General features: G+C 34.9%; 1 protein-coding gene across 1 annotated transcript; it reads left to right on the top strand.

Annotated features, from left to right (window-relative positions):
- The first annotated feature begins 33,687 nt into the window (after positions 1-33,687).
- LOC134530189 (DNA replication licensing factor Mcm3) lies at positions 33,688-71,584 on the top strand. The gene is made up of 16 exons (XM_063364844.1): positions 33,688-33,872; positions 36,255-36,367; positions 38,115-38,323; positions 39,260-39,390; positions 40,896-40,995; positions 42,431-42,569; positions 44,038-44,280; positions 44,653-44,817; positions 49,184-49,382; positions 50,053-50,201; positions 51,694-51,846; positions 56,758-56,908; positions 59,698-59,838; positions 60,876-60,983; positions 66,111-66,298; positions 68,183-71,584. The coding sequence occupies exons 1-16, from the start codon at positions 33,801-33,803 to the stop codon at positions 68,379-68,381; spliced, it is 2,460 nt and encodes an 819-aa protein (XP_063220914.1). The 5' UTR covers positions 33,688-33,800; the 3' UTR covers positions 68,382-71,584.
- Positions 71,585-72,089: the final 505 nt, after the last annotated feature.

Raw genomic sequence — 72,089 nt, 5'->3', positions numbered from 1 at the left:
GTAATTCTCTGTTTCACTCTATCGAGAGGCGGTGCCCTTTGTTGAAATCCGAGCGCTTAGATACCGGCGGGCGCAACTGAATTGGACGAGTACGGCCACCGAAAAAAAAAAAAAAAAAGTGCGGTTAAAAGATGCCAACATCAAAAATTAAGTTTTAATAATAAGAAAACTACAGAAAGTTCTTAAAGCGTATCAGATTGGAATGTACAGTATAGTGTACATTCCCACTGACATTCGTAGTTCAGAATTTATAAAATGTTGTGTTAACGGAGTGGCACATTGAGTAAAATGGCAAAACATAATTTGGAATAATTCTTGACAACGTTGAATGATTTTGGTAGCTATGAAACAACTATGGCTGCGATGACTGTTCAAACGCGTGCACGTGTTGTTATTAGTAACTAAAACTAATGGTATGATGTCATACTTTGTGGCTATGCAGTTTATAATTTTTTTAACATAAGATGAAGCATTTTTACATAATGTTTTGGTTGTTTCGTAATTCAAAATAAATAATCTTAAACGTTATATGGTGAATATTCCCAGTAGCGAATGACCACAAAAAAAAAATCAATTTTGCCAACATAGATCTGAAAAGTTAACGATTTACTATGTTAAGTTGCTTATAAATAACGCACATTTCCCGGATCTCCAAAGAAAATAAGAGTGTTTGTTATAGCATTGAGGTTAGATACACAAGTTAAGCCCGGGCTACATTCGCAATAGCAAGCAAACAGCACAGACGCACAGAAGTTCAACATACACTATTAGATATGAGCTGCCACATTGGCAAATAGCACGCGCACAGAAAAATAGCACAGGATCGGCGCACAGAATGTTCATTAACTTTTAACTTTTAGGTTATTTTCTGTGCGCGACCATGGTGGTAGCCAATCAGCAAACAGTTTAAGTACTACTCGAGTGGGCTTATAAAAGAACAATTGTCACGAAAGTATTGGTGCTCTTGACTTGAGTAGTTTGTTATTGTTTTCAAACACGCGATAACATAAAAATGGAAGGCACATTTGATAGCTTTTTGATAGTTGTAATAGAAAGTAAAAATATTTTGTATGACAGGGGATCCGCAGGATAAAAAAATGAAGAAGCTAAATTAAATGCTTGGAAGTCTGTGTCTGAATGTGTTAAAGAAGCCGGATTTGAAATAAACAGTGATATATATTTTTGAATGCTCATTGTGTTTTGTACGTTAACTTTGAAATATTTAAAATATTTCTGGGTTTAACGAAAACCGTACCACAATAACAACACACGAATCTAAACAAACGTCACGTATGCCAACTTCAGTGACCAAAATTGTGAACGGGAGTTTTACATTTAAAAAACTTTTTTGAATGCTTCCGGTATTATTTTGTGTTGTGTTGTGCGTGAATGTAGCATCAAGCTCTGTGCTATCTCTGTGCGTGTGTGCTATCTGTGTGCTGTTTGCGTGCTATTGCGAATGTATCCCGGCCTTTATGCTCGTAAAAACGATGCGCAAGTATTTTGAATACAAATATATTTTCTTTTAATAACCGAAAGGTAAATATTATTTCCATGAAATATAATACAATTCTTTAAACACAGACAACATATAAGAGCTATTTTTTGTTTATTATTCCATCTGGCGTGATAAATATTATATTTTAAAAACTGTTTGTGGATTTTTAATATAAAATAAATATTTATTTATGACATCAATTTAAGTTGTTCAAAAAATTCACTTTGGTATGAATTAAACCAAATTCATGTTATCCAGGGCACAAAATTAGAAACTACCAAAAAAGATTATTTACATTGCTGTTTTGTGTAAATCTGTGCACGGACTTAGTAAGTGACATATTTATAATTCCTCATTTTAGCAACCCATTTTAACACAAGAGAAAAATGATTTTATACTAAAAAATTATTATTTTAAACCATTAATTAGCAGGAAACATGTATGAATAATCTATTTAAATTTGCATTTGAACAGTGAATATTATTTTGCAATAATACATATTTTTATCATCGTATATTACTGATGAAAAGTTTGTATTTCCATCTAATCAGAAGTATTATGACACAGTTAATTAAATTGCTTTACAAGTTTTTATTCACATGAAAATCATTAAAAATTGGTTGGGAAGTTATATAAATATACAAAAACAAATCATTATACATACAATTTTATTATCTTAGTGGATTTAAATTAATGGTGTCCCAGTGACTACTGCGAAGAAAAAAGTCTTGCGAAAGGTTTCCTCGTAATTGAAATTCGTCAAAAAAAACTATCTCTCATTTTTGGTGACATTTCTGACAAGTGGTACGATGAAATTTGAGACTGGCAAATGAATGTTGTGAAGCAATAAACAAAATATCACATTCGTGAACTACAAATGCATAATTGTTTTTATTTTATAATAAAAGTGTATCTAATAACCCGTGGCTTTGCTCACGTAATTTCCGGGTATTGCTGATATTCTACCATTTTAAGAAAATATGTATTAAATTTCAAAGATTTTTGAAGAATTATACACAAAGAACTGTCAAGTATAGAACATATTTAATAAATAAAAATATTTTTACGACTTATTTTTAATTGGTTTAGCGTAAGTCTATTTTAACTTTTATTTAAAATTAAGTACCTACCTTATTTTCTATCTCCCGGTTTAGTGACTTTGAGAATATATTTTTCCTTGATGAAATCTTAACTCTTTTCCATCTGACGAAGAAGCCAATTAAAAAATAAACTAAGACTCGCGCACTTATTGTATGTTAAGACTGCCATCGTTTTAAATTACTGCAATTTTTTTAGTTATAGTCATGCTTAGTATAATAACATAATATGCCTTATTACGCAAACATTTCAGTATTCATGAAACCAATGCATTTTTATTTGAAATGTAGAGCAGTTACCAAATTTCATCTCGCATATTGATCTTTTGGTATGGCTAGTATTACTTCAACTAATTTGTTGAATTTTCACTGATGCACTGTTTTCCCTTTTCTATGTGATTTAGAAAATATAGCAATATACGTAAACCAATTAAACCAAAATCATCCTGAATTTTTTTACCGAAAAAAGTTAATTACAAAAAATTTTAATGTGCGTATTTTAATATTGAATTTATATATATATCTTGCCAATACTGATTTAGTGGGTTACATTTTTTTTTATTTTTAAAAATAATATCTACCCCTTTTACTACTTAATAGATAACATTGAATAAGAGAAGGTTGTTTAAGGTATGTTGATTTTCCTTGCCAATATCTAAAAGTAAATTTGTACAAACGCGAAATATAGTTTAAATAAGTATTTTACTTTTAAAATAAAACCATATTTTGAACGTAACACTGACTATTGGCCCAATACAAAGTTTTAATAGCTAATTTTCACTTCACTCGGGTACAGAATCCCATCATTCAGTGATTTCCGTGGCTAGCTTCTTTTGGGATTTCATCATTCTCAAACGACGGTAAGGGAAGCTCCTCTTCAAGGTCGCCTAACGATGCTGATAAGACCTGCCGGGTAATTTGAATCGTTGGTCTGGGATTTTCGAGGGGGGTGGGGGAAGTGAAGGATGATGTCACGACTGGCTGGTTAACCTAGTTCTGCCAAATACCGCCAGGGGCGTATACGGCCGATACCCAGCGATGAAAGCGATCGCAGCGGCGGAGCTTGGAACTACAACAATTCTTCTGAGAAACCGGGCAGAAAATTTAACCTGGGCTCGCGACTTCTATACATTATATATATTCAATGGCAGAACTAAGTTAACCAGCCCAGTCGTGACATCATCCTTCACCCCCCCCCCCTTTTCGAAAATCCCAGACCAACGATTCAAATTACCCGGCAGGTCTTATCAACATCGTTAGGCGACCTTGAAGAGGAGCTTCCCTTACCGTCGTTTGAGAATGATGAAATCCCAAAAGAAGCTAGCCACGGAAATCACTGAATGATGGGATTCTGTACCCGAGTGAAGTGAAAATTAGCTATTAAAACTTTGTATTGGGCCAATAGTCAGTGTTACGTTCAAAATATGGTTTTATTTTAAAAGTAAAATACTTATTTAAACTATATTTCGCGTTTGTACAAATTTACTTTTAGATATTGGCAAGGAAAATCAACATACCTTAAACAACCTTCTCTTATTCAACGTTATCTATTAAGTAGTAAAAGGGGTAGATATTATTTAAAAAAAAAAAAAAAATGTAACCCACTAAATCAGTATTGGCAAGATATATATAAATTCAATATTAAAATACGCACATTAAAATTTTTTGTAATTAACTTTTTTCGGTAATAAAAATTCAGGATGATTTTGGTTTAATTGGTTTACGTATATTGCTATATTTTCTAAATCACATAGAAAAGGGAAAACAGTGCATCAGTGAAAATTCAAAAATTTAGTTTAAGTAATACTAGCCATACCAAAAGATCAATATGCGAGATAAGAAATTTGGTAACTGCTCTACATTTCAAATAAAAATGCACTGGTTTCATGAATACTGAAATGTATGCGTAATAAGGCATATTATGTTATTATACTAAGCATGACTATAACTAAAAAAATTACAGTAATTTAAAACGATGGCAGTCTTAACATACAATAAGTGCGCGAGTCTTAGTTTATTTTTTAATTGGCTTCTTCGTCAGATGGAAAAGAGTTAAGATTTCATCAAGGAAAAATATATTCTCAAAGTCACTAAACCGGGAGATAGAAAATAAGGTAGGTACTTAATTTTAAATAAAAGTTAAAATAGACTTACGCTAAACCAATTAAAAATAAGTCGTAAAAATATTTTTATTTATTAAATATGTTCTATACTTGACAGTTCTTTATGTATAATTCTTCAAAAATCTTTGAAATTTAATACATATTTTCTTAAAATGGTAGAATATCAGCAATACCCGGAAATTACGTGAGCAAAGCCACGGGTTATTAGATACACTTTTATTATAAAATAAAAACAATTATGCATTTGTAGTTCACGAATGTGAATTTTGTTTATTGCTTCACAACATTCATTTGCCAGTCTCAAATTTCATTGTACCACTTGTCAGAAATGTCACCAAAAATGAGAGATAGTTTTTTTTTGACGAATTTCAATTACGAGGAAACCTTTCGCAAGACTTTTTTCTTCGCAGTAGTCACTGGGACACCATTAATTTAAATCCACTAAGATAATAAAATTGTGTGTATAATGATTTGTTTTTGTATATTTATATAACTTCCCAACCAATTTTTAATGATTTTCATGTGAATAAAAACTTGTAAAGCAATTTAATTAACTGTGTCATAATACTTCTGATTAGATGGAAATACTAACTTTTCATCAGTAATGTACGACGATAAAAATATTTATTATTGCAAAATAATATTCACTGTTCAAATGCAAATTTAAATAGATTATTCATACATGTTTCCTGCTAATTAATGGTTTAAAATAATAATTTTTTAATATAAAATCATTTTTCTCTTGTGTTAAAATGGGTTGCTAAAATGAGGAATTATAAATACCTATGTCACTTACTAAGTCCGTGCACAGATTTACACAAAACAGCAATGTAAATAATCTTTTTTGGTAGTTTCTAATTTTGTGCCCTGGATAACATGAATTTGGTTTAATTCATACCAAAGTGAATTTTTTGAACAACTTAAATTGATGTCATAAATAAATATTTATTTTATATTAAAAATCCACAAACAGTTTTTAAAATATAATATTTATCACGCCAGATGGAATAATAAACAAAAAATAGCTCTTATATGTTGTCTGTGTTTAAAGAATTGTATTATATTTCATGGAAATAATATTTACCTTTCGGTTATTAAAAGAAAATATATTTGTATTCAAAATACTTGCGCATCGTTTTTACGAGCATTCGCAATAGCACGCAAACAGCACACAGATAGCACACACGCACAGAGATAGCACAGAGCTTGATGCTACATTCACGCACAACACAACACAAAATAATACCGGAAGCATTCAAAAAAGTTTTTTAAATGTAAAACTCCCGTTCACAATTTTGGTCACTGAAGTTGGCATACGTGACGTTTGTTTAGATTCGTGTGTTGTTATTGTGGTACGGTTTTCGTTAAACCCAGAAATATTTTAAATATTTCAAAGTTAATGTACAAAACACAATGAGCATTCAAAAATATATATCACTGTTTATTTCAAATCCGGCTTCTTTAACACATTCAGACCCAGACTTCCAAGCATTTAATTTAGCTTCTTCATTTTTGTATCCTGCGGATCCCCTGTCATACAAAATATTTTTACTTTCTATTACAGCTATCAAAAAGCTATCAAATGTGCCTTCCATTTTTATGTTATCGCGTGTTTGAAAACAATAACAAACTACTCAAGTCAAGAGCACCAATACTTTCGTGACAATTTTTCTTTTATAAGCCCACTCGAGTAGTACTTAAACTGTTTGCTGATTGGCTACCACCATGGTCGCGCACAGAAAATAACCTAAAAGTTAAAAGTTAATGAACTTTCTGTGCGCCGATCCTGTGCTATTTTTCTGTGCGCGTGCTATTTGCCAATGTGGCAGCTCATATCTAATAGTGTATGTTGAACTTCTGTGCGTCTGTGCTGTTTGCTTGCTATTGCGAATGTAGCCCGGGCTTAACTTGTGTATCTAACCTCAAAGCAAGGAATATAAAGAGTGGGAACTCAATGCTATAACAAACACTCTTATTTTCTTTGGAGATCCGGGAAATGTGCGTTATTTATAAGCAACCTAACATAGTAAATCGTTAACTTTTCAGATCTATGTTGGCAAAATTGATTTTTTTTGTGGTCATTCGCTACTGGGAATATTCACCATATAACGTTTAAGATTATTTATTTTGAATAACGAAACAACCAAAACATTATGTAAAAATGCTTCATCTTATGTTAAAAAAATTATAAACTGCATAGCCACAAAGTATGACATCATACCATTAGTTTCTGTTACTAATAACAACACGTGCACGCGTTTGAACAGTCATCGCAGCCATAGTTGTTTCATAGCTACCAAAATCATTCAACGTTGTCAAGAATTATTCCAAATTATGTTTAGCCATTTTACTCAATGCGCCACTCCGTTAACACAACATTTTATAAATTCTGAACTACGAATGTCAGTGGGAATGTACACTATACTGTACATTCCAATCTGATACGCTTTAAGAAATTTCTGTAGTTTTCTTATTATTAAAACTTAATTTTTGATGTTGGCATCTTTTAACCGCACTTCTTTTTTTTTTTTTTTTTTTTTTTCGGTGGCCGTACTCCTCCAATTCAGTTGCGCCCGCCGGTATCTAAGCGCTCGGATTTCAACAAAAGGCACCGCCTCTCGATAGAGTGAAACAGAGAATTACGCGCACGACCTTGAAAAAAGCGACGCTACAGCGCTCTGGCGTGGAAGCTGGTAACTACGAGTACCCTCTTGTGGAAAGAAGAGCTGTCTAGCGGTGGAGCTAACAACTACCTCAGTTTTGGATCCGAAAATTGGAATAATAAATCCTATCCCCTCGCGACTTCTATAAGTTATATATATTCAATGACATCACTGAATAGTAGGTACTGAAAGACTAGCTAACTTTTTTTTTTGTAGTAGTGTCAAACCCGGTTCGTTTCCCAATGCTGCTCCTTAGACGCAAGCTACACAGTCTTGCAAAGTAGCGATACTGGCTGCATATACTACATGCAACCAATATCTAAATATATGTAACTCAAAGGTGACTGACTGACAGATGTTATGACGTAGGCATCCGCTAAGAAAGGATTTTGATTAATTCTACCCCCAAGGGGATAAAATACCACTCACTGACTCACTCATCACGAGATCTCTAAAACTATACACCCGATTGACTTGAAATTTAGCATAGTTACTCATTTTGTGATGTAGACGCTCACTAAGGGATCGTCCATTAATCACGTGAGGTACGAAAAGGGGGGGGGGGGGGGTGTCGGGAAAAATCACGAAATATCACAAGGGGGGAGGGGGGTGTAGAGAGATATCACGTGTATTTATTTTTTCGCGCGATTTCTACTAAACCGAAAAGGGACGCGTGACCTTGACTCGCCGTAGCCAGGCAACAATATCCCCTCCGTCGCAACATGAACCACCCGGCTCGGCTTGCCAGTCGCCAGTAAGACTGTGATTTTGGTGCCGAATACATGCGTATATCACTTTCCTTTATTATTTTTATGCCAGTGAGAATAAACCTGCAACCTTAATGTGTGTCTGGACATTTTTATCACTGTGCTTAATTTTCCAGAATTAAATTAGATTATACCTATATTTAAAGATAATATTCTGAAATTTTTAAAAATATTTTGTACCAAAAAAAATACACGTGATTTATTGGGGGGGGGGGGGGGTAGTCTGAAACCTCACCACAAATCACTTGGGAGGAGGGGGGTTAAAAATTTGCTAAAAAAAATATCACATGATTAATGGACGACCCCTAAGAACGGATTCTGCGGAAATCCGATCCCAAGGGGAGTTTCGGGGGCGTAATATATCAAAATTTCCAGTTTTTGGTAGGAAATCACCATGGCAACGGCTGTTGCTTTGTTGATGCTTCATTCGTCTCTATGGCAACGACTATTTCATTGTTAGTGCAGTCCTCATCACCGTTAAAATTTTGGCGGGTACTTTAAATATCAAAAATTGCCCCTTTTTTTTTAAGTATATATATTTTACAGACTTGAAACTTCACAGTAATGTACCTTATGTTACGCAGGATGACATTCCGAAAATTAGATCCCATGGGTGGTTAAAACCAGGCAACAGTGGGTACTTTGTCTGCATGAGAACAGGATTTTGCATTGTTCATGCCTTCTGCGTCTCCATGGCAACGGGCATCGCGCGGCAGTGGCGTACCCACAAGGAGGGGCATGTATAATAAGCGGCGCAAGAGTGATCTGCCTGTAGACTGCCGTAGCGAAGTACGGGTACATCAGTTGTACGTTGCGTGCACGAGTCGGGAAACCATCGGTGCTATTCATTTTCTCTCCGGTACATTATACAGCATTGTAATAAATTTTCACTGAATTCTTTTTAATTTACCGTTACTGTAAATGGGAGATGTGGTTTAATTTTTTTCCATTAGTATGGCCGTGCGAAGCCGGGTCGGGCAGCTAGTATATAATAATTATAGTGTAACAACAAAACAACATTTGGCAGCCGCCGATCCATCATATTGCCATCCGGGGCAGTTAGTGTGTGCGAGACCAGAAACCGAAGTTTCTATAACTCGCTTAGTGCATTGTAAATCAGGTGCACCCCACACTTTTGTAAAATCACCTGGATCAACGGGCGGGGCGCGTGTCTTGTTGGATAAGTTTGGCACACGGGCCTGTGTGTGCGCTGGTAGGTTGTGTAACAACATTTGGCGTGGATATGGGATGCGAGTTTGAAAAGTTGTATTGTAATGTGAAAAGTAGAGTGTAACGAAAATAATCATGTATTTAGAAACATGTTAAATATAAACCTGGCTTAGAATATTCTAGTTGCATATATATATAATATAATGACAATATATAATATTTTTTTATATTTATAATGTACTTTTTTAACCTTAACTGTCAGTTACTCTCCGACACCAGTTTAACTTTGGAGAGAGGTCACGCTGGCTAGTCTAAATACGTCAAGTTAAGGCCGTTGCCTCGTATTTATAGCTCTTTTGGTATCAGCACGTCTTTCACGACATGTGTTTTCGCAATTAATATAATTTTAGATAATAATTGTGACTAAAAGATTTATAAAATGTGTAATCAATCTTGAGAAATAGTATGTTTGGCTCATATACGTAATTTGGTTTTCTTGTGTGTAACCAGGTTATTTTTCGATTTCGGGTCACTCATCTCCTTTGAAAGCTGAAATTACACTATTGCACACCCGCATTACCTAATTTAATCAAATAAAATTAATTTTGGGCAGAAAATAGGGACCTGTGTTAACCAAACTATAACGTTTTGAAAGAGTTAACGAGGCGAAATACGAGGAATAATGAGAAAACACAGGGGCGCAGAAGACTGCCATACTGGTCTCTTCGAAAAGGCGAAAAAGTACCATAACGGAAAACTGCCATAATGAAACGGAATTCGGCCATATTTTCTTATACACTCCATGGAATGAATACAGCAGCATTGCTCTCGAAGTAGTGTATAGAATTCTCAGTAGGTAGCGCTGTCAACCCTCTAGCTGTTTCTCAGGTTAACTTTAAAGCCTACAGATAATGCTTCTGACTGTCATAGTTGCAATCATAAATCACCGCATAGATCGCGCACTAGTAGAAACAAATGTTTCCAAAAATGTGTTATAAGGAGCAGCACTGTATTCTTTTTATGACGATTCGTAAAAAAAAAAGTTTTTCATTATGGCACTTTTCCTCCTGTTCTGACGGGAAGACTGCCATAACTCCAAAGGACAGGGGAATTCTGCCAAAATTTCTTTTACATTCTATGGAATGAGGAACACGGCCTAACTCGTAAAATCGTAATGTAACTAGCTTCATAGAATTTACATTTTTCCACACTGGAATAATTAAAATAATTGTAGATCATTATTTTATTAGTAAAAATCAAACGCAAATATTCAAGGGTTTCCTTATGTAATGTTTTCATTGTTAGGGCGATATATATAAGGGTTTTTAATAACCATGATAAATTATTTAAATTCTACAAAATGTGTTTATAAGATGCTGAAATGCGAGGGAAAAATTGTGTGTAGTGTTGTTTCTTGGCACAGGGCAAGCAGCACAGGCGCTCTAGGGAAGACATAGGCTCGTACATGGAATGTTGGTGGGCTTTGTACAGGCTTGCAGTGTTTCAAAAATAAAATCTGCTAATATTTAAGTATTTTTTATATTAGGATATAAAAAATATTACAATGCATACCATATTATTATGCTTCATTAAAAATGTCAGATCAAATTTACATTCAGTTTATTGTGCCTTACAGCACCTATAAACGAATTATGACACAGAATAACAACAAAATACAAACTTTGCAACAGAACACTAAACAACACAAGATACATATATAAAATTGATAAAGTTAATTTTAACTAATTGGTTACTTTGGTTATCAAACAGAAACGGTGTATGCAAAATAAATATGTAGAAAACAAAATTTAAAGGGTTAAAGTTTCTTACCAATGAATGTTTCTAGATTATTCAAACAGAGTTACTATTTTATTACACATTTTATATTTACTAATGGCTTTAAAAGTGTAACTAATTCAGTAATTGCAAAAAGGAATTCTTAATCCAAACCGAGATATGTCTGAAATGGTCATAAAATGTATCACTGATTGAACGTCTAATAACGTTTATATAGCATATTCAAAATATATAAATGCCTAACAAATTCAAATATTAATATTAGAACTTTTTTCTGCAAACTTTCAATTTTACTCTAATTAAAATTAGTTGACGCAGAGAAAGTTATAAATTTAATAAGACCTAAAGATATTAATGTGTTGCTAATCGGATTATCTACATGTAAGTGAAAAAAAAAAGCTTGGCATCCAATAAAACTCAAAGGTATTAAAAGAGGACACCACGTTCAATGTCATTACTATGTGATAATTCTGAGTAGTTAAATTAGTTTTTTATTAAAGGTTATACAATAAATGCTATCGTAATTCAGAGACGTTTGTTAATGTGAAAATCAGATCAGGACAGTTGAAATATCTTGCTGAATTGTTTCACAAACATATATTTTTTCATCAGCCTTTTTTCTTAATCAATTCTGATTACAGATGGAAAATCATTTATTAAATATTAAAGAATAGTTGAGATAAACTACTACTTTGCGGAACACCTAATCCCATGAAATTGCATTTGCAAATTTGACTGAAAAGCGTCTATTTGTAAGATAATTAAAACATATATATACCACGCATTGCATTACAATGCATAAAATTGATAATTTTTTAATCATAAGATTGTGTTAAGTATCAAAGGCTCTGCTCATGTTGAAATAAATAGAATATTTTATTTATATCTGGATGTTATACTGATACACAAAAGCAACAAAAAAAATTTTTTTTAATGATTGTTTGAGCTTTATTTAAAACATGTTGAAATAAATATGCTAAAGTTACTAAAAACTAAAACGCTACAAAACTACAAAAAAAATATTTTTGCAAAACTCCGTTCCCCCGGAGAAACCCCCGGAATGGCCACCGCATGGGGAGCCCAAGAAAAGAAACGGGCTCCCCATTTGGAAGCCACCTGGAAGGTTTTTTTCTGTTCCACCCACCGTTTCTTTGGTAGCCTGACTTGTTACAAGGGATTGTATTCCTACCAGAGAAAATGCCACCATTTTGTCTGGGCAATCCGCCTTGGAGGAGCCGGGGCGCGAACCCGGGTCCTACAAGTCACTAGGCAGGCGCTCTACCCCAGAACCAGAGTGGTAGAGCGGATACTTGCAGTCTTCTTATCACTGACATGATGTTATTCCACGAGTTTACTGTAGTTTTGTGTGTCATTGACACGTGCAGTACGTACCTACAGTAAGTAACATCTAACCTCGGTAACGAACAAATTTATGTTATGTTGTTCGTTCAGCATGAATTATATAAATTCATTACAGAAAAATATATTTTTTTTACCTAGTCTGGCGATTTTTTAGTTGATTTCCTGCAAATAAATTGGCTACCCCGTTGTACAATAATTATATAGAAATATAGACTAAAAAAATAAATATAAGACCTTCCACTGTCGATGGTAAGGTAAGTTAGAAATAAATGTTAGATATTAAAAGAGTGTGTTAAGTTAAAATAATTATGTGTGTGCTTACAAGCATATAGTTATTGTATGAAAATTTTATTTATTTGGTTTTAAAGCAACAGAAAAGTAAACTTTTTTTATATCCCTTTTGGTTTTCTTTTGTTTTACCGTGCTTAATATGCGCAGCTAAACCTTGAACGTTATTCAAACAACAGTTTTCAAATAGGCGTTTTCAAAATCTTAAATTAAGTACTAAATCTATATTAGTGTTGGAGATGTCAAATTAAAAGATACATTTTCATACTGACATGTGACATCGCCGGAATTTCAGGTAATAATAATGTCAATAAAATATTTATAACTATTAACAACATGCATCCCACGCCTGTTTTACAATAAAATACTTTTTTTTTATTTTACACTATTTTTAATTCAAATGTTTTACAATTTATTTTCCATTTTTTAGTTGGAGTTTCTATAAAACCGTGTTTTTTTTTAGTTTTTTAAAACAATTTTTTATTTTTATTTTTTCATTTGAATTTTCTATAACAGTTTATAGATTTTTTATACTATTATTGATTTTTGAAGTGATACTTCTATATCGACGTAAGAAAGTAATTTTATGACAATGTAAAAAAACTTGACAGTTATTACATCAATTAACTATTAAAGTATATTTTGAATAGAAATTGGCTGCAGTTAAAATAAAATCGATAAATATTGTTTTATATCAGAACTCGTGAAACGTACGAAACTACCTGACTTTTCTGACGAGTTCATGCATGTCTCTAGATGTGGCTCAATTTTTTTAAAGTGATACTTCTTTATCGACGTATGAAGGAAATTTTATAACAATGTAAAAAAACTTTATATGTATTACATCAATTTACTATTAAAGTATATTTTGAATATAAATTGGCTATAGTTAAAATAAAATAGATAAATATTGTTTTATACCTATCAGAACTATTGAAACCACCTAACTTTTCTGACGAGTAGTCATATGCTTGTCTCAATTAATAGGTCATGTATGTCTGTAGATGTGGATCAATTTTTTTTATATATTAAATGACTTTACTATTAAAGTGAATTTGAGTAAGTAGTTATAGGCTGCTTCTAAAATATATATCCAATATAGCGTGTTGAAGAACTACAGTACCCAATAATTTCAATATCCTGCTATGAAAATCAATGATTTTCAATAAATTCGGGGAGTCATTGATGATATAAGTCAGTAACTTATCCGAGAAATTAGGAATTCGGGCGCCTGCTGCCTCCCTTGGATAAGATAGCCGGTTCTCAGGTTCCCTCTCCGAAAATTTCATCTTAATCAGAGTCGGTAACTTATGCGAGAAATAGATGATCGGGACGCCTGGTAGTTTCCCTTCTTGGTCTTGACGCAATCACTCCAGGTCTCAGGAAAGCAAAAAGTCTCTAATACTGATTATCGTAGTAAGGGTAACGGGTATAACTGTTTAAAATATTGAATTGTCATCGGTCCCCAATACGTATGCAAAATTTCGAGTTAAAACCGACGTTTAGAAGGGGGTCAAAATCATGTTCAAAGTTTCCGTTACATAATAACATACGAATGAAGCTAATTAATAAAAGTGTAATAATAAAAAGCACCTTAGGATTTTTTTAAATAAAATACATTATTTTCTTATTCATACTATTATTAATTTATATTTAATAAAAATGTTCAAACTATACTTAATTTAACCTTATTTATAATTATTAGTTTGGTTTTTTATACAAAGCAAGTTTTTTTAAACTAAGTATTAATTATTTTCTTTTATTGTGTTTGGATATTTATAAAAGCGTATTTTTTTTAGTTTTTTTTTAAACTATTATTTTTATTAGAACAAAATTAATGGGTAACTCCATCACCATTCATTAGAACAGCAAACAAGGCTTTTTCCTCAAAAATTGTACATTTAAATTACTGCTTATTTTGTTAAAATGAAAATTCTCTTTGGTATTCGGAGCTTTGTTAATATTAGAGAAATCGGGCTAAAGATAATGGTTGGAAATTAATTTTAACATCAATTCCTGCCTTATCGTCTATAGATGAAAATTATATAAATTGACAAAAAAACTTATTTTGCAAATTGAATAATGGAATCTTATCAAATTAGTGTATTGTCATCGGTCCTCGATAAAAATACAAAGTTTGAATGAAATCTGGCCGTTTAAAGTGGGTCAAAATCGCACCCAAAGGAGTTGGTTACAAACATACAGGTAAAGCTAATATAAAGCGTGCATCACTGATTGAACGTCTTATAACGTTTATATAGCATATTCAAAATATATAAATGCCTAAAATTTTTAAATATTAATTAAATAACTTTTTTCTGCAAACTTTCAATTTTATTCTAATTAAAATTAGTTGATGCAGAGAAAGTTATAAATTTAATAAGACTAAAAGATCTTAATGTGTTGCTAATCGGATTATCTACATGTTGGTAAAAAAAACAACTTGGCATCCAATAAAACTCAAAGGTCTTAAAAGAGGACACCACGTTCAATTTCATTACTATGTGATAATTCTGAGTAGTTGAATTATTTTTTTATTAAAGGTTATACAATAAATGCTATCGTAATTCAGAGACGTTTGTTAATGTGAAAATCAGATCAGGACAGTTGAAATATCTTGCTGAATTGTTTCACAAACATATATTTTTTCATCAGCCTTTTTTCTTAATCAATTCTGATTACAGATGGAAAATCATTTATTAAATATTAAAGAATAGTTGAGATAAACTACTACTTTGCGGAACACCTAATCCCATGAAATTGCATTTGCAAATTTGACTGAAAAGCGTCTATTTGTAAGATAATTAAAACATATATATACCACGCATTGCATGACAATGCATAAAATTGATAATTTTTTAATCATAAGATTGTGTTAAGTATCGAAGGCTCTGCTCATGTTGAAATAAATAGAATATTTTATTTATATCTGGATGTTATACTGATACACAAAAGCAACAAAAAAATTTTTTTTTAATGTTTGTTTGAGCTTTATTTAAAACATGTTGAAATGATTATGCTACAGTTACTAAAAACTAAAACGCTACAAAACTACAAAAAAAATATTTTTGCAAAACTCCGTTCCCCCGGAGAAACCCCCGGAATGGCCACCGCATGGGGAGCCCAAGAAAAGAAACGGGCTCCCCATTTGAAAGCCACCTGGAAGGTTTTTTTCTGTTCCACCCACCGTTTCTTTGGTAGCCTGACTTGTTACAAGGGATTGTATTCCTACCAGAGAAAATGCCACCATTTTGTCTGGGCAATCCGCCTTGGAGGAGCCGGGGCGCGAACCCGGGTCCTACAAGTCACAAGGCAGACGCTCTACCCCAGAACCAGAGTGGTAGAGCGGATACTTGCAGTCTTCTTATCACTGACATGATGTTATTCCACGAGTTTACTGTAGTTTTGTGTGTCATTGACACGTGCAGTACGTACCTACAGTAAGTAACATCTAACCTCGTTAACGAACAAATTTATGTTATGTTGTTCGTTCAGCATGAATTATATAAATTCATTACAGGAAAATATATTTTTTTTTACCTAGTCTGGCGATTTTTTAGTTGATTTCCTGCAAATAAATTTGCTACCCCGTTGTACAATAATTATATAGAAATATAGACTAAATATATATATATATAAGACCTTCCACTGTCGATGGTAAGGTAAGTTAGAAATAAATGTTAGATATTAAAAGAGTGTGTTAAGTTAAAATAATTATGTGTGTGCTTACAAGACTGAAGTTATTGTATGAAAATTTTATTTATTTGGTTTTAAAGCAACATAAAAGTTAACTTTTTTATATCCCTTTTGGTTTTCTTTTGTTTTATCGTGCTTAATATGCGCAGCTAAACTTTGAACGTTATTCAAACAACAGTTTTGAAATAGGCGTTTTCAAAATCTTAAATTAAGTATTAAATCTATATTAGTGTTGGAGATGTCAAATTAAAAGATACATTTTCATACTGACATGTGACATCGCCGGAATTTAAGGTAATAATAATGTCAATAAAATATTTATAACTATTAACAACATGCATCTCACGCCTGTTTTACAAAAAAAAACTTTTTTTTTATTTTACACTATTTTTAATTCAAATGTTTTACAATTTATTTTCTATTTTGTAGTTGGAATATCTATAAAAGCGGGTTTTTGTTTTAGTTTTTTAAAATTATTTTTTCTTTTTCCGTTTGAATTTTCTATAAAAGTTTATTGATTTTTAAAGTGATACTTCTTTATCGACGTATGAAAGAAATTTTATAACAATGTAAAAAGAACTTTATAGTTATTACATCAATTTACTATTTAAGTATATTTTGAATAGAAATTGGCTGCAGTTAAAATAAAATCGATAAATTTGGTTTTATATCAGAACTATTGAAACGTACGAAACCACCTAACTTTTCTGACTAGTAGTCATATGCTTGTCTCAATTAATAGGTCATGTATGTCTGTAGATGTGGATCAATTTTTTTTATATATTAAATGACTTTACTATTAAAGTGAATTTGAGTAAGTAGTTATAGGCTGCTTCTAAAATATATATCCAATATAGCGTGTTGAAGAACTACAGTACCCAATAATTTCAATATCCTGCTATGAAAATCAATGATTTTCAATAAATTCGGGGAGTCATTGATGATATAAGTCAGTAACTTATCCGAGAAATTAGGAATTCGGGCGCCTGCTGCCTCCCTTGGATAAGATAGCCGGTTCTCAGGTTCCCTCTCCGAAAATTTCATCTTAATCAGAGTCGGTAACTTATGCGAGAAATAGATGATCGGGACGCCTGGTAGTTTCTTTTCTTGGTCTTGACGCAATCACTCCAGGTCTCAGGAAAGCAAAAAGTCTCTAATACTGATTATCGTAGTAAGGGTAACGGGTCTAACTGTTTAAAATATTGAATTGTCATCGGTCCCCAATACGTATGCAAAATTTCGAGTTAAAACCGACGTTTAGAAGGGGGTCAAAATCATGTTCAAAGTTTCCGTTACATAATAACATACGTATGAAGCTAATTAATAAAAGTGTAATAATAAAAAGCACCTTAGGATTTTTTTAAATAAAATACATTATTTTCTTATTCATACTATTATTAATTTATATTTAATAAAAATGTTCAAACTATACTTAATTTAAACTTATTTATAATTATTAGTTTGGTTTTTTATACATGTTTTTTAACTAAGTATTAATTATTTTCTTTTATTGTGTTTGGATATTTATAAAAGCGTATTTTTTTTAGTTTTTTTTTAAACTATTATTTTTATTAGAACAAAATTAATGGGTAACTCGATCACCTTTCATTACAACAGCAAACAAGGCTTTTTCCTCAAAAATTGTACATTTAAATTACTGCTTATTTTGTTAAAATGAAAATTCTCTTTGGTATTCGGAGCTTTGTTAATATTAGAGAAATCGGGCTAAAGATAATGGTTGAAATTAATTTTAACATCAATTCCTGCCTTATCGTCTATAGATGAAAATTATATAAATTGACAAAAAAACTTATTTTGCAAATTGAATAATGGAATCTTATCAAATTAGTGTATTGTCATCGGTCCTCGATAAAAATACAAAGTTTGAATGAAATCTGGCCGTTTAAAGTGGGTCAAAATCGCACCCAAAGGAGTTGGTTACAAACATACAGGTAAAGCTAATATAAAGCGTGCATCACTGATTGAACGTCTTATAACGTTTATATAGCATATTCAAAATATATAAATGCCTAAAATTTTTAAATATTAATTAAATAACTTTTTTCTGCAAACTTTCAATTTTATTCTAATTAAAATTAGTTGATGCAGAGAAAGTTATAAATTTAATAAGACTAAAAGATCTTAATGTGTTGCTAATCGGATTATCTACATGTTGGTAAAAAAAACAACTTGGCATCCAATAAAACTCAAAGGTCTTAAAAGAGGACACCACGTTCAATTTCATTACTATGTGATAATTCTGAGTAGTTGAATTATTTTTTTATTAAAGGTTATACAATAAATGCTATCGTAATTCAGAGACGTTTGTTAATGTGAAAATCAGATCAGGACAGTTGAAATATCTTGCTGAATTGTTTCACAAACATATATTTTTTCATCAGCCTTTTTTCTTAATCAATTCTGATTACAGATGGAAAATCATTTATTAAATATTAAAGAATAGTTGAGATAAACTACTACTTTGCGGAACACCTAATCCCATGAAATTGCATTTGCAAATTTGACTGAAAAGCGTCTATTTGTAAGATAATTAAAACATATATATACCACGCATTGCATGACAATGCATAAAATTGATAATTTTTTAATCATAAGATTGTGTTAAGTATCGAAGGCTCTGCTCATGTTGAAATAAATAGAATATTTTATTTATATCTGGATGTTATACTGATACACAAAAGCAACAAAAAAATTTTTTTTTAATGTTTGTTTGAGCTTTATTTAAAACATGTTGAAATGATTATGCTACAGTTACTAAAAACTAAAACGCTACAAAACTACAAAAAAAATATTTTTGCAAAACTCCGTTCCCCCGGAGAAACCCCCGGAATGGCCACCGCATGGGGAGCCCAAGAAAAGAAACGGGCTCCCCATTTGGAAGCCACCTGGAAGGTTTTTTTCTGTTCCACCCACCGTTTCTTTGGTAGCCTGACTTGTTACAAGGGATTGTATTCCTACCAGAGAAAATGCCACCATTTTGTCTGGGCAATCCGCCTTGGAGGAGCCGGGGCGCGAACCCGGGTCCTACAAGTCACAAGGCAGGCGCTCTACCCCAGAACCAGAGTGGTAGAGCGGATACTTGCAGTCTTCTTATCACTGACATGATGTTATTCCACGAGTTTACTGTAGTTTTGTGTGTCATTGACACGTGCAGTACGTACCTACAGTAAGTAACATCTAACCTCGTTAACGAACAAATTTATGTTATGTTGTTCGTTCAGCATGAATTATATAAATTCATTACAGGAAAATATATTTTTTTTTACCTAGTCTGGCGATTTTTTAGTTGATTTCCTGCAAATAAATTTGCTACCCCGTTGTACAATAATTATATAGAAATATAGACTAAAAATATATATATATAAGACCTTCCACTGTCGATGGTAAGGTAAGTTAGAAATAAATGTTAGATATTAAAAGAGTGTGTTAAGTTAAAATAATTATGTGTGTACTTACAAGACTGAAGTTATTGTATGAAAATTTTATTTATTTGGTTTTAAAGCAACATAAAAGTTAACTTTTTTATATCCCTTTTGGTTTTCTTTTGTTTTATCGTGCTTAATATGCGCAGCTAAACTTTGAACGTTATTCAAACAACAGTTTTGAAATAGGCGTTTTCAAAATCTTAAATTAAGTATTAAATCTATATTAGTGTTGGAGATGTCAAATTAAAAGATACATTTTCATACTGACATGTGACATCGCCGGAATTTAAGGTAATAATAATGTCAATAAAATATTTATAACTATTAACAACATGCATCTCACGCCTGTTTTACAAAAAAAAACTTTTTTTTTATTTTACACTATTTTTAATTCAAATGTTTTACAATTTATTTTCTATTTTGTAGTTGGAATATCTATAAAAGCGGGTTTTTGTTTTAGTTTTTTAAAATTATTTTTTCTTTTTCCGTTTGAATTTTCTATAAAAGTTTATTGATTTTTAAAGTGATACTTCTTTATCGACGTATGAAAGAAATTTTATAACAATGTAAAAAGAACTTTATAGTTATTACATCAATTTACTATTTAAGTATATTTTGAATAGAAATTGGCTGCAGTTAAAATAAAATCGATAAATTTGGTTTTATATCAGAACTATTGAAACGTACGAAACCACCTAACTTTTCTGACTAGTAGTCATATGCTTGTCTCAATTAATAGGTCATGTATGTCTGTAGATGTGGATCAATTTTTTTTATATATTAAATGACTTTACTATTAAAGTGAATTTGAGTAAGTAGTTATAGGCTGCTTCTAAAATATATATCCAATATAGCGTGTTGAAGAACTACAGTACCCAATAATTTCAATATCCTGCTATGAAAATCAATGATTTTCAATAAATTCGGGGAGTCATTGATGATATAAGTCAGTAACTTATCCGAGAAATTAGGAATTCGGGCGCCTGCTGCCTCCCTTGGATAAGATAGCCGGTTCTCAGGTTCCCTCTCCGAAAATTTCATCTTAATCAGAGTCGGTAACTTATGCGAGAAATAGATGATCGGGACGCCTGGTAGTTTCTTTTCTTGGTCTTGACGCAATCACTCCAGGTCTCAGGAAAGCAAAAAGTCTCTAATACTGATTATCGTAGTAAGGGTAACGGGTCTAACTGTTTAAAATATTGAATTGTCATCGGTCCCCAATACGTATGCAAAATTTCGAGTTAAAACCGACGTTTAGAAGGGGGTCAAAATCATGTTCAAAGTTTCCGTTACATAATAACATACGAATGAAGCTAATTAATAAAAGTGTAATAATAAAAAGCACCTTAGGATTTTTTTAAATAAAATACATTATTTTCTTATTCATACTATTATTAATTTATATTTAATAAAAATGTTCAAACTATACTTAATTTAACCTTATTTATAATTATTAGTTTGGTTTTTTATACAAAGCAAGTTTTTTTAAACTAAGTATTAATTATTTTCTTTTATTGTGTTTGGATATTTATAAAAGCGTATTTTTTTTAGTTTTTTTTTAAACTATTATTTTTATTAGAACAAAATTAATGGGTAACTCCATCACCATTCATTAGAACAGCAAACAAGGCTTTTTCCTCAAAAATTGTACATTTAAATTACTGCTTATTTTGTTAAAATGAAAATTCTCTTTGGTATTCGGAGCTTTGTTAATATTAGAGAAATCGGGCTAAAGATAATGGTTGGAAATTAATTTTAACATCAATTCCTGCCTTATCGTCTATAGATGAAAATTATATAAATTGACAAAAAAACTTATTTTGCAAATTGAATAATGGAATCTTATCAAATTAGTGTATTGTCATCGGTCCTCGATAAAAATACAAAGTTTGAATGAAATCTGGCCGTTTAAAGTGGGTCAAAATCGCACCCAAAGGAGTTGGTTACAAACATACAGGTAAAGCTAATATAAAGCGTGCATCACTGATTGAACGTCTTATAACGTTTATATAGCATATTCAAAATATATAAATGCCTAAAATTTTTAAATATTAATTAAATAACTTTTTTCTGCAAACTTTCAATTTTATTCTAATTAAAATTAGTTGATGCAGAGAAAGTTATAAATTTAATAAGACTAAAAGATCTTAATGTGTTGCTAATCGGATTATCTACATGTTGGTAAAAAAAACAACTTGGCATCCAATAAAACTCAAAGGTCTTAAAAGAGGACACCACGTTCAATTTCATTACTATGTGATAATTCTGAGTAGTTGAATTATTTTTTTATTAAAGGTTATACAATAAATGCTATCGTAATTCAGAGACGTTTGTTAATGTGAAAATCAGATCAGGACAGTTGAAATATCTTGCTGAATTGTTTCACAAACATATATTTTTTCATCAGCCTTTTTTCTTAATCAATTCTGATTACAGATGGAAAATCATTTATTAAATATTAAAGAATAGTTGAGATAAACTACTACTTTGCGGAACACCTAATCCCATGAAATTGCATTTGCAAATTTGACTGAAAAGCGTCTATTTGTAAGATAATTAAAACATATATATACCACGCATTGCATGACAATGCATAAAATTGATAATTTTTTAATCATAAGATTGTGTTAAGTATCGAAGGCTCTGCTCATGTTGAAATAAATAGAATATTTTATTTATATCTGGATGTTATACTGATACACAAAAGCAACAAAAAAATTTTTTTTTAATGTTTGTTTGAGCTTTATTTAAAACATGTTGAAATGATTATGCTACAGTTACTAAAAACTAAAACGCTACAAAACTACAAAAAAAATATTTTTGCAAAACTCCGTTCCCCCGGAGAAACCCCCGGAATGGCCACCGCATGGGGAGCCCAAGAAAAGAAACGGGCTCCCCATTTGAAAGCCACCTGGAAGGTTTTTTTCTGTTCCACCCACCGTTTCTTTGGTAGCCTGACTTGTTACAAGGGATTGTATTCCTACCAGAGAAAATGCCACCATTTTGTCTGGGCAATCCGCCTTGGAGGAGCCGGGGCGCGAACCCGGGTCCTACAAGTCACAAGGCAGACGCTCTACCCCAGAACCAGAGTGGTAGAGCGGATACTTGCAGTCTTCTTATCACTGACATGATGTTATTCCACGAGTTTACTGTAGTTTTGTGTGTCATTGACACGTGCAGTACGTACCTACAGTAAGTAACATCTAACCTCGTTAACGAACAAATTTATGTTATGTTGTTCGTTCAGCATGAATTATATAAATTCATTACAGGAAAATATATTTTTTTTTACCTAGTCTGGCGATTTTTTAGTTGATTTCCTGCAAATAAATTTGCTACCCCGTTGTACAATAATTATATAGAAATATAGACTAAAAATATATATATATAAGACCTTCCACTGTCGATGGTAAGGTAAGTTAGAAATAAATGTTAGATATTAAAAGAGTGTGTTAAGTTAAAATAATTATGTGTGTGCTTACAAGACTGAAGTTATTGTATGAAAATTTTATTTATTTGGTTTTAAAGCAACATAAAAGTTAACTTTTTTATATCCCTTTTGGTTTTCTTTTGTTTTATCGTGCTTAATATGCGCAGCTAAACTTTGAACGTTATTCAAACAACAGTTTTGAAATAGGCGTTTTCAAAATCTTAAATTAAGTATTAAATCTATATTAGTGTTGGAGATGTCAAATTAAAAGATACATTTTCATACTGACATGTGACATCGCCGGAATTTAAGGTAATAATAATGTCAATAAAATATTTATAACTATTAACAACATGCATCTCACGCCTGTTTTACAAAAAAAAACTTTTTTTTTATTTTACACTATTTTTAATTCAAATGTTTTACAATTTATTTTCTATTTTGTAGTTGGAATATCTATAAAAGCGGGTTTTTGTTTTAGTTTTTTAAAATTATTTTTTCTTTTTCCGTTTGAATTTTCTATAAAAGTTTATTGATTTTTAAAGTGATACTTCTTTATCGACGTATGAAAGAAATTTTATAACAATGTAAAAAGAACTTTATAGTTATTACATCAATTTACTATTTAAGTATATTTTGAATAGAAATTGGCTGCAGTTAAAATAAAATCGATAAATTTGGTTTTATATCAGAACTATTGAAACGTACGAAACCACCTAACTTTTCTGACTAGTAGTCATATGCTTGTCTCAATTAATAGGTCATGTATGTCTGTAGATGTGGATCAATTTTTTTTATATATTAAATGACTTTACTATTAAAGTGAATTTGAGTAAGTAGTTATAGGCTGCTTCTAAAATATATATCCAATATAGCGTGTTGAAGAACTACAGTACCCAATAATTTCAATATCCTGCTATGAAAATCAATGATTTTCAATAAATTCGGGGAGTCATTGATGATATAAGTCAGTAACTTATCCGAGAAATTAGGAATTCGGGCGCCTGCTGCCTCCCTTGGATAAGATAGCCGGTTCTCAGGTTCCCTCTCCGAAAATTTCATCTTAATCAGAGTCGGTAACTTATGCGAGAAATAGATGATCGGGACGCCTGGTAGTTTCTTTTCTTGGTCTTGACGCAATCACTCCAGGTCTCAGGAAAGCAAAAAGTCTCTAATACTGATTATCGTAGTAAGGGTAACGGGTCTAACTGTTTAAAATATTGAATTGTCATCGGTCCCCAATACGTATGCAAAATTTCGAGTTAAAACCGACGTTTAGAAGGGGGTCAAAATCATGTTCAAAGTTTCCGTTACATAATAACATACGTATGAAGCTAATTAATAAAAGTGTAATAATAAAAAGCACCTTAGGATTTTTTTAAATAAAATACATTATTTTCTTATTCATACTATTATTAATTTATATTTAATAAAAATGTTCAAACTATACTTAATTTAAACTTATTTATAATTATTAGTTTGGTTTTTTATACATGTTTTTTAACTAAGTATTAATTATTTTCTTTTATTGTGTTTGGATATTTATAAAAGCGTATTTTTTTTAGTTTTTTTTAAAACTATTATTTTTATTAGAACAAAATTAATGGGTAACTCGATCACCTTTCATTACAACAGCAAACAAGGCTTTTTCCTCAAAAATTGTACATTTAAATTACTGCTTATTTTGTTAAAATGAAAATTCTCTTTGGTATTCGGAGCTTTGTTAATATTAGAGAAATCGGGCTAAAGATAATGGTTGAAATTAATTTTAACATCAATTCCTGCCTTATCGTCTATAGATGAAAATTATATAAATTGACAAAAAAACTTATTTTGCAAATTGAATAATGGAATCTTATCAAATTAGTGTATTGTCATCGGTCCTCGATAAAAATACAAAGTTTGAATGAAATCTGGCCGTTTAAAGTGGGTCAAAATCGCACCCAAAGGAGTTGGTTACAAACATACAGGTAAAGCTAATATAAAGCGTGTAAAATGAATATAATAAATAGTGCATCACTGATTGAACGTCTTATAACGTTTATATAGCATATTCAAAATATATAAATGCCTAAAATTTTTAAATATTAATTAAATAACTTTTTTCTGCAAACTTTCAATTTTATTCTAATTAAAATTAGTTGATGCAGAGAAAGTTATAAATTTAATAAGACTAAAAGATCTTAATGTGTTGCTAATCGGATTATCTACATGTTGGTAAAAAAAACAACTTGGCATCCAATAAAACTCAAAGGTCTTAAAAGAGGACACCACGTTCAATTTCATTACTATGTGATAATTCTGAGTAGTTGAATTATTTTTTTATTAAAGGTTATACAATAAATGCTATCGTAATTCAGAGACGTTTGTTAATGTGAAAATCAGATCAGGACAGTTGAAATATCTTGCTGAATTGTTTCACAAACATATATTTTTTCATCAGCCTTTTTTCTTAATCAATTCTGATTACAGATGGAAAATCATTTATTAAATATTAAAGAATAGTTGAGATAAACTACTACTTTGCGGAACACCTAATCCCATGAAATTGCATTTGCAAATTTGACTGAAAAGCGTCTATTTGTAAGATAATTAAAACATATATATACCACGCATTGCATGACAATGCATAAAATTGATAATTTTTTAATCATAAGATTGTGTTAAGTATCGAAGGCTCTGCTCATGTTGAAATAAATATAATATTTTATTTATATCTGGATGTTATACTGATACACAAAAGCAACAAAAAAATTTTTTTTTAATGTTTGTTTGAGCTTTATTTAAAACATGTTGAAATGATTATGCTACAGTTACTAAAAACTAAAACGCTACAAAACTACAAAAAAAATATTTTTGCAAAACTCCGTTCCCCCGGAGAAACCCCCGGAATGGCCACCGCATGGGGAGCCCAAGAAAAGAAACGGGCTCCCCATTTGGAAGCCACCTGGAAGGTTTTTTTCTGTTCCACCCACCGTTTCTTTGGTAGCCTGACTTGTTACAAGGGATTGTATTCCTACCAGAGAAAATGCCACCATTTTGTCTGGGCAATCCGCCTTGGAGGAGCCGGGGCGCGAACCCGGGTCCTACAAGTCACAAGGCAGGCGCTCTACCCCAGAACCAGAGTGGTAGAGCGGATACTTGCAGTCTTCTTATCACTGACATGATGTTATTCCACGAGTTTACTGTAGTTTTGTGTGTCATTGACACGTGCAGTACGTACCTACAGTAAGTAACATCTAACCTCGTTAACGAACAAATTTATGTTATGTTGTTCGTTCAGCATGAATTATATAAATTCATTACAGGAAAATATATTTTTTTTACCTAGTCTGGCGATTTTTTAGTTGATTTCCTGCAAATAAATTTGCTACCCCGTTGTACAATAATTATATAGAAATATAGACTAAAAATATATATATATAAGACCTTCCACTGTCGATGGTAAGGTAAGTTAGAAATAAATGTTAGATATTAAAAGAGTGTGTTAAGTTAAAATAATTATGTGTGTGCTTACAAGACTGAAGTTATTGTATGAAAATTTTATTTATTTGGTTTTAAAGCAACAGAAAAGTTAATTTTTTTTTATATCCCTTTTGGTTTTCTCTTGTTTTACCGTGCTTAATATGCGCAGCTAAACCTTGAACGTTATTCAAACAACAGTTTTGAAATAGGCGTTTTCAAAATCTTAAATTAAGTACTAAATCTATATTAGTGTTGGAGATGTCAAATTAAAAGATACATTTTCATACTGACATGTGACATCTCCGGAATTTCAGGTAATAATAATGTCAATAAAATATTTATAACTATTGACACCTTGCACCCCAAGCATTTTTTTTACAATAAAATACATTTTATTTAATTTTTCACTATTTTAAATTCAAATTTATTAATATTTATTTCCTTTTTTTTATTTGGATTTTCTATAAAAGCGTGTTTTTAATTTTTTTTTTTAACTTTTTTTTTTCATTTCTTAGTTGAATTTTCTATAAAAGCGTATTTTTTTAATTTGAGCTTAAACTTTAAAGTTTAAACACATACGTCGATAAAGAAGTATTACTTTAAAAAAACTGAGCCACATGTAGAGACACACATGATCTATTCGTCACAAAAGTCTGCTAGTTTCGTACGTTTCACTAGTTCTAATATAAAACAATATTTATAGATTTTATCTTAGCTGTGACCAATATCTATTCAATATCTACTTTAATAGTTAATTGATGTAATAACTATCAAGTTTTTTTACATTGTCATAAAATTTATTTTATACGTCGATAAAGAAGTATCACTTTAAAAATAAATAATAGTTAAAACTAGCAGTCCAGATGAATGTTTTTAATTTAATGACTCGAAAAATAACAGGAATTAGTTAAGAACCTTCTTTGAAGGCACACTTTTTGATTTATTCCATGTACGTTTCTGAAACAGCTCGCACAAAAGTATCAGCTACCTAATCACCTCCGATGGTTTCACTACACGCTGCAGGCTTACGATAATAGTGAATAAAATCTTCGGAATTATGTTTTTTATGGCCCTTGGTTTTTTTTTTTAATTTGAACAGTGTTTAGTTACCGCATTTACATTAAACATTTTTTAAAATTAAAGATGGTGGGAACTGTTCCCTGTCATTATATTTGGGCGGCATTGTGGATATGGTCGCCAATTGGGCTATTATTGACATTTAGGACAGTAGAAGACAATATTGACGTGGTATTGACAGTGTTCAGTTGACATAAATTATGTATTTAAGCTTACATATTATTACTTTGTATAAGTTGACATCGTACGGCCGAAGGCCACCCCAAAGCCCGACCTGCACCCGCCAGTACTCGGCTCCGCTAACGGAAAGCGCCCCTAGCCATGGCCCACCCGAGTCAAGTGAGCGGACCGCAGCCCCAAGGTAGAGAATAGCGAACCATTTCTAATTACGCATGCAATGCACTCACCGTGCCTACAAAATTCCCCACACAATAATAAAGTAATCAAAAACAAACAAAAGCCCCTAACTAATAGAGTGCGATGTAGGAGTGCCCGGGTCACTCACGTGTAGCTTTCTACTAAAACAGCTGTGAGTGCAACCCTTGCAGCCTTCAGCCTAAATTCAGTAGTGAAACGTGTGACGTAACGCAAACCGCCCCAAATTAGCATTATCATTCGCCACTGGAGTAGTTATCAAGAAACAGACAGTCTCCAGCTTGACTCTAATATTCAAACTTATTTTAGACAAACTTATTAAATGTCAATTCTAAAACATATATAGATATTAAGTTAATCATTAAGTTTTATTGTATGATTTTAGAGCCACTTGCTTTTTATTATTAATGTAATATTTTACGAATAACGGAACTTTAGAAACTCTGGCGCGACAGGGGGCTCACCCCTCCCCTCGCGCCAGGGCCAGACGCCAGTACAGCGCGACTCGCGGACCGGGACGGACGCATGTCCCACGGGGAGCCAGCATCTCTTTGTTTCACCGAACGTCCATCTGGTAATTATAGTCACAACCAAAACCTTTTTTTTAAATACTCCCCGTGTGCGCCCGGTCCTTTTCCGGTGTAGGGCCTAACCCAGCTGCGTCAATTTAACACGCCCCACACAAAGCATTACGTGGGGCCGTGCAGTATACGGTACGGGCCGTCTCCCGCCACCCCAGAACTTTAGTTAATCGCCCAGTGCACAGGCACAGGCTACATCCAAGCTTAAACGTGTTTTTAATTTAGTAGCGAGCCGCGGTCCACACAGGTGGGCCCGCGCGTCGCAAGTTACGCAAGTGTCCCTCTCAGATAACGTGTGCAGTGTAACCGTGTACGTAAAAGCACCACAGAGTGCCGTTTTGTCAAGTGTAATTGTAATAATAGTGTAATATAAAACTTCTACGTGTTCAGACGCCTCACTGGCAGTCATGTACCGCCGAGTAGACCTCGCGCCCAATGTAATGAACCAGTGTAAATCGTGAACAATAAAACGTCCACCCCGCACCTCCCGTGCGCGACGTGCGACCCGTAGAACAACCAGAACAGTGTATGTAAATTCACCTAAACAACCCAACCTAATCAGGAAACAAATTCCATCACCGCCGACGGTTCTAGCGGGCCACGCTGGGGCAACGAACCCACGACCATCACACGGTTAGACATCGAGCTAGCCTGGCGCCCTCCCGGAACAGAAATCTCTAAGAAAGCCAGCCACCCCGCTAGGACCTGCGCCCGACCTCGAACACGAGACCGCGGCGGACGGCAAAGTAACATTATAAATACCAAAATGGACGCTAATAATGTATATGTAGAGCTCCTTCTGAGACCCTACTTTGATAAGTCAATTTATTATGTGCTGCTAGCTATAGCTAACTACTAGTTTAACTGCTGTTGCTATTTACTTGTATTGACAAATAGATAGGTATACACATACATTTGTAGATAGGGATACAGTTGGTAATAAGTAGATTACAATATCATAAAAACACAATGATAAATTTAATTATTTATTAATGAAATTGAAAGTATCTCAGGTTTATATAAAAAGGTAAAAATATTTATTGATTCAAAATCCTAACAATTGTTGGCACTGCAGAACACATATATATTGGAAAATGTCTGGAGTGACGATGCGCACATTTATTAAATAATCAAGTGTCTCTTTTGTTCGGGTTCGAAGCTCTTATACTCAGATTCAGTATATAGTTCTGATTTACATAAGTCTTTACCTCGGCTAGATAAAAATATCTTAAGTCGGTAGAGCTCTGATGCTCTCTCTCCCAGACCACTGGGTAATTACAGTTGTGTGTTAAAATAGAATGTCAAATTAGATTCACGTAGTTAATATTACAGTATTTCAGTTTATCAATGTCTTTCTTGAAATTAGGCCGCAGAATAACTAAGTATGGATGTGATGTGTTTCGTACGAACGAAATGGAGTAACAGACACGGTCATTTCTTACTCACGTATTTATACACTCCTAGTAACTTTATCCTTTTGGATAAAGCCCTAATAATATTCACTGACACTTTAACAATACCGTAAACCGGGGTAACTTTGGGACACTTTTTCCAGTTTTTTACTACTCATGTTAGCTGACATTAATATAGATTGATGAAGCTATGATATTATAAGTATTTAATCTTCCTCTTACAAAATATTGTTATAATTTTATTCTAGGACCAAAAATATTCTAATAAACTGCCTACATTGTTGTCCCAATCTTACCCTATTAAGTGGGATAAGATTGGGACAGTACACTTTTTCGCTTATAAACACTAGTAAAAATAATTTTGTCCCAATGTTACACTTAAGTGTCTTATTTCAGACATGAAGCTTGGTATTGAAATCATATTACAACAGGTTTTAGCACATTAAATTATAAATTAAAGTAATATTTACAAAATAATGAGTAAAAATAAACTTAACAAATAGTTTACAAGTTATTCTTATACTATCATATTAGGAAAGTTCTTTGACTTTTAAAATTTCCCGTCGGCCTATTTTTACAGGTTGGTTGATTTTTTCGACTATTTCATCCTTTGAATAGAAAACTTTGTCGGGCTTTGCTGGCCATTTCCAGTTTAAGGCAGACTTCTTCATAGCTGATTCAAGTATATCATCATTTTTAAATTCGACAATACGCCCTGGGTACAGTTCGTCTTCGTACCTCACCAAAATGTAGTCTCCCACCGTCAGGTTCTCGAGAAAACTTGAAGGTTGTAGGCTTGGCATTAATGGAGCACACTGCTCTTCCAAGTCACTGAAAGTTACGCTGTCTTCAGAGTCTCTTAGCGAAAACTTAGCATAACCATCATCACTGCTGCTCTCAGTGCTGCTCTCTCTTCTTAGTTTTTTCTGGTGTGGTACATGCAGTAGTGCTTACGCACATTTGGAAGTAGATGGTTGGAGATCAGGTGCAGATGGGTGATGTTCAGATGGTGGTAACGAAAAAGCTTTAAGTTCTTCTGCTGAAACACTTTTTCCTGGAAGAACATCCAGCTTCTTCTTTATCAGGATTTTGCGGACTTTGGAAGTTTCTTCCCGTTTTTTTGTAATTTGTTCTACGAAGCTCTTCCCGACAAGGGAAGAAATTGATGAATCCAGGCTCCCTGAAGGCAATCTTTTTAGAACCACCTGTCTGTCAGTAGGATAAATTCCTGACTTGCGGAATCCGGAAATCATGTTTTCTGGACCTGTAACCAAACCATCGAAGAGGTTTTTCAAAAGTGTTGGAAACTGATCCTTGGGTACAGATGTACACCGACTTCCAGCTGCAGTTTCCTTCCAATTTTTCAGTACCTTTCGCTAGGCAACTTTCATCGGTCGAAAGTAAGCCACGTCCAGTGGCTGTAGGAGGTGGGTAGCATTTGGAGGAAGTGCTATGAATTTTATGTTGTTTGTTTCACACAGCCTTATAACCTCCATATTGATGTGGGAGCTAAGATTGTCACAAATGATAGCTTTCGGTCCTTTCTGGCGGTTTAGAATAGGCAACAGTAAAGATTTAAACCAGTCTTCAAAAGCATGCCCATCAAACCAACCAGATTTAGTTCTATTGTATCGAGTACCCGAGGGTCTGTTTTCAGTCCAGGTTGTCCAAATCTTCTCCGCCTTATAGTTTACATAAGGTGGCGCTACATCTCCTGCTGCATTTCCACAAACCATTATTGATGTGCACGCTTTAGACGAATTTTGTATCCTCTCAGGGTACTTAATTCCCCTCTTCGTGATGATTTTTCCGGTGCCAGGATCGTCTACAAGATTTGTTTCGTCGTAATTCAAATTCCTATCAGATCCTTTTCCAAATTATCAAAAAACTTATTTACAACCTCTTCATCTGTTGCTGCTCTAGAGTAAGAAATGTTTTTTGCTGTTCTCTGAGTTAATATTGCTTTGTGCCGTCGCATGAACCCTTCCGCCCAATCATTTCCTGGTAAATTGTTTTTAAATCGTAGCTCCTTTCTTCCACAGCGGTCCAGGTAGGACTTGACAACACATCGAAGGTCAAACATATCCACAGGAAATCCATAGTTTGACACGGCTACAATGTGACTTACAAATTGCAACTCCTCTTCATTTGTGAAAACAGGAGCTCGGCCGACAGCTTTCAAATGCTTTTCCTGGCTTTTTAGGTACAAAGTGTTTTTTGGAATACCATATTTTGTTGAAGCTTTGCGAATCGACAATGTTTTGTTCCGTACAGCTTGCAAGGCTTCATTCAAGTTTTCCTCTGTGTAATTTTTATATGGCCGTGTACCAAGAGCACGTTTGGGATTTCTTGGCATGGTTGGTTGCTTTATTCTGAAAAATATGAAGAAAAAATGCAGTAAAACATATTACGCCAACTTTGGGGCAACTTTGGGACAGTCCCAAAGTTACCCCACCAAGTGATGATAATTTACTATTTTGAGGTTATAAAATAAAATGCAAGTATCAAAAACATTAGCATCACATTAAATGGATGTCAAGGCTTGTACTTCTTAAAATACATACCTGTCTTTCGTGAAGTATTTGCCGTTTTTAAAGTGCGTACGAAAGTTAATATTAACAACATGTGGTTGAAAACAAATCCACTGCCTCTATCCCGCTAATGCAACTACAGCTTCAAAGAAATGCCACGAGATAGTAGCACATGCCAGCGAATATAGAAGCGGTGATTGCATACCACTTCTAAATACATGGCCTTCACAGGAAATCCTAAAGCCAGAAATTACTCACTGTCCCAAATTTACACTCCCAGTCCCAAAGTTACCCCGGTTTACGGTACTTTTATTCCATCCTTTGGTGCAGATGCCTATTTCTGATTAGCTATTTTTCAGGATAAATTTCCGACAATGTCTTATACGTGTCCATTCATTATAATAGGCCATTACATTCTTCTTAAAAAACTTCTTAATTTAAGTAATCTTAATAATGCGTGCCACATTTAAAATACGGCTCCTGATTGGCCGAGAACTAATGATAGTTACATTATTTGAAATAAAACACATCAATTCTGCCTGCAACAATAGTGCGGAACACAAAATCTCACATTAAATTTGAATTAAATACACATAGTAATACAAATTTACATTAACAAACACGGTGTGAAATTAGCAATTTAACGTTTAAATTTCAATTGCTCCTAGAGGGGTACAGCAATTCCCAGTCTCAAACGTTCGTTTTAGTCATAGAGTTTCAATTACATAGACAGGCATATCAATTCCAAACAGTTTCCAAATAACATTTATACATGGAACGAATAATTATAAATTAAAATAAATTATTACTTAATCGGGGCTGGAAATATACATAGTTGCAGTACAATAAGGTTAAGCAAAAAATATTTCGTGTTAGGAAAGAAATTTTCTTGAGTTGGTTAATCTGTCGTGCATGTCAGTTTTCCCGCGCTTTGTGCCTTTGTTGTATTAAGTAGCGTGTGCGTGTGTGAATACACATTAAACAAATTTAATTTACATGCTTGTAAAAACCACACAAGTGATATGGCTGAAGTAGATGTGGACCAAAGAATCAGAGATATCCAGCGTGAATACTTGGATTTTCTAGATGATGAGGTAACTCTCACTTTGTACGTTTGTTGCAGATACTAGCTCACTCGCAAATCGAATAAGTTTATTTGGGCTTACTACGTGCATTGTATATTTTGTAGAGTCGCGGCTTTTCTGTTAAAGAAAAACCTTAAATGACATTTTTGAGCATTATCATGTTTCAGGTTTTTCCTCCAGAAGAAATTTTCGAATTCCCATTGGGGTAATTATGTATGAAAAAATTTTCTGTAAAAAAAAATAAAATAGTTTTTTTAAACTTTTTAAAGATTATTTGAAATCTTTGTGGTTGGTTAGGTTAGCTAAAATACAGTAATATCGCGAGGACTGTTGGTTAGGTTAGGTTAACCACATTTTATATACTGTTAAATTGTTCTAAAGTTTTATTAGTGCGTATGCTGGCACAAACATCTGAAAATAACAAAATATTTATTATTAAACACTGAAAAATTAATTGTATTAAAATTAAAAGCAAAAACCTACATGTATATTATATTCCTAAAATAAATACCAGAACTAATTAACAAATTAAACATCAAAATTCAACACAAATTTAAATTTATTGAAATTTATTCAGTCATCAGCTCTGCATATTATCCAACAACAAATAATAAAAACTATATAAAAATTAACAAAAAATACTTGTTTAGAATTGTTCCGAAAATACATTTTTTCGCACTATTTTTTCTCTCAAAGAATGCCCTTAATAACTTTTAGTATAATAAGTGTTTATTAGAGGTTAAATATTAGAATGTAATCAGATATAATTATATAATATGATAATACCCCATAACTATACCCTTACCTTTTCATTTATGAAAAAGTGAGGGTAAGATTTATTTATATTAAAATTTTAATCCAGTATTAGCTACATCAAAAATATGTTATTGTTACTACTTTTATGGTATTTTAAGTGTAATTAAACTAACCAGCCACACTAGGGGTGGAGCCAGGGGGGGGTTTTAGGGGTTAACCCCCCCCCCCTCCCTAGAACCAAATCTTTAATTAATTTCTTATTCATCACTCAAAAAAATTTCATATTAAAATTAATAAAATTTTTACCATTACAATATTTAAATTTAAGTACTGAAAACTGCTAAAATAGCACTATTTTACACCTTAAAATCCAAATTTTCCCGGGGCAGGACCCCCGGATCCACCGCTTTAATACGGGGGGGGGGGGGGGGGGGCGCATTCTTTTTAACACCCCCCATACACAAATCCTGGCTACGCCACTGAGCCACACTATTTTTCACTCTTTTAAATGTAGGTAATCTAACCTAACCAATGAACAACATTAGGTAATATTCTTACAGCGCGGATTTTCCGTAATATATTAATAAAATTCCACATGTACTTTTTTCAGAAACCAAAGACGTTCCTGTATTTACTTTGAAAACAGCATTTCTGAGTTCCTTCTAATTTCTGAAAAACAAAATAATAACAATAAAAATAATTATAATTATAACTTACATTACAATGCATGTGCATTGATCCGGCCGCTGCCATTTTTCGCGTTCCCAAGTGGGTCTGGTTGTTTATATGTTTGGAAAACTTGAGTTAAATCGTGAGAACGGTCGATTATGTTTGATTAGCTATGTTTAAAATACTTCAAAACATTGTGGATGGGTGGTTTGGTTAGTATAGCTATAAGTGGTTTAGAGCTCACCAAGACAGTGGATACCTAGTGTGTAACTGAGATGTTAACCGTCTTATGGACCAGCTGTGAATATAGCTGGGGTGGAGCAGATGTCTCAGTGACAGCACAGGGAGTCCAGGGTGTCTTCATGCCACAAAAGTCATGAAAATGTAGCAAACTTAATAACTGGTGACAAAAGGTACGAAAAAGTCCTGAAATAAACAGTAACTGCGTTTGAAAGGACTTAATTTTAATTTCCAGAAGTACCTATTTTGCTAACTTGCATTTCGTATTTTGACACCTCACTTCGCATATCAATAGGTACTAATTACAAACTGATAACTGCACACTAATAATAAATACTTAAATATTGAATTTTGTTATATATCATAATAATTATGTACATAATATAAATTAATTATTTATGATAAATAGATTAATAAATGAATAAACATTTATAATAATAATAAAATTAAATGCTCAATAATAATCATGCATTAAGTATAAATCGTTAGAGACTGTCCTCTTTAATCAGATGGAAATTATCTCTAAAAAAATTAGCCATACCACAAAATTTTTTTTGTACCTGTGAATAGAAGACCTATTTTGTATTACACTTAATTCGGCATATTAATTGTAAAAATAGCTGTGTGGTATGAAAACGTGGTGGAAAACTTTATTAATTTGAAAGGTCCTGAGACAGTTCTGACGTGGGTTGACGAGGTGTAGCCGCGGTGTGCCGCTGGTTGCAGGAGGACCAGGACTTGTACTCGCAGCTGGTGCGTGCCATGGCGGCCGACAAGAAGAGGCGCCTCACCGTCAACATCAACGACCTGCGCAGGAAGAACCCCCGGAGGGCTGCCAGGTGAGGTCCTACCTCCGCCCCCGGGCCCGCAACACCTGCCCGCTTGGTCGCTGCGTCCGCGAGCATCGCCCGCTGGAAACCAGTTTCTGCAAACATTTTTTGCGTTTCATTTACTTCCACTTCAAATCAAATCCTGCGGTCATGTATTTCCCTCCATAAAATAAAAAAAATATTGATGGGTAGTATGGCTTACATTTCTATTTTTTTGACGTGACAACGTCTAATAAATTGATGAACGCCGGCTGCGCGCACGAAAAAGTGTCCCACTACGGATGTGTCCTGTTTGCTCATTGTACGTATGTGTGGCATCTCTCTTCATGCTCATTGTACGCATGCGTGGCATCTCTCTTCCGCTCGATCGGAACGACCATCGATTTGACTTTTCAATCATATTTTCGTCGTTTGAATTATTAATATTGTGTAATTTAACGATCGTCCACCGATTTTCAGCACAATCGGTACGGATATTTAAAAGTAATGTTGAATATTCAAATACGTTTTGAACCAACAATGGTGTTTTACAGTTACACATAATAATTAAAATTACACCCGGGATCTTTTGCACAATGTTTTAAAAAATATTGTAACACATCATTCTCTTTTCTATGATTATAAATAAGTTTGGTGTATTTGGGATGCGTATTTGTTATCAAATCGTTTTATAAAAACGAAATAATATTATTTGCCTACCCTGAAAGAAGTTTATAAATATATATATATCATTTAAAACTACTAATTTTCATGTGTGGCATCGTGGCGGTGCGGTCAGCATTACAAACATCCAAACCAAAGAAGTCGGTTCGAATCCTGGCAGGTACAAAATTTTTTTTGTACTTGTAAAAATAAATACGGTGCACGCAACATTTCAATAGTAATTAATATATTTGAATTAATGAATGCAAATAAAAGTAAATTTATTAATTAAATTGTACATTTCATTTCACTCCTTATCCATACAAAATAGTGATAATTCAATAAAAATGATTCAAATTTAAAAAACATTTCTTCCTCAAAGAATATAATATTTTTAATGCCTAAATGGTTTGGTTGCAAAAGCCTATTACGGCTCAGTCTCCGGCCGAATATGATATTTCCTTTTCTTCTGGATCAATCATTTCATCAATGTTTTGTTATGACGTCACGTTAAACTATCGTCCGTAAACCGACTTTACAGACAACCAATTTTTTTTTAAATATTGTTTGTATGTACAAATTTGCACAAAGCTATTGCAGAAGTCCGGTTTACAAAAATACAAATAGGACAGACAATTAATTACATCAGCAAATTTGTTCATGCTACCAGTACACCGAAAGTTTTTTTTCTCCTGAACTCTGTGGTTCAGCATGTTCTTTTATCGAGCAACATTCATGCCGCTGGCGTTCAGATTTTTTGGGTGAATTCTGGCCGTTAGGTCACTTTACCGTGCAGCCGGTGCTTTTAGTTTGCTCAGAGTTAATTGACACTTGGTTTTCATCTCAGTACAGTGTTTCTTGTTTACTAGCGAGGTACAATTCAGATTTGGTATTCCCATTAAAACTACATTGACGTTTGAAAATTCAGCTAAATTCACTAATCTGGCCCGGTGGTGGTCCCGTAAGTGCCGGATTAAATACCTTTCACTGTTGAAGCGGTCATCACTGAAGATTGGAATAGATATTTCTTAGTTCAAAGTGTTCCCCAGTAGCCGAGGGTGCAGAGCAGTTGAAGCGGCGCGGAGCTGCCGGCGACCGAGTCTCGTTGTCGCAGCCTCCTGAGCAACGGCTTCGAGGAGCAGCTGGCGTTCCAGAGGGCGCTGAAGGAGCTGGTGGGCAGCGTGGACCCCACCTTCGCCAAGGAGACGGAGGAGTTCTTCGTGGCCTTCGAGGGCAGCTTCGGGGGGAAGCACGTGACCCCGCGCTCGCTCATGTGCCGCCACCTGGGCAACCTGGTGTGCGTCGAGGGCATCGTCACCAAGTGTGCGTACCCGCACTAGCTTTGTTTAATAATAATATAATAAAATAATAATAATAATAATAATAATAATAATAATAATAATAATAATAATAAAAATAAAATTTTGTTGTATTTAAAAATGATTTAATTCAATTTCAATTTTTCTTTTCTTGAAAAAAAAAATTTGTCAGATTAAAAATATATATTTAATAGCAAACCTTAAGTGCCTTAATAATAATAATAATAATAATAATAATAATAATAATAATAATAATAATAATAATAATAATAATAATAATAATAGCAATAACAATACTAATACTAACAATAATAATAATAATAATAAAATGGAAAAAAAAATGTTTGGTTTAAAAATGATTTAATACAATTTCAATTTTTTTCTTTTCTTAAAAAAACAAATATTTGATTTATTTAAAATATATATTTAATAGCAAACCTTAGGTGCCTTAATACAGTAATAACTTTTCAAAGACCAAGAAAAGTAATTAAAAATGTCATTTCGTTACGATATTGTTGACATCATGACCATCTTGTGGATGACATCGAAACTTGGTTTCAAATAGAGACTGTATTCCAATATCTTCCCGTTCAGCTGATACATGATGCTAGATGCTGTTTGTAATTGATTGAGTTACCACAACCTTAACATTATTGAATACTGAGAGATGGGCTATAATTAATATTTTTATTTACTGAAGAAATTCACAGATGCCAAAATATTATACTACGTTTATGTACAACATTTAATTAACAGAAACATATGTTTATAAATTTTTTGTAACGTTTTACAATCACTTTAAAGGAGAACCTTTTTTTTTCCCCTAGACTGTAGTGTTGTCACCATAAGACACGGTAAGGATCATGAGTTTTCTCTGGTGCTTGGTAGATAGTAAATGAGTTCTGCTTGAGGTTACACATGTAACTGTAATGTTTTGCAGGCTCGTTGGTGCGACCGAAGGTTGTTCGGAGCGTGCACTTCTGCCCTGCCACGCGCAAGGTGATGGAGCGGCGCTACACGGATCTCACCTCTAATGATGCCTTTCCTTCGTCTGCAGTCTACCCCACCAAGGTAGGGTCGTGTCTCATCACTGTTTGTGCGGTAGGAAGGTTGGAGACGGCTGCCTATTGTGGTAGTGGTCTGGGCTCCTTGAAAATGATTAATATTTAAGTTTATTATAAAAAAGTTATTGGTTTTACTTTGAACATTTGAAACCTATCATTAGAGGGGGTGTATAGACTAAATGAAAATTGTCACACTGCAGTTTTTTTTCCCTTCAAAAATTAGCTAATGTAATACAGGCCTCTACATAATCTGAAATTTTACGAGCCAGTGATAAAAAAAAACAATATACTTTTCTTTTCAGCTTACACTGTTTAGTTGTAAATATGCGATGTTGCCAAGCATTTGTGGTGAGGAATGCTGACGAACTATCTATGTGAAGTACTTTATTTAGCTGTGGGCTGATGTTGTGCTGTGCACTATAGTGACATTGTCTGGGGCTTAGCTCCCACAGAGCCCGATATGCCACCACCTCTCTCACCCCTCGTATCCTCACGGCACCTTTGAACCTCCCTTGCGCTCGAGATCTGTGGAGCACTGCCATAATAAGAAGACATCATTGAACTTTGGTAGAAACTTTACAGAGCAAGAATTTACATATAACTTGATGTAAGTTTTTGAACATACGCCATTGCTAAGAACTTTTTCTGTTGAAGAAAAACTAAAAAATAAAAAATAAAAAAATAAATAAAACCCAAAAAAGACAAAAAAACACAAAATTAAGCAAAAAATTTCTGTTGTCAACAAGGATATAAACACCACAAAATATTCCGTAACAGGAATATGGTCAACAAAACAAAGAAAAACAAAATGTACTAAGAGAACGAAAAAAAAACCCATAAATGATGACGACACAGAAATATTGAACCCAAAAAAATTCAGCACAACGGTTGAAACGGAACAAATACACGACGAAACGTAAAGACAAAACAAACACAATGGTTTTCCAAAACAGAATAGAACGATAAAAAACCACCACAAATGATGACAGCACAAAAATATTGAACCCAAAATAATTCAGCACAACAGTTGAAACGAGACAAAAACACGACAAAACGAAAAGACGAAACGAACACAATAGTTTTACCAAAACAAAAACAAGCGACGTTTCGGGAACTGCAATCTGCTCCCGTCCTCAGGCAGAGACGCACATGGTACGGAAACACAGGTGCCCTTTTTTGGGTTTTATTTATTTATTTCTTTATTTTTTATTTTTTATTTTTTTCTCAACAGAAAAAGTTCTTAGCAATGGTGTATGTCCAAAAACTTACATCAAGTCATGCACTCCCATTGCACAAATCTTTCAAAGATAATAATTTACATAAAGTTGCATGCAGATTGCCAAATCTTTTTCCATTCACACTATTCTTGTATATATTTGTAAATGAACCTTATTTCACCAGCATTATTGAGTGTCGAGGATCTTGGCCATGCCTTCTAGTTTCCTGGCTGCACAGTTGCGTGAGAGCCGTGGAGTGTTCGCGGACGAGCACAGAGTGTTGCGTGTGCTGCAGGACGAGGATGGCAACACGCTGGAGACGGAGTTCGGGCTGTCACTGTACAAGGACCACCAGACGCTCTCCATCCAGGAGATGCCCGAGAAGGCTCCGGCAGGTTGGCAGTCTTGCGTCCCTCGCGTGTGTCTTGTCTGGACACTTCCTCGCCTCCCGTGGCTTAGGTCTCCGTGGAAGATCTGCCTGCTTGTGTCTCTTCTTTCATTATGACAAGCTTCTCTTCTATTCGGTTTTCTTCTTCTACAAGTACTAAAGACATTAAAGTTAAACTTTCAATAAATGTATAGAAATATATTTGTTTGGTTGAGTTTAATGTGCCACGATTATGTACAAAAGCTTAAGGCGACATGACGTCCAAGATTATAACGAGCTTTGAACTATTTCTAATACCAGCTCAGTTCCCATAAATTTGACTCATGCCTGTTTCATATGGAAAGTAAAAATGGTTTTTCATAGTGATTTTAAGTCATACAAATTTACCAGCTTGCCCAACTCAGTGTATCCATGTGATGTCAATCAACTGAAATCATTTTGGTAATTGTAACTGTAGTCAATCGAACCAGATCACATGCAATCACACTAAATTTTTTGGGCACTATTTCTGAAATTGAAACAAGGTTTTTTTTTTCGCTCGAGTGAATTAATCTGGTGTATGTTCAGCTAGCGCTTGAGGAGCAAGGAATGCGAGGGATAATGGAAATTAACTGGACCCTGAATGTGGTCACCTGAGAGTGATTGTGCAGGTCGTGATGGAGACATCTGCAGGTGCGCGAGTGGTGGGACCAGTGGCGTAGCCAGGATATGTGTATGAGGAGGTGTGTTAAGAAGAATTGCCCCCCCCCCCCCCCCCCCCCCCGAATTAAAGCGGTGGGTCCGGCGGTCCTCCCCCGGGAAAATTTGGATTTTAAGGTGTAAAATAGTGCTATTTTTAGCAGTTCTTGGTACTTAAATTTAAATATTTTAATGGTAAAAATTTTATTAATTTTTTAATAAATAAATTGTTTGAGTGATGAAATAAGAAATTAATTAAAGATATTTTAATCAATCCAAGTGCCTTGTCCACGTCCACTCAAAATCATAAATCATGCTCAAAGCTCGACAGTACAAAAAGAAAAAAAAGGAATAAAAATGGTTGGGTTTAGGCAGAACTGGCCTATTCCCGGAAACAGTTAGCTTTAGCTTGAAGAGTTACCCAGTCACCACCTGCTTATAATTACCGCGCTGGTTGAATACAGTAGGCGTAATATATTTGAAAACTTGGGACCCGTCACGGCGTCACAACCCTTACAGCTTCTGCTCGCGACATGGGTAGGGGAAGGGAAGGAGAATCGGTATAGGGCTCGCTTACTCTTCCCCTCCAGTGCAGTGGCCGGTGATGGCAGCAAGACACCCAGGCTCTTAGCTAACCTGCTTTCAGATAAGAAAAAAAAAATGGGGCTAAGGGGAGGGGTTAGAACCCCTAAAACCCCTACCTCCCCTACCTCCCCTGGCTACGCCCCTGGGTGAGACGCGGCGGGACGTGGTGCCGTGCGCAGGGCAGCTGCCGCGCTCTGTGGACGTGATCTGCGACGACGACCTGGTGGACCGCTGCAAGCCGGGCGACAGGGTCCAGGTGGTGGGCAACTACCGCTGCCTGCCCAACAAGCAGGGCTCCTTCACCTCCGGCACCTTCAGGTCAGCGCGGGTTGCGACAGTTGGGTTTGGAAATATCGATGGCGGTGGCCGTTTTCTCAGGGTTGTCTGCGGGCTGCGAGAGTCACGGAAAAGTCCCAAAATAAATTAAGGCACCTAAAAATGATTTACAAAATTGAAGCACTGAGAATTTAAAATTTAAAAAATACATCTGTAAGAATTGTATTTTCTGGCCAGTACTTTACATTTATTGTACCATTATTAGCACAAAACTAGAGGACAGATAATTTTTTTTTTATTTCCCAGATGGTTTAACTTCAGTTTTATTTCACACATTTTTAAGTTTATTGGTAGCCCTTGTTTTGCTGATAAGTTATTGGTTATTCACCTGTAAGGGCCAATTGTATTAAATAAGGGTTGGCTGATTTAAAAAACAGTAGTTTAAACCATGGTTTAAATCAATTTTTTTTTTCAAAAAACTAAATGGTTATTTAAAATGTATTTTTGAATAGAATATCTTAATAAATTTTAATGAAAAGTCTAATTCCAGTCCAGTAACAACAATAGTTTGCTCATTAATGTTTCATGTGATTTATGGGAACAATTAATTACATATATACTAATCAAGATCTTTTATCGTTTAAATTATATGAATAAGTTGTAAATTATACCCAGCGAAATACTAGTCTAAAATTAAATTAATTAGTAACTTGTAGTCAAAAGTGTAAAAAAAAAAAGTCTAAATAAGTAAATTTATTATTAAAAAAAAACATATTTTTTGGGAAATCCCTGACTACTGTAAATCCCCTTCCTGTGGGGAACACTCATTCTATAAAGAATCCTCTTCCTATGGGGAAATACATTTCTGTGGTTAAGTCCCAGTCGGATGTGCAGATTTGCTGGACTTTAGTTCTTTGATGTTATAACTTTTCTGGTTCAACATGAGTGGCAGAAAGCGAATGTTTCATGGCTTTCATTTGGACATGCAGATAACCAAAATAATTATTGAAATAAAAAAAACCTAGTTCAAACAAACAAAAACTAGTGTTTTCCAACCCTTAATTTAATGCATTTTTGCATAAATACATTCTGTATAAAATACAGTTAACATCCTTGTTTATATTTATGAAGTGAACGAGAAAAAAATAAACATTTTATGGGCTCGCACAAAAGAGACTTGGAATGAAATATGGGGGAGGATACCTGGGAATTTAGGAAGTTGTTCTATGAAGTTCAATCAAAATTTAAAACAAATGTATTTTTTTATACCATTGGAGCATCACTACACAATTTTTTTGCATCATTTTTATATAGCAACCAGCTATAACTGGCAGTAATGTTGCAGCAAGAGTACAGCCATCTAGAATGTCGTCACACTGAAGTCGCTGGGTCAGTTGTTCCGTGTGGCGGAGGAACTCGGTGTGCAGCTGGAGAGTATAGATCCAGCAGGGCTTCAGGAGAGAGAGCAGGTGTCCCGCTCGGAGGATTGACGGCTCTGCCCTGCGTGCAGGACGGTGCTGATCGCCAACAACATCTCGCTGCTGAGCAAGGAGGCGTCCGTGAGCATCTCCAAGGAGGACGTGAAGAACATCAAGAAGCTGTCGAACCGGCGCAACACCAAGGACGTGTTCGGGCTGCTGAGCAAGTCGCTGGCGCCGTCCATCCACGGCCACGACTACATCAAGAGGGCCATCCTGTGCATGCTGCTGGGCGGCACGGAGAAGGTGCTCCCCAACGGCACGCGCCTCCGAGGGTGAGCGGCGTTTCCTTTCATCCCCGTTACTTTTTGTAACGTTATCACGATGTACGTAACTCGATAATATACAGAAAATTTCCCATTTAACTTAGTTTTGATGTTCACTTTTATCCAACCATTTCACAGTAAGTATTTTGCAAGTGCAAGCGGGCCACCTCAGTGAGGGGTTTCTTGATTCCTGGGATCTACGCCCATGCTGGAGATTCTATGCCGTTCGAGGATTTGTTGATTCGACCCTCTCATCCCTAGTATTAATGCTTGCTCTCTAAATGTGCAGCTTCGAAACCAAAACCCCAGTTTTAGAAATTATTATAGTGTTGGGATAATCACTTCGGAGCATCTGTTCACTGAAGCTGTTGGTGTGTGCAGGGACATAAACGTGCTCCTCATAGGCGACCCGAGCGTGGCCAAGTCGCAGCTGCTGCGCTACGTGCTGTGCACTGCGCCTCGCGCCATCCCCACCACCGGCCGGGGCTCGTCGGGCGTGGGGCTCACGGCGGCCGTAACCACGGACCAGGAGACGGGAGAGCGCAGGTCACTCCCTCGCCCCCCGCTGCCACGCTCCCTCGCTTCAAGGAGCCTCGTGCCGTGCGCGACTTTCCTTTCCCTGGTGTACGAGGCCGTCCATTACAGCTTAACACAGCCTCGGCATCGTACCATCACAACCAGTCTCTTGAAAATACTGATGTGAAGAGATAACTATGTTGATATCCATTTGCCCTCGGACAACCATCCGAACAAGTAGTCAGAATTATTAGGAACCGGATAAACTGACATCTCTCTATGTGTTGAAAATAAAATTTTTGGTCGAATAATATTTAAAAAAAAAAACCTTACTTCAGTAGCAAATTTGCATTCGTGGTTAGAAGTTCACAGTTTTTTAAGCTAACATAGGCGGTTATACTAGTATAAGGAATTATTTTCTAAAAATATTAAAATAAAAATTCATAAATTCTACTTCCTGGCATATTTTAAAATCATCATTTAAAAGGGAATTTTCACACTTTAAGTAGTTTACAGTATTTGATCATTTTAACAAATAGTTAGGTTAAGTAAAAAAAAAAAATTGCGCAGTATCATAAAAATGGTAGGTTAGCTACATTAAAAATACTTTTCAAATTTGTGAACAGTAGGTTAGGTTAGCTACATAAACATACTGTAAAACTGTTCAAATGGCTAGTTAGTTACATATTAGGTTAGTAATTCCTACCTCAATTTGAAAAGAATTTCCATTATTTTTACTGCAGCTAACCTAACCTAACAAATATACACACTGTTTTATATTATTTAAAATGTCGCTACCCTAATTTAACTAACAATCCACACCATCTTAAAGTATTTTTAGTATAGATCTAACCTAACTGACCATTCCCACAATATATCAGTATTTGTAATGTGTAGGGATGGTGATTTTTCGTTTTCGCTAAATAGATGCAAAAATATGCTAAATTATATTTTTTCCGCTATAAAATGCGAAAACCAGACTATTCCGAGATAAATGCGAAATCAAGGTAAAAATCGTAGATTCGTCTTCACTCTACACAATTTATTTACCGATTGTATTTCGTTTCAGTTCAGTATCAAAAGAACCCATCATTTTATGGCGTATTCAGCACAAGTATCTTATTGTCACGTCATTCACACTTGTTCGTAAATATTGAATGAAAAATGGCCATCCGTGCCTCGCGATTGTAAACAAAGCAAAGAACAACTAGCTGGAAGTGTCCGTCATCTTGCAGAGTACAAGTTTTTAGGCCGCCATATTGCGACATCTCTGCTTCGCCGCGCTGACAATTCCCATTTTCTGGCTGTGTTTCACGTGAAAGCCGCGTTCTTGTGTAGTCTGTGGAAGGTGGTGTGTTTACAAATACGTGCATACTCGTGAATGTGTTGTATACTGTTATTTCTCGTGGTAAAAATGGGACGAAACATAATTTCCATTCGCGATCGCATGAATGAATACAAAAGTGAACAGTTCTACGAAAGTGATACGTATATTTTAATGCTCAATTTATTTAATCGCCGCCTGGAGTGGGAAAAAAAAAAAATTCACCGAGAAATCGGATGAAGAAAAAAAGTCGGTAAAACGGCAAGAAACGGTTTCTGGCATGATCGAAAACCAAAAGAAGGCGAAAATTGAAAAAAATGAAAAAACAAGTTTCAATAACATTATTTGTGCACTCTACATCAACTATGGCCATAACACGGCTAAAAGATATTTATTGCAATTTTAAGTATTCAATTTATTGCACTCATAAGTGCTAAAGAGTTGTTTGGAAACCTGCCAAGATAGGTTATCTTTGTAGTTGTGCTAGATCTTTATTTCTGTGGTTGTTATTAGTTAATATGTGTATTATTTAATGCTTTTAAAAAATGTACTTTTCTTCAGTAATGTAAAATGAGAGAATTGGCTAAATCTTGTTTTTAATAATGCTACAAAATGCTAAATTTCAAATTCAAAATGCTAAATGTTATTATTTTAAATGCTATAAATCACCATCTATAGTAATGTGTAACCTAACCTTACCAGTTACCACTCATTAAAATGTAAACTATTGGTAAAAAAAACTTGGGAAGTATGTACATCTACGCCTTAGAAAATGATTCCAAAACATGGCATGAAGTAATAATATGCATTTTTTAATTTTTATTTTAATTTTTCCAGGAAAAGGGCTCTTATTCAGGATTAACTGATAGCTGTGATTAACTGGCTTAACTGGTAGCTCTGATTATTATTTGACAATGAAAACTAAGAAATTTCATTAAATAAAAATTTTAAACTAACTGATTCACTTAAAGTATATGTGAAATGGTTACGTTGGGGTAAAGTTAGATTTAGAACACATGAGAACTAATAATTTACGAAGTGAACTGAAAGTTTCTAATAATTATTCTTTAGTATCACATTTCCTTTTTCACTGTTTCGGATTTGGTACCTGCAATGAAAGTTTCATATTGTAAGTTTAAATTGTTATGCAAGTCATTTCTTAAGATGTAATCTGATTATTACATTTTTCGAGATTATATTCGTAAGATTGTTTTAAGCACAGCAATGAATGATGTTCGTTGGTTTATAGTTATTATGAACAATATTTTTGTATTACATTCAGCACTCAATATTTTATGTGTAGAATTTATTGAAAAGATATTTGATCATAAGACTAATCTTTAACAATATTACTATTATTTTAGTCTACACCCTTATGATATTTACCTACAGTACTCTGTAATTTTCCTTATTTAAACACTTAGCCGGTAATAATGGTTTCATAATCTGTATTATATATCCTCTTTAATTGCATAATTGTTGCACTCTCATCGTCACACCTATATTTTAGGGCGTCAAAATTTGGTTTATAAAACCTCTCGCGTAATTGTCGCACAATTTTTTTGGTCCCGCTATTAGATTCTGAGCGCTTTGTCTGGGGATTTTTTCCGTTTAAAACAATGTATTTTAAAGTAGAAATCTAATATTTATTTAGACATTACCACTTACTTATTTAATTAACGGAAATACGAAGTTGTCTGATGTGTAAGTTTTCTTTTAAAGACGTTTTTAAACGTTATAACCTTTATCTATGAGTCTGCGTCATCACGGTGTGCCGCTTATAAAAATGTTGCCAGCGCTAGTTGGCATCATTCGTGTTTGGTTATGTTGGTTACTGTATAGAGCGTAGAGATACGTAGAGATACGTAGTCGAATATCGATATTGATATCTCGCCGATTGCATGCATGCGCGCTCTGTGTCGTGGTGTGTACTACGACGATAGTTATGCGTTAGTTCAGGCTCGCATTTGCATTGTTTTTTCTATTTTAAGTTGAAGAAAGGTTTTTGTTGCATGATTTGTTAAATTTAAATTGTTCGGCATGCTTTTATATACTCCACTTTTTAAATAAACGTACTTTCCATGAATGGGTTTTGTTTTTGAATAACTTTACCGAACAAAATTTTGTTTCTTTTTCCCATAAACGTCACACCCCACTTTCTAACTTGATTTGAGTATAAAATGTGCAATGATTAAGTGATAAAACACTGTATATACAGCAAGTAAGCTGCTTCTGTATCACATGGTATTAAATTGATTGTGACTATTGATTTATGCGCCGTGGAAGCTATGACGATTAGTACTTCTTTTAATAACCACCTCAATGGAGTGTCCGTGTTTTGTGGTGTTGTAGTCCATGGTTGTTGACTTTTTTTTTTTAATTTTTTCTCACTTCTGGTTTGTGTGATGAAAAGAATACAAATAATAATTTTTTTCAAGTTTGAAATGACAAATATGCAGTGTTTTGAATTGTTTACGTGATTTATTCCGTTACCTTTAAGCAAGACAGTAGCAATAAAAAAAACTTTTAATACTTGTTGCATCTTTAAAATATAGTTTAGTAGCATGTTTTTTGATTATGAAGTCCCATTAAACATCAACGAAGGGTATTTATATCCCACGAATGACTTAATTTCGCCAGTGAACGTTGGTATATGACAAAATCATGTCAAGTATTCGAAAAAAAAGAATATCTGTTATTTCAAAGTTTTAGTATTCTAGGTTGAATTGAATACAAATAGTTCATTATTCGTATTTGTATCTGAAAATTCAAATGTTAGCAAATGCCTAATAATTGGTGTGTAGCATTGAATTATTTTTTCTTTCTTTTAGAGTGATTAACAACTGTAATAATTTTGTCAGTGCACGATATTCAATGGTCTTAAAAGAATCAACAAATAGCAACATTTAAGTAATAATAAAACTTATTAAATTATAATCACAGATGGTATACAAAATAAAAATTTTTAATGTTAACAAGCCTGGTCGTATCAATCTGGCAACAGCGGGTGCCATTTACTCTGTGCTGCGACCTAAGCGCGAGCTGCGCTTCATGCCACGGCACTCTCCCCAGGCTGGAGGCCGGGGCCATGGTGCTGGCGGACAGGGGCATCGTGTGCATCGACGAGTTCGACAAGATGTCGGACATCGACCGCACGGCCATCCACGAGGTGATGGAGCAAGGCCGCGTCACCATCGCGAAGGCGGGCATCCACGCCAGCCTGAACGCCCGCTGCTCCGTGCTGGCGGCTGCCAACCCCGTCTACGGCAGGGTGAGTGTCCCGTATGCCTGCGGCGATCAGTGGAGGCAAGCTATGTGGTGGATAGCGATAGAACCGACATGTCACCATGTACGAAACTTTGTAAGTTTCTAGTTTATTGTGTTTTCTAAGTATTAGAAGAAAAACTGTCATATTAAAAAAAAAATATTTTTGGATAAATAAAAGTAGTTAATATGTGATACAAAGCATATGTAGCTAATTTTCTACAAAATTGCATGTTAAATTATTTTATTTGTTTTAATAGTATTGCAATAATAAGATGGTAATGTATGGTAAAATTTAACACATTCTTTAAATGATTCATGCAACAGGAAATTTTCATTTAATGCAGTTTTTTTCGACATACGCCATTGCAGTTTTGCACTGTTTGTCATGGAAAATTTCCATAAATAAAAATAAATCAATAAAAATATGAAGATTTGAATTAGAATTATTGTTCCGGTTATGTCGGTTTCATTTGCGTTTACCGTGGCTCCTGGTTGACCTTGTCAATGAAAAGTGATAAGAAACGAAATGAGATAAATGTGCTTGTCTACTCGTTGAGCAAGTCTGCTATTTTGGTCCAGTACTCCTCTTGCTCTAAAACTGGCTCATGTTCAACACAACCGAGCTGAAGCTCGCAGTACGTGTGAGCGCGAGGACGAAGATGATCTCGTTGCAGTACGACCAGTACAAGACGCCCATGGAGAACATCGGCCTGCAGGACTCGTTGCTGTCCCGTTTCGACCTGCTGTTCGTGATGCTGGACACGGTGGACGGGGAGTACGATCGCAGGATCTCCGACCACGTGGTGCGCATGCACCGGTACAGGTACGGTGGACTTGTACACCGCGGCGACGCAGGTGAACAGATGAAGGTTACAACATTTAAAAACGTCTTTAAAAGAAAATTTACACATCAGACAACTTTGTATTTCCGTTAATTAAATAAGTACGTAAGTGGTAATGTCCAAATAAATATTATATTTGTACTTGAATAATTACAATCCTTTTATAGGGAAAAAAATAACTACACAAAGAGCTCGGAATCTAATAGCGGGACCAAAAACATCATGCAACGTTGACGGGAGAGGTTTTTTTTAAACAAATTTTGACGCCCTAAAATATTGGTGCGATGAGTATGCGCATGCGATTATGTGATAAAACAGGGTAGTTTCATAGTTCACTAGGAATGGGCCAATTCTATTCTCAAATACTTTCAAATCCTTAGTATTAGAAGCACTCAATATTCGATGAAAAAGATTTGAAATAAAATAATAGAGGAAATAAAGTTAATTAAAAAATTTAACACTGATGACCTATGAAGTTTACTAGGTCAATTTTTTTTTCTTAATAGCTATCTTGTTACCATTTCCCAAGCTATTGTATTTTAACATATCATGTAAATAAAATTACATTATGTATTGATTTTGTAAACTTATAGTTAGTGAAAAAAACATTTTAAGGGTTAAATGTTTGAGCATCATAGCTAACATTTTTATTTCTTGTGCATTATTTTATTTTCGCTCCTTGAGACCTGGATTTAGATTCAAGGGGTATAATTGAAGTAGGTACTCTTTGAGATTAAAATTCAAGGAGATTGGGATTCGGCCCATTGTTAAAAACCCTTAAAAATTCAGTCATTGGCATTCCGAAGTACAAGAAGCACTTTCGTACTGGCTTTGATTTTATATTTAAATTTTCATTTATTGAACCAAATTGTTTAGCAACAGGGCTTAAAAATATTCTTTCCGAGATTTTCACCTATTTAAAGTATGATATTCGGTAACAGGCTCCAGTGAGTAATCGCTGGGAGGAAATAACTCGTAAAATCGTACGGACAGCTACAACTGTCATGAATATAGACTTCAACAAGAGTCCAATGCCAGGTCCTATGCTCATGAAATGTAACACTGTTGCTGTATTACAAGCTGTAGCTTAGTATTGAAAGTTCAGCAATGACCATTGAAAGAAAACAGGGACACGTGTTTTAAGTCTCACAAGCAGTCTCTGTGAAATACTACTGTCTACAGAGATTCGTTTTAGTTTTTTTGTTGAGAAGTTTAGAAACATCTCTTTTGTACCAGGCTACCTAGGCGAAGCGGAGACAGGGTTTATTATGTTACACTTGGTGAATATCTGTTTTGGAATTTATTGTGACAGAACGAAAAAATACAAGAGAAGTTTATTGTGTTTGGAGCGAATTAATGCCTTGAAAATTAAATTACAAACTATTCGTGACCAGGGATCCTTGAAGGCTATTGTTTGAAGTTGAGGGTTTGTCTGTGGGGGGCCTGGGTGACGGGTGCGGGGTGTGCGGGCAGGAACCCCACGGAGCAGGACGGGGAGGTGCTGCCCATGGGCTCCTCCGTCGACCTCCTGAGCACCCGCAGCCCGGCCGAAGAGGAGCAGCCGGCCGCCCGCGACGTCTACGAGAAGTACGACGCCCTGCTGCACGGCTCTTCCCGCTCCAAGACGTACGTGCCTCCGCCGCGCCCCTGCCGATCCAGCCCGCTTCCCGGGCGAGCCTTCGACGAGTTCCTGGGTCCCAGAGTGCTCGTGCTCAGGCTGTCCGCAGGTCGCGAGAGTCACGGAGAAGTGACGAAATGAACAGTGACGGTGCTGAAAGTGATTTAACTTGAATTCGATCTTACTCGCAGCACTTTGTTGTTTTACAACCTCACTTCAGTTTATAGTTGCAAATTAGATATAAATATTCGGAGACCGTCCACTTAATTCATGTGGAAGTTATCTCTGAAAAAACATTTTTAGCGTACTAACACAGAAACTGGCATGTTCCTACGAATAGTAGATCTGTTTCATATTATTTGTAATTTTGCTTCTATAAATCCTGACTAAAAAATTCAGACCTAAATTTTCACGTATAATAAATTATTTTCCACCCCCTTGAATTTCACTATATGCCCATGTGTATATTATTCTTGCTTACAACATTTAAAATGCAACAACATTTCCCACATAAAACGTTTGAAATCTACCATCATTATTCACAAAACTATTATAAAAATATTTAAAAAATACTCGGAATGAACCAATAAAATCCTCAAATGCCATCAAATTTTTAGTATTATAAATAATATTTCATTTTTGAGGAAAATAATTTGTAGGAAAATATTAAAGAAAATTTAGTAGAACTAAACTCCAGCATTGACAACTCACCATAAAATTTTGTATCTATCCATAGCTCGGGACTAGTGTACAGTGAATTGCGATAAAACTAGGGATGGGATTTTCGAATCTTGGATTCGTCGAATATACCGAATCCTATGGATTCGAGGATTCGTAGGATCCGAGGTGGGATTCGAGGTAGAATTCGAGGTGGGTTTTTAAGAGTTTTATGTAGTAATTGAAAATTGTAGTGCTGGGCGAAGTTCGAAAATTTATAACCGAACCGAACCCTTACGTTCAGTTCATCGAAACCTCATAAAATATATTCGAAAAACCGAACGTTCGTTAAAAAAAAATTACGTTTTTCTAATTTTATAACCCCCATTTGAGACCATTCACAAAACAGCACAACAAAATTCCATTACTTCTAATATTCCGACTTTTATTGTATAATCGTCGCCTCAACAGTTTCAAGCGCAGACAAAATAAAAATAAAATTATTAATCGTCGCATAACTCGCATAGCATTTTTTTCATATAGGCGCGCCTTGTTTTTTGTTTACTTTAGAGATTTTTGTATGCATTTCTCGTACTACGTAATATAAACTATCGTACAAATGTCATATGTATTGTATATTATACCTTTAACTATAGTGCGTGTACGATAAGTGTTGTAAAATCACCAAACATTGCGTACCCCATACGTTAAACTAAAGCGCATGTACGAGAACTCTCGTATTTCGGCAAAACTAACGTGATCAAGTTAACACAAGACAAATGCGGTAGGAAATGATTACGTAAATTACGTATTTTAAATTACTGGGATGTATTTATTTTCTTTGGCCTTTTTGGTTATAACAGTCAAGTACTGAAAATATTAATTTAATCTTGTGTATTAAAAGTACTGGCCCAGTAAATTTTACAGTACGGTACTAAGTTGACTAGCATAGTTGCGGCAGCCATCATTATTTCTCGTGTTTTCTTTTTTCTGACGCAAATTTCTATAACCACACTTCTTACGTTACGTTTACAATATTATTGTTCGTGAGGTGATTTGCGATGAGCAGGCTTCCGTCGTTGAAGTTATCCAAATGGAGAAAAGATAATGACCCAGATGACCCAGAACCACCCAAATATTGTCTAAAGTTTCTTCTGACGAGCAGCATTCTTCCAAGAAAACAGCAACTGCAGTCAGCGGGTTTTGTAATGTAGATAGGTAACTTAATTCACATTCGACTTTTTTTTAATGTCCTATTAAAAAGTTTTACTTATTAAAAATGTTAGGTTATGTCTACCACAAAAATATGTTATGTGACATTGTGCTGAATGTTCGTCATCTTTATAATATTATATATTTTTTAATGAAGGTTAGTGTACACTGAAAAAGGAAGATACAGTAAGTCCTCTATTTACGTCGTACCGATTTACGTCGTTTCGGATTAACGTCGCTAATGTTTGAGTACTCATGTTTCAATTTAAGTTGTCGCCGATTCACAATAACGTCGTTTACAATGACCATAAATCTTTATTTTAACCAAAACACCGTATATAATTCGTTTATAATTCTTTGTTTCCTTCGGTAGTTAATTTATGCTATGTAGCGTAAGCTACACGTTAACCGCCTTATCTTATCATACATCATGAGGGACGCTTCCTGCTCTCCGCTGCTCTCCGCTGCTCTCCGCGCGGTGATGCAATACTACCAGCCCGCCCGCTCGGCCACCCACGTATCTCGCACGTAGAAGTGTTATCTACTTCCCGCAACGACACAGCATTTTCTCCTACCCCTTTTCGTCCAACTCCTGGGCACTTCAGTAGAGGTGTAAAAGTAATTAAAAAAAGTGTACCCGTATGTATTCGTTACTATAACAATTAGTACTCGTTACTTTCGTATCGTTACTCGTTACTTATGATACCGCATAACATGCTATGTTATGTAACAGCAACGAATCGAGTCGTATTTCGTACGCGTACAGTATGACGTCGCGTAAATAATAATAAATTTAATATAAACAATTAAAAGTATTTGATAATTAACAGCTTTTGTTAACCAAGAAACAATAAAATCTCATTAGAGCAGCTTTATTATAATATCTCTTTTCAGATAAGAACAAAAAACTTGAAAATACGCGATAATAAAAAACAAAAACATACATATTTATAATTTGTAAAAAATACTTTTTTACGTTGTTTCTGTTCCAATCTCAAACTTTGTCTACACACACAATACCTTTAATAAACAGTAAAAAACTTGGACGACGAATTTCCAAATTATACTTTTCTTAATAAACAAACATCGTTCTTTGTAACGAATAAGCGCGCGCATGCGTAAAACATACGAAAAATGCGAGTAACGAAATGCATTCGTGTGTAACGTTTCGTTACTCGTTACTAGATGATGCACCCGTTACTCAGTAACGAATACATACGGTTTGCTACAGCTCTACACTTCAGTCGCTATATCATTGAGTTGGCCGGAGTTTTAAACGTGCCGTTGTTAACTTTATCGTGATTAAATGCGTTTGTAGTAGGCCTACAGTATCAGCTCACTGCAATTTATGATTTTTTCTTCATAAGATGTCTTCCAAACGACTATATATCTGTTTTTATATTTCAATCAATAAAGGTAATAAAGCAGCTGGTTAAATAACCATTCTATAAAGCTGAGAAGTACTAGTTTGACTTGTTTCCCACGCTGTCGGTTGTCATTTGCTGATAAAATTGCCCGTTGTCACGTCTGTATGCCAGCGCTTCCGGCCGACCTTGGGCCGTGGTCGGCCGGTGGCATGAAACATGGCTCATTTTACGTCGTTTCTATTTTCGTCGCGGTTTTCAGGAACGTAACCCCGACGTAAACCGAGGACTTACTACTCTTTATGAAATTTAGATGGAACTTCTTAATGAATTAAAAGGTATATATAAAGAAATTAAATGCAAAATGATTTTCTCTAAACTGTTTTCTTTCCTTCATTATTTATTGCATAAACTTTACTTATAAAATGTTTTTCAATTTAATAAAGCTAAGCTATATAATGTTTTAATTTTACATATGGCTGGAGAACTTTTCTTTCTCACCATTCAGTTAAAGACCAAAATTCTGGTGGTCGGTTCATTTTAATTCAAAACAATTATTTCTGTATGAGGTTTGGTTCGACTCGGTTAGAAACCAGAGAATTGAGGTTCGTCCAGCTCTAGAAAATTTTATACCTAAACTATATTATAAAGGTAACGGAAAAAGCACAAACATAAGATAAACTACGCTGCATTTTGTCAATTAGCATAACTACTCGATCATTTCCAACCTTCAATAATATAACATTGCAGAAAAAAACGTAATTTTTTTTAAATGGTGTCTGTTATACAAACGTATTTTATTGAAAACATAGGAAGGATTAATTTAACAAAGAATTAGACAGATGCAAACTTACGTGTGTGGTTTTTGAGGTTATTTGTCTCTATTTTATATCAGGTGTATACACTATGCACTTATTTTATAATTTTATAAATACACATGTGATTTTTTTTTTAATACATAGGCCCTATGTAATGTTTTAAAATAAATGTGTGATTTTTTTTAATAACGTGTGAAGTTTAGTGTGGGACTGGGATTCGAGATTCAATGACAAACACTGAGGATTTGAACAAGGATTCGGATTCGACCAAAATGTGGATTCGTCCCATCCCTAGATAAAACCAAAATAGCGCCGCACAGCATGTCAGTACAAGATATAACATCACAATACAGGTTAATAAATTTTTAGCACTGAAATGTAACAAATAATATGAAATCAATCAACAATTTCACAAATCTTCACTCAAATTACATAAAATTTATCTTTTATTATGGTAAATTCCTTGAAAGTAATTTATTTAGCATGAATTTAATATCAAAATATATGAACTAAGTGGATTAGAAAAAAATAATATAACGTTGGATTTTGCTATTTTTAATATTACAAGTTAATTTTTTACAATAATGGCGATCAAAACGTAAACATTTGTTGAATTATTTTATTTGTTCTGAGTACTGTTCTGGACATGCTTATTACTAATGAATTTATTGTATATAAGTGTCTGTCGAAATGAGACTATTTTGGTGAAAGTATTTTAGTTTCACATTTGTTGGATAACACTATTTTTTATAAATAAAACAATTAAAAAAATAAATACAGCATGGAAATGACCTGTTCTGATGAGGAACTAAAACGGTAAAGACTTGTCCCTATCCACGGCACACACAAGTGCTCACTGTGGTTGCAGGGAGAAGATAGTGAGCATGGGCTTCATGCGCAAGTACCTGCAGCTGGCCAAGGGCCTGAAGCCGGTGCTGACGGAGGAGGCCTCGGAGCTGATAGCAGAGCAGTACTCCCGCCTGCGCTCCCAGGACTCCATGGACATGGACGTGGCCCGGGTGAGCGGTCTGGGCGGGCCGCCCGCACGCACTCCGACCATGGGCGTCGCAAGGATATGTTTTTTGGGGGGGGACTTCAATTGATTTAGTTGTTGAGTCATATCCATCCCCTGAAAAAAAAAAAAAAAGCGGGGAGTCCGGGGTCCTCCCCCGGGAAAATTTGGGGTTTGAAGGTGCAAAAAGGTGGTTTTTAGGCATTTTTCTTTCCTAAATATTCTAATTTTAGTGGGTTGCAATATTTAATTTATTTTTTATAAAAAATATTTTCAGAGAACAAATTTGTAAAAACACAGTGCTCACATTACCACGATTGGACTAAATGCACCATGCGCAACATATGGGTTATATCACAGAAATCATATTTTTAATATAACTACGAAACTAAATATATTATTGGAGGGGACGAAATTGAAGACTTTTATTATTGGGGGGGGACGTGTCCCCCCCGTCCCCCCCGGTTGCGACGCCCATGCTCCAACAAACGAAAAATAAGGGGTTAACCGATCCGAACGTGCGTTCGTTTGAATCAGCCAGTGATGTCGATAATTAATGTCAGATACATCACTATAGCAATGTACACACCTACACGTTAATAATATGGAAGACAAAGGTTTGTTTGCAGCATTGTCTTACCTATAATTTATCTGTATCTACAAAACACGAACTGTACGTTGCCTTGGAAAATTATGTGAAATACTATTTGTATTGAGCCATCTAGGTTTTGAGAGCTAAGTGTAGGATAAAAACACCATTTTGAATTTCTATTGAATTGAAATAATAATGGTAAGGTCTGAAGTATTGAAAAATAGATTAACTTTTCTAAATTAATTTTTTTTTTGATTTGACGTTATATTAAAACTTATACAGTAGAACCCCGATTTAACGAAGTGCTACGGTTACCGAAAATGTTTACTCTAAATCGATGTTTCGTTAAATCCGATTTACCGATTTTCAATGACCCCCGCACTCATAATCGCGTACCTACGTTTCCATATCGTAGACAGGGTCGACGCTGATATCTTGTGCTGCCGTGCTATCTCAGACTTCGTCAACTTTCCATCTTCAACGTTTTTGATCTCGCTCGTACGGCCCCCGGTTCGTACGTACACCTCGGTCGTACATACAGATTTTTAGAAACCGTGAAAAATGAGGCATAAAAAAAAGTTTAAAAATATGTAAAGTGTAAGAAATACGTTAAAGTTTATTAAAATACAGTCGTAACCTGCAGCGTTTATAACAAAAACGAGCTACATACACATTGCGTCACAGTAAAAGATTAAAAAAAAAGGCCGCAAATTGATGGAAATTTACCGTCCATAGCGCGCCGTACGCGGAGAAAGGTCATTGTACTCGGTCAGCTGCTGTTACGGCGCGGCGTGGCCACCGGCTGACTCTCTTTGTTCGCTCAGCTGCGCAGCACTTATAAAAAACGTATTCCAAAAACTAAACACCGCGCAAAAAGCTCTTACTGAGAATATAGAGCTGTTGCAAACCGTATGTATTCGGTACTGAGTAACGGGTGCGCCATCTAGTAACGAGTAACGAAACGTTACACACGGCTGCATCTCGTTACTCGCATTTTTCGTATGTTTTACGCATGCGCGCGCATATTCGATGAATTTGCGTTACAAAGAACGATGTTTGTTTATTAAGTAAAGTATAATTTGGAAATTCGTCATCAAAGTTTTTTACTGTTTATTAAAGGTATTGTGTGTGTAGACAAAGTTTGAGATTGGAACAGAAACAACGTAAGAAAGTATTGTTTACAAATTAGAAATATGTATGTTTTTGTTTTTTATTATCGCCTATTTTCACGTTTTTTTTGGTTATTATCTTAAAAGAGATAATATAAAAAAACCGCATTAATGAGATTTAATTGTTTCTTGGTTAACAAAAACGGTTAATTATCAAATATTGTTAATTGTTTATATTCTATTTATTATTATGTACGCGTACGCAATACGTCTCGATTCGTTGGTGCAACATAACATAGCTTTTTAATGCGATTTCAGAAGTAACGAGTAACGTAACGATACGATAGTAACGAGTACTAATTGTTATAGTAACGAATACATACGGGTACGCTTTTTTTCGTTACTTTTACACATCTAGAGAATAATGATAATGGCGTATTGGTGTGACGTGGTCACAAGTTGAAAAAACCTGGAGGATGGGAAAGGGAATATTTGGAAACGTGTGATTATTGGCTAGCACTGTTACTATGCGGGCGTGTTTGGAAGATAACGTGGTGAGTCAAGCCAAGGATGGAGAAGGGGGATGCGGACAAAGAAACCCTTCATGACGTCATGTGTCGCGGACAGTCTATCTATCCAGGCGCGCGCAATGGCACGCACCTACGCAATTCAGTTACAACGCCCGGAGTTTTTAAGCAATTTGAACAATTTTTTTAATTTCTTCGTATTTGGACAGATGATGCAAAGGCACATATTAATATATAGTACCTCCATTCTATTACTGACACCACAGACACAGAGTATATTTTTTAATAAGATTCCATTACTATTTACTTGCATTTTTTGGAAATCTATATTATTATTTTAATAAATTGGTGATTTTTGTTGGTTCCTGAAAACCTTTACATTAAATCGCTGTTTTCGTTAAATCCGTGTTCGCAAAATCGGGGTTCTACTGTACTTAATAGTTTTACTTGCTTTTGTATGTAAAGTAATTGGTTTCATGTAATGAAATCGTACAATCGGTGGCTGCAGCTAGTAGGAAGTGCTGGTCCTTGCAAAGCAAGTGCGCTAGAGTCCGTGTGTCGCTTGCAGACGCAGCCCGTGACGCCCCGCACTCTGGAGACCCTCATTCGGCTGTCGACGGCCCACGCCAAGGCCCGCATGTCCAACACCATCCTGGCCGAGGATGCCCAGGCGGCCATTGAACTGGTGCAGTTTGCCTACTTCAAGAAGGTGCGTTGCCGTCGGGTGTTTTGTTCTGCTGCATTGCACTGGTTGCGAGTTCCTACCACATTTACCCACAGGGGGGTACCCCTGTGTATGGGTCACACCTTTAATTTTGGACAAAAATATATGTAATTTTCACCGCGAATATGGGTCGCATCATATATCTGTCTTCACTAGAGTTCCTATGGATGCAAGTGATGTCTCTTTGTGAGCAGGCTACTACTCTTCGTCAATTCCTTCTATAAAAATTGGCACTCGTATTACAGTTACCGGCAAACTTGTTCGGGACTGAAGGAGTATAAAAAAATGCACTTATAAACGCTAACGATGGTGCAGTTTTGTCTTGGAAATTAGAATGTTTTGTAGTTCTCTATTGGGAATTCAAGAATTTCGGAAACTACACATAGGAAAAATAAATTGAAACTATGGTGTCTAGTTTATTTGAAATTAAGTCTCATGAACAGAATATGTTGCTGTGTAGCCTTGGCCGAAAACTTTAACTGTGAACATGAAAATATAATTTTTTTTTATTTTGTATGGTAATACACCAAAGCTAAATAAGAAATGTATTCAACTTTGAAATATTCACATTCTATTAGAAAATTTTACTATTCGTTCAAAAATATTCAACCACCATAATTCATTATTTGCACACCCCTAGTTTATGACTAAATTATTTAAAAATAGTGAGTATTTCAATTTTTATTTAATGTAGGAAATTTATGTCTTTCAATGAATAATAAATCTGATTAGTCATGCTTTCGTAAATTTATTTACTAATAAAAATATATTTGTTATGTCGTTAAATATGTTTATAATTCCAAATGATCAATATTTAGTTCTGAATAGGAATTTTCTATATTTAAGTATATACGTGTGAGGGAAAGCTAGTTGAGGGACAGTATTTCTTGTATAGGAAGTAGCTAGTGTGGATCATGGCTTGCACACATGTGGTTTAGTACAGTCTCACAAGCCCCATATGCAGTGAGTGACTGGCGTGTGTGCGTGCTGGTACGTGCTGCAAGGGAATGATCTTGCCCCAGGTGCTGGAGAAGGAGAAGAAGCGTCGCCATGGTAATGAGAGCGAGGACGAATCTTCTGACGACGACGATGACGACGCTCGCGGCAAGAGGAGGAAGCAGCGCAAGAAGGTAAATGTTCCGTCTGGTCTTCTCCTCTTCGCGCTCGTTGTACCTAGTGGTATGATGTGTTAATGGTCTCAGCCCGAGGTGTGCATGGTGATCTGTACCAAAGGCTGATTTGGTCCCACCAAGCACTGGGATCAGTCCGCGTTGATTTAAGCCCAAATGGCACCGCGACAGGCAAATGCCACCCGACAGCTTTGAGAAACACTAGGAACTGACTCAGCAGTGGGAAGGCGTACGAAGCTAGGATTTGGATGGGGGTTTGGTTGGCCAGTTATTTTTCCCCTTCGTAGTCCACAACTGACGGTCAATGATATGTCACATTAATGAGTAAATGCATGTACTACACCATTAAATCTACAGTGGTCCTAATGAGAGTACGTCCAAAACACCCTAGTTCTGAAAGTCTGGAAAACAGGTATGTCGAAAACATGGTGTGTTGAGAATAAAATTGGTTTTTTTTTATTCTTGCATTTGGTTTAGTCTGCAAAAAATATTTCGGTTTCCTGTAATTTAGTAATTCTGAATTCTAAGATAGTAAGCCTGTGCAAATATACAAATTTTAAAGTACGAATTGGAATAGTCTATTATTCATATTTGATTCGACCCCAAATACTGTACTAACACTTTGAAATAACGAATATTTGTTTGTTTATGAATATTTGACATAGCACACCTTATGAGTTAGTCGTATAGCTATGTTCACTGTTGAGGTTAAGTCATTTTTTTGATATAAATCCCCTATTTGATGTTTTAATGAGATTTCATAATCAAAATTGAACAATAAACAACATTTTAATCATACAACAAGTGTTTAAAGTGTTTAAAGTTTTTTTTTTTTAAACCTTCTGTCTCACTAAACGATAACGGAAAAATTGCATGAACGATTCAGAACACAGCATATTTCTAATTTCAAATTTTAAAACAAAATATTATTTGTATTCATTTTGTCACATGCACCAGAAGTGGGAAAAAATAAATAAACATCAACAACCTTGAACTAGAACACTATAAAACATGAAAACTCCATTGTGATTGCCATTTAAAGCAGTAAACATCATAGTTTTGAAGGCATATAAATCAATATGTCACAATTGATGTAATACCATGTGATACAGTAGCAACTTGTTTGTATACATGACGAAATGGTGCAATATATAAACATAAAGAATGGTTTAAGATTCCAGATGAAAGCAGATATTGTTTTATAATACAGTAGAATACATATGTACGCTAAATATTAAAGGTGTATTTTTCGTCTGACCTTTCATACATATTTGACATATCAGACACTAAATACACCTCAAAAAGACAATATATGGCATTATATGACAAAATTCCGCCTAATTCGAATTTTCGCTAATCCGAACAGGGTTCGGTCCCAATTAGTTCGGATTAGCGAAAATTCGGATTAGGCGGAATTTTGTCATATAATGCCATATATTGTCTTTTTGAGGTGTATTTAGTGTCTGATATGTCAAATATGTATGAAAGGTCAGACGAAAAATACACCTTTAATATTTAGCGTACATAGGTATTTAGTATCGTATAATATTTTTAATTACTCACATAGCCTAAACTGTAATTTCAAATATTCTGAGTTTAACAAATCCAACAGCCTACATTAAGTGACAAAATTAGGTCGAAATGAAGGGCGGTTCGTGAGTGTGTATTAGCGGAAGGGCAGTGACCTTCAACCAGAGTAAATAAAGCCCCCATCCTCCTTCCTGCATAAGCTTACGCATTCCTCTCCTCTTCCGTTCCCAACAATGATGAGTCAGACAGTCAGTGCGTCACATGTCACTGCTGTGTCACCTGCTACTGCGCACTTGCCCTGTGTTTTGTAAGCCCTTGTGAGCGGTGTGTAGTGTGGTGATTTACATTCTGTGCTTGTGCCTGCTGTTGGTCATCATGACAAGCAAGCGTAAACATAACTCGTGTACATTAAAAGAAAAACTGGAAGTGCTGAAAAGACTTGGCAAATGTGAAAGTGCCACTCTGTTATCGAAAGAATTCGGTGTCGGCAAAGCAACCATTTCCGATTGGAAAAAGAACAGAGGTAAAATAAGGTAGAGTGAAAAAATTATTGAAAAACGTAGCAAAACGACAGTGTCTTCTTACGAAAAATTGGACGAAGCACTGTTTTATGGTTTACCCAAGAAAGACAAAAAGGAATCCCAATCACTGGCCCTCTGATTCAAGAAAAAGTGCTTCAATTGAACAAGCTCATGGATGGTGACGCATCATTTACGGCTAGTGGCGGTTTCTTAGACCGATGGAAGAAACAACATGGAATCAGGCAGCTTACAATAACTGGGGAGAAACTGTCAGCGAACAACAAAGCAGCTATTGAATACCTCGAGGAGTTCAAAGATATCATTTCTTCCTACTCGCCTTACCAAGTTTATAACGTGGTTGAGACGGGACTTTAAAGCATTGCCTACCAAAAGTCTTGCATCACAAGAGGAACAATCTGCACCAGGGTTTAAAATGGATAAACAACACCTAACTGTGTTAGTCTGCTGCAACACTTCTGCCACAAATAAGCTTTCACTGATGGTTATCGGCAAATCGGCAAAACCACGCTGTTTTAAAAACATGAACATGAACATGAACACTCTCCCTGAATTTTACAGAAACCAAAAAAAGCTTGGATGGATCATGTCTTGTTCCAAGAAAAACAGTTTGTGCTGAAAGTAAAGGCTTTTAACAAAGAAAATGGATTGCCTCCTAGTTTTTGTTACTCATAGTCATAGAAAATGCTCCGTCACATGCTGAAGAAATGCAACTTGTTTGCGGTGATATCAAAGCTATTTTTCTCCCACCAAACGTCACTTTAATTTTGCAGCTAATGGACCAAGGAGTATTGCAGGATGCTTCTTCGTAGCCTGCTTGAAGAGAATGATGAACTGACAATCTTGCATAAACTCAAGAAAATCACCATCAAAGATGTCATTTACTGGGTAGCAGAAGCTTGGGAAAAAACATAAAAATAATCTTTACAGAAATCATGGAAAAATCTCTGGCCTGATTTAGAGTTTGTCCAAACTGTCTTTCCCCCGGCAAAAGAAAAGTTTGAACTTCTTCAACTAGTGAAAAAAATTGTACCAGGTTGTGAAAATGCAGAAGAGTGCGTTGAAAAGTGGACGGCCATTGACGACTGTGGCCACAGATGAAGATATCGTAGCAGCTGTGCAGGGAACGTCAACTGATATATTATTCATATTAATAAACGTACAACATTAATTGAAAAAAAAAATGTTTTTCTTTACTTTTCCTAGTTCTTAAATGTTAAAAAAATTATTCTTTTTTGTCCTAGCCCTGTTTGGATTAGGCGGATTTTCGGATTAGCGGGGTTCGGATTAGCGGGACTCTACTGTATTGCTGAATTAAAATACAATTTACCTGGCTACCTTTAACAACAAAAACTCTTGCTAACTAGGGTATAAAATATGTGAATATTAGCTCATTTAATTGCTAATTTGGGACTACAACATTTTAATAAAGATTCATATTTTTTGTGAAATTGATTGCATTGATTTCACGGTACTTTGTGGCTGGCGAAAATTTTCTGAATCAATATGTAGAGTAGCAGGTTGTGAAAAATAAGGCGAACAGGAAATGAAAGGTTGGTTGGTTTGGTTAAGTTGGGGTAGCTGTAATTGATTACACAATTTTTTATTTCATAATTTAAATATTTATACAAGCATTTTCTATATAATAATTTTAGATGAATTAAATCAACTAACATTTTACATACATAAGTATTATTTGTCTAATTTTCTAGAAGTTGTTACATGATGTGAAAAAAAATTTATAGGGAGTCTAATTTATCATTCCTACTATTTGAATTTTATATTCAAATTCAAGAATAATTTGGTATTAGGTATATTCATATATGATTCAAATTAAAAAAAAAACAAACTTCTATTCAAACAGGCCTATTAGATAGCTTATGTTCATGTTGATATCTTGAGGTTCACCTGTTAATCAGCATGTCACATTTATACAAACATTCTGTCATTGAGAATGTGTTCTTTTGAAATAATATTTAATGCATACTGCATGTTCTTGTTCTTGGTTTAAACTTAGCCCTGCCATCTAAGAGATGTATGAAACCAGTTTTTGGAGTTTTGTCCCAACTATTATTCTTGCATTATGTTCTTGTTTGGAAACAAAAAAACAATCCCCGATGCTGGAACACTGACAGTGGAAGGAAGTGAAAGAGAGAAGAGGACAGAGGAAGGCAGATTGTGGGTGATTGACCGGTCAGATCACTGGCCTCCCAACAATGCGATCAGGGTTTGGCAACACGCGGCGTCAGATACTGATTTTCTGCTAGTGGTAAATGTGATAGGCGGTAAGTGTATCGGTGGGGTTTCTCCGTTTTCCCCATACCCATTCACCCCATCACTGCTTCATTCTCATCACCCTGCATTACCTATGTTGATGAGATGTTCAGAAGCGTTAATTCATTAATTTTAATCAATGTTAAACAGGGGTGGTCTATTTGAATCTTCAAACCCTTTAAATAACATTTAATTGTTAGTATTTGAGATATTAAATCTAGATAAAAAATTATAATAAAAGTATTGGAGGAGTTGTAGTAAATTAAAAATTTCAGCACTGAAGTTTACTTTGTTTATTTATGTTTATCATCTACTTACTTAGCACAACATATTTTATTTTTGAAATATAATGATGAACCGAAATATTCTTACAGCATAAATTTCGGAAAAGGGTTAAGAATGTTTTAACACCTTAGTTAATTGTTTTTTAACTTTTTCTTTTTGTCACCTGAGACCTAGATTTGGATTTCAGGTTTTCTTTATAATCAAAATTCAAAATTCAGATTTGAGAAAATATGGTTTTGGAATATCACTAATATTTGATGTAAATAATAATTTTTATGTAGCCTTTATTTTCTCCCAGTTCTAAAAGAAGCAAAGTGCATTTTTAATTTTCTTGTCTACATGCATAATTTTTTTGTTTTTGTCCTTTAAAAAAAATGAAGGCTAGTTTTTGAATTGTAATTTTGTAGTGTTAGTGGGAATGTTGTGATTGTTGAAACCAGTAGTGCAGCTTGTGGAGGTGTTGCTGTTGAGCTTGAGGGACGGACACTTGTGGGCGCAGGCCGCGGGCAGCCAGGACGTGTACGAGTGGGCGTCCGGGGACGAGGGGCCAGGGGGCAGCGGCGACGAGCGGCCCACGGCGGGCAGCGAGGCTACCGCCCCCCACAGCGAGGCTACCGCCCCCCACAGCGAGGAGACTCCTAGCGAGGCCACGCCCAGCACCGCGGTGCTGGAACTCTCCGAGGAGAGGTGAGGCCCGCAGTGCTGCAGTAGGCCCTGCCCCTTACCAGAAAACATTGTCAGGTGGTGAAGAGCGTTTTAGCAACTCAAATAAATGCAAGTCCGTACGCCTCCTTTCACAGAAATGCAAGTTACAAGTGCCAAATAACATAATATCTGAGTTACATTTGTTTCACATAAAAATTGAAAGCTCTGTTAACCATAGGTCTCTCTGTTACTGATCACAATATATTATGGCAGGGTTCGCATCTATGCCTCCTTAAATAGCCTTAAAAAGTCCTTAATTTTGTGTAAATCGATCAAGGGCCCTTAAAAGTCCTTAAATTTCACTGAGAATCCTTAAAGCTTGCAAGTAATTGAAAAATGATGGTATTGTAATGTTCTTTTGTTTCCAAATTGGCAGCAAACAACGCTTTGTGCACCCAGTACAGTTGGCAATTTTGAGGGCCGTGTGATTAGATTAATACATAAAAATGTTTTTAAAATTTGTTTTTCATAATTTGTATCTCACCTTTAAAGTAAAAAATGTGTTTTATTGACTTACTTTGAAGTAAATATAATTAGTGATCATAGTAAATGGTAGAGGTATAAAGTTCAGCTAGTCGCTTCTTAGGTTTAGATGTGTTCCAGAGATGATTCTGGACAGAAGGGGCTTATCTGTTAGATTTGAATCAACAAACAAAATTTTTTTTTTTGCATTTACTATTCAATGTTGTTATTTTCTTGAGGCACTGTGGTATTATAAATGGATACGCTTCATTTTACCAAAATGCAAGTTACAATGCAAAATTACTATCTACCTGAATTACATTTTTGATACTAAAATTCAGTTTACTTAATTATTATTTTATTCTTTTGTTTGAAAAACATTTAGCTGTGTGCAAGTTCAGTTAGTCAGTATTTACAGCCAGTTGGTTTATCCCACCTGATATACTTCAGGCTGGCAGAGGCAACAGTTACATCCCTCGGGTAAGGCATCTTTCTCCCGCCTCACCAGTGTAGATGCAGATGCAGCTGCAGGTATGAGCAAGCAGTTTGTATCCAAGGTTCAGTAACCATTGTGCAACCTGGGGGGTTAGGTTGCTGTAATATTTTCAGGATATGTACGGATTTAAAAAAATTACTTAAGCCCAGAAAAAAATTTAATGTATTAATTTATAATCATTGCACATCGTAGACGGTTTCCCTTAGGATTAAATTTATTTATATTTAACTTTGAGAGATTATTTGTTAGTATCTATGAATCTATGATACAATTGTGACTCCTTAAGTATTCAAAATAGTTTGTCACGTTGTGTAAACTTGTTGTGGACAAAATAGTATAAAAATTTTTTTTTTAATGATAATAGTCAATTTTTTTTAGCTCCTTTAACAACTCTGTCGTATTTTCTCAGTTGTGAACAAATAACACTGATTTTGAGAATGGACTTGTTGATATATAAGACCAATGACAAGTCATTTTTAATAGTTTTTGTCTCCCATTGCAATAGGCTGGAGAATCCATTTCAAACAGAGACATGAGCAACGAATCATTTGTAAACTATTTGACTGGCAGAAAGCATTCACCTCGGCACAACTTGCTGCCGTAATGGTCGCACAACTGCCACTGTTCACCGGAAGCTCGCAAGGCTGCCGGTCTTGGCCTTGGCAGGCAGCCAACTTGAAAACCTGGAGCGTGGGAAGTTACAGAAACGACAAGTCCTTAGCGCAAAACAATGAAACTAGCACACACAGTTTACGTGTACGGCCAAACAGCAGTTTTTATTTTAATCTCCGTTAATTTGCGACTGTTAAAGATGAAATGTACAGGATGTTCAAGAAAAGGGCAGTAGTTCGTTACTTGTGCAGACTGTAGCGAGCGTGTTATTTGCTGTGAGTGTTGCGTGTGCGCAGGCTGAAGGTGTTCAAGGCGGGCCTGGCCGGGGTGTTCCGGGAGAAGCGCGCACAGTCGCTGTCGCGCGCCGTGCTGGTGGAAGCCATCAACAGCGGCTGTCCGGAGCCTTTCAGCGCAGAGGAGGCGAGCGGGGCCCTGGATCAGCTCACGCAGCTCAACCACGTCATGGTCGCAGATGACTTTGTCATCCTCATATAGGCAATGCCTACCCCTCTGTGTTGCCACAAGTTGATCCCCATTGACAGGACTGTGTCATTTCAGGATTTCACAGTGTGTATCCTCAGTATAACAACTTCTTACTGAAGAGAAATAAACTCTAATGATAGCAATATTTTTTTACAATTGTTTCTACGTTTTCATTGTTAGACCTTTGTGAATATCAGTTTTATTGTTTGAATCAAATTGAAATACAAATGTCAAAATATTCTTGATTAAGAATATCAGGTTCATATACAAAGAATGGAGGGAAAATATTTCCGTCAACATTTTTTATGATAGTTTTTAAGTAATTATTTAACTAATGCTATAAGCAATATGCTTTTGAATTTATTTGTTGTTTGCAAACAGTTTACTGTTTGCTTATTGTCAACATGTTCAAGAATTCCTAGATTACAGATTATACTGCAGTTCGAACTTAGCATTTTTTCTTTTTACTGTGCAAATATTAAATTAAACTCTGGGTAGTTATACCATGCCTATTTATGTATTTGAACTGTGTATACTCTCATTAATATTGTAAAACAATGGCTTTGGACCTCAGTGTTGGTAGTTATTTGAGGTAATAGGCAACAGCTTTGCTACACTTAGTATAAAATCAGGTATTTGTTATTAGGAAGGAGGTAACATTATTTTTATCAGTAAGTTGTACACATGCAGGAACAAGTATGAAATTTCATTTAAAAAAGAAACTCGCACATTTGAACTGCATGCAAGACTGGAATGGTATGTATGGTCTTAAGTAGTTTATAATTATATTGTCAGTTGTCTGATATCCCGTAAATATTGGATGTATTCATCTGGATTTTTGTAATATATAGTTATTCTGAAAGTTGAAATCAGTGATTTTTATCTTCAAATAAATTTAACTACCATAGAAAAAGGACATTTGTTACACCCTGCATTTCCAACCCAACTTCCTTGATATCAGCTGGCAGGGTATAAAGAAGTAATGGCCTGATGTTCGATTACCATTATCGGTTATCAGGATTATTGGTGTTCAACCCCACCTCCATCCAATGTCTGCTGTCTGGAAAAAAAAATGTGTGTTTCACAATATATCTGTTAATGGAGTACTACAAAAGTGAAGTTTTAGTCTCTTCTTATTGGCACCTAAACAATGTGGCATAAACTTGCTACTGTTGCAATTTTTTACATATTTTTCCTCCCCCTTGTTACCTCTGCCTAATGTTTTTTATATCTGTGACCTTCCCTTCCCCAAGAAGAAAAAGATGGCAAGCTACCCTGTTTTCTGTGCCTTCTAACAAAACTAGTATGCTCATGTGGTCAGCAAAAAATATTTGTCCTGGCACAGTTGCACAATGAAAATCTATGATGATGGACACATTAAGATTGTGTTATTTTTAGGCCTGTGCGAATATTCGAGTTTTCGAATATCAAAACGAATAGTTTATTATTCGTATTCGATTCGATTTCGAATACTAACACTTCGAAAAAACGAATATTTGGTCATTTACGAAAAAGGCTGAGCGGGATCACTGAAACTGGGAAACATTTCGGGATCACAGAGGTTTCTCTCGTTGGGCGGGGGCAAAAGTTCCGCGGGATTTTCGTAATGTTTTAGAGTTATGTACGTGGAGTTATTCCACTACATCTGGCCACGTAAAGTAAAGCCCGTTTGAACACAGTAATTCAGAGCGATAACTAACGTATTTTATGTAGAAGAATGTCGTCAGGTCGTTTAAAATAGATTTGAACTGTCAGCATACTGATAAAGATAAATACATGTCTGTAAAATCCATACAACCGGGACGTTATAGGTGACAGTTTTCAGATTAGAGGGTGAAACATGGTTTGTCGGCACTGTAATTTCGTTCCGAACGTGACGGCGAAGAGAAAGAAAATTGTACAGACCATGTGGAAAACATCTGGCCGCATACTCACAGCAAAGACTCTAAAAGCCTAACATGCTACGTCAATGTTTTTCAATAGGATAATACACAGTAAACGACCGGATGCAGGTGGCAAAAAACCCCCCCCCCCCCCACCACCACTTCATACCCTTCCCACCCTTCCGAAATTCTTGGCGTAGTGATAGCTCAGGCAATTACCCTGTCCCGCGCGTCAAAAAAAAAAACTCTTGCCAAGAACTTACTTAAAAGCATGGGATCACGTTACATGGTGTACCAAGATTGTGAAGTAAATGTGTTTCTTATGATGGTAGATCCACGGTTCAAATATTCACTAATTGAGGATGAAAATTAATAAAAAATATGGGTTGAAAATTTGTGCAGGGAGGTATGTAAGCTGAGTAAGCTGAACACAGTAGCTGAAACTATAACTGAGACAAGTGAGGCTACAAGTGAAATGCCTATTAAGAAGTCATCTCTGTGGGCCTACGTGAAACCTTCAAAAGCAGCTCAGTCTACGCTTGCAAGCTACGAAGAAACTATAACGAATATCTGGCAGCAAGCACCCTTAATCCCAAAGAATGAAAATCCTTTCAGTTTCTGGTAAGAGAAGGGGCACACTTGTTTCCGAAACATAGCTGTGGTAGCAAGAAAGTACTTGCCTATACCTGCCACACAAGTGTGCAGTGAGAGACTTTTCTCAACAGCTGGCAACATTGTGACGCGTAGAAAAGAAAGTCTACTCCCCGAAAATGTAGAGCGGCTTGTGTTTCTCCACAAAAATTTTAATTAGCTAATATGTAGTGATGTGACAAGACTCTTTTTAATACGAACTAATTATAAAATTGGAGAACCTTAAAATTTTAAGTACTATAAGTTTTTTGATTCTACATACATTGTATCGGTAAATATGTACCTGTTATCATATTGTATTGTAATGTGATGTGATATAACATGTTTTATGGGATTTCAATTCTCATTCCAATTATTTGAACTCAATATTCGTATTCGAGAATAATTTGGTATTCGTATTCGAATTCGATTCAAACTAAAAAACTGATATTCGCACAGGCTTAGTTATTTTATTATGGGCTAGTTCATGGTTTTTTTTTCAACGAGGCAGAAGAACTTATTTACACAGCTCTAAATATTGTCGTGCAACTTACGAATACCTGGCTGGTTTATTTATGGGTTTTCCCCTCTAGCGGAATGTTAGTGCAGCAAATAGCCTTATCACTTGGCGGATTGAGACGATTCTAATTTGGATTCATGTACACAAAAAAAATTGATGCAATAAACTAATAAACTATACAATGGTATTTACCACATTATTTAACTCTTTATCAATGACTTTGTGTGATGTTGTTAGGGACAAGTGTGTTGATTTATTTAAACTGTAATAAACTGTTATTTGGTGGCAATGATCAGAAGGTTGTTTAAGTATTTTCTAGAAAATAACTTGTGTTTCCATTTTCATTAATGAAGTTGGTTAGCAATGTTCACATGTAAAAAAAAAAAAGCACAAAGATGCACTTAATGTTAAATTTACAAGTACAGGAGCATGTTCATATTTTATTATAACATTGACAAAATAGAATGACCAAATTTCGTTTACTTTTTTTTAAAAAACTGTCTACGAAGTATGTTGTAAAAATCGAGGCAGCTTGTGTAGCTACTAACATAGTGTTTTGAACTCTAGGTACCATTCATGTCCAGTTTTTCTGCAAATATTTCGATGAGTGATGATTACAGATACTTCTGGTGAATTCTTTTCTGCAGTTTCTATTTACCAGGGATATCTGCAGATTTGTACAATTTC

The sequence above is a fragment of the Bacillus rossius genome, chromosome 3 (genome assembly GCF_032445375.1).
Source record: "Bacillus rossius redtenbacheri isolate Brsri chromosome 3, Brsri_v3, whole genome shotgun sequence".
In the NCBI taxonomy this organism is placed as follows: domain Eukaryota; kingdom Metazoa; phylum Arthropoda; class Insecta; order Phasmatodea; family Bacillidae; genus Bacillus; species Bacillus rossius.
Note: the sequence above shows the minus strand (reverse complement) of the source record. Positions and strands in the feature narration are given on the sequence as shown.

What these genes read in the sequence shown, in the direction of transcription:
- LOC134530189 (XM_063364844.1), top strand. Translation starts at nt 33,801, where the DNA reads ATGGCTGAAGTAGATGTGGACCAAAGAATCAGAGATATCCAGCGTGAA. An exon ending in GCCCGAGAAGGCTCCGGCAG is followed by an intron (nt 40,996 to 42,430) that starts GTTGGCAGTCTT and finishes TGCCGTGCGCAG; the next exon opens with GGCAGCTGCCGCGCTCTGTG. An exon ending in GGCTCTTCCCGCTCCAAGAC is followed by an intron (nt 51,847 to 56,757) that starts GTACGTGCCTCC and finishes CTGTGGTTGCAG; the next exon opens with GGAGAAGATAGTGAGCATGG.